This window comes from Rhea pennata, unplaced genomic scaffold (genome assembly GCF_028389875.1).
Source record: "Rhea pennata isolate bPtePen1 unplaced genomic scaffold, bPtePen1.pri scaffold_33, whole genome shotgun sequence".
In the NCBI taxonomy this organism is placed as follows: domain Eukaryota; kingdom Metazoa; phylum Chordata; class Aves; order Rheiformes; family Rheidae; genus Rhea; species Rhea pennata.
The window spans coordinates 1,183,438-1,252,813 of record NW_026907680.1 but is presented as its reverse complement, the minus strand read 5'-3'; the positions used below and the strand labels follow the sequence as shown (position 1 = coordinate 1,252,813).

The following is a 69,376-nucleotide window of genomic DNA, read 5'->3' as shown; positions in this document are numbered from 1 at the left end:
TAATCCTAACTGGGGAGATGTGCAGGCACTGGTGAATACTTTCCTGACGGGAGAAGAAAGGAGGCTGGTAATTGCTAAGGCAAAAGAAGAGGGTGATGGAAGGGACAGAAAGGGGGTTCCTGAAGTCTGTTTACCCACCAGCAAGGATCCAGAGTGGGATCCAAATAGGAGTGGGGGTAGGGAGCTATTGAGGCAGTATCAACAGCTAATTTTATATGGAGTTCGGTACGGAGTTGCGAAACCAAAGAATGCATCAAAATTGTATGAAGTAAAGCAAGGGCCTGAAGCAAATCCCTCGGCCTTTTATGAAAGATTATGCGAAAGAGCCAGAAAATGGACAGCCCTGGATCCAAATGAGGAAGCGAATCAAAGGCTGTTTAATATGCTCTTCATTGGCCAATCAGCTCAGGATATTAGAAAGAAGCTGCAGAAGGTAGATGGAGCTGGGGGAATGTCTATTCCACAGCTGATAGAAATAGCGTATAAGGTATAGAATAATCGAGATGAAAAGAGAACAAGAGAAACACAAAATCAAATGAAACTGCAGGCTTCTCTCCTGGCAGCTGTCCAGAGCAATGAATTCCAAGGCAGGGGCAGGGGAAGCAGAAGAGGTAACAGAGGAGGAAGAGGTGGAAGGGGAGGGAGGCCAGGAGGAGGCCTCCCTAGACCCGCTTTGGGTCCAAATCAATGTGCAATTTGTAAGCAGGAAGGGCACTGGAAAGATGAATGTCCAAATCGAAGAAGGATAACAAAGCTACAGAGCCTAGCAAGCACCGACCTAATTATGTCAGAGGAGTCAGATATGGAATGAAGGGGACCGGGGGAGAAAATTAGAATTTCCTCAGCTGATCCCCTGGTTCCAGTAAAGCTGGGGAATGAAACTATAGATTTTTTTATTAGATAGTGGAGCCACTCATTCAGTGATAACTAGTTGTAAAGGACCCTTAAGTAAGACTGCTACCACCATTGTTGGGGCTACGGGAAGGAAAGCTTTGGGGCCATTTTTTGCAACCAATGGAGTGCACGACTGGAGGTACTAAATTGACTCATGAATTTCTCTTTGTGCCAGAGTGTCCCCTCCCTTTATTAGGATGGGATTTACTATGCAAACTGAATGCGCAGGTGACCTTTTCTGAGAGTTCCGTGCGGCTCCACATCCCTCCAGAATCGGCATGGAGAGCACAGATCTGCCTTTTGATGGGATCGGCTCCAGACGATAACAGTGCAAGTATCCCTTCAAGTGTATTGGATGCGGTGATTCCCTTGGTTTGGGCCTCAACAAAGCCAGGCAAAGCAAAAAATGCAACTCCGGTCAAAATAGAGCTGCAACCAGGAGCGAAGCCAGTTAGGGTGTATCAGTACCCTATCAAGCTAGAAGCACGTAGAGGATTGGAACCCCTAATTAATGCCTTCTTGCAATATGGCTTGCTTAGAGAGTGTCAGTCTGAATTCAATACACCAATCCTGCCGGTAAGGAAACCGCGCTCCCAAGAACATTGACCAGTCCAGGACCTGAGGGCAGTGAACCAAATAACAGAAGATATCCATCCAAGCGTGCCAAACCCATATACTCTTTTAGCCTCGGTGCCTGAGACTAACAATTGTTTTACAGTGCTAGATTTAAAAGATGCCTTTTTTTCTGTATTCCCAAAGAAGAACAAAGCCAGACAATTTTTGCCTTTGAATGGGAAAGTCCCACTACAAGGAGGAAGGAGCAGTTGTGCTGGACGGTTCTTCCTCAAGGATTCAAGGACAGCCCTACCGTGTTTGGTGAGATCTTGGCCAAAGAACTAGCCCAATGGCAGGAAGGTAACAAAAATGTCACTCTTTTACAGTATGTGGATGACATTTTGAGTGGAGCGGATTCAGAGCAAATATGTTTAGAGGCGACAGTGAGTCTGTTCAGTTTTTTGGGACTTGCTGGGGATCATGTTTCAAAGAAAAAGGCTCAGATTGCGAAGAAGGAAGTCCAATATCTTGGATTTAAAATATCAAAAGGAGAACGTGCACTAGGAGCGGAAAGAAAAGAGGCTATATGCCGAATTGCAGGACCCCGCACAAAAAGACAGCTGAGGGGATTCTTGGGAATGGCAGGATTTTGCCGTATATGGATCCCTAATTTTGTGCTGATAACTAAACCTTTATATGCAGCCCTAAAGGGTCCGGGAGAATGGTTAGAGCGGACCCCAGAATGCCGTGCTAGTTTCGATGAAATAAAAAAGAAATTGATGGAAGCTCCAGCACTGGGACTCCCAGATATGGCTAAACCCTTTCAATTGTATGTGCATGAGCGGCAGTAGGTGGCCTCGGGAGTAATGACCCAAATGCTTGGGAGCCGGAAAAGACCGGTGGCATATCTTTCTAAACAATTAGACAAAGTAAGTAAAGGATGGCCGGCCTGCCTCTGGGCTATAGCAGCCACCGTCTTTATTAATACAAGAGGCCCGCACATTGACTGTGGGTAGCAGCTTTGTACAGAATGGAGAGAGAAAGGCTGGATATGCAGTAGTGACTCAGTGGAAAGAAGTAGAAGCTAAACCATTGCCACAAAACACCTCAGCACAAAAGGCTGAAATCATTGCCCTTATACGAGCCCTTGAAATCGGAAAGGGCCAAAGAGAAAATATAGATACTGACTCAAAGTATGCTTTTGGGGTAGTTCACGCTCATGGAGCGATTTGGAAAGAACGAGGGCTCTTAAATTCTCGAGGAAGTAATATTAAGTATGGACAAGAGATATTAAGATTGTTACAAGCAATAATGGAACCCAAATAAGCAGCTATAATGCATTGCAAAGCCCACCAGAAGGGAAATAGTGAAGTGGCACAAGGAAACAGGAGAGCAGATATGGCAGCCAAAAAGGCAGCACTAGCAGGACAGGTGATTGGGGCTTTATTACCCAGTAGAAAAATACGAATGAGACCTCCTGAATATTCAGACAAAGAAAATCAATTGGCAGAAAAGCTAGAATGTACAAAAAATGCTGAAGGGTGGTGGGTCACCCCCAATGGACAAGTTTTAACTACAGCCAAAATGATGGAAGTGCTCCTCAAGAGACTGCATGAAGAAACTCACATGGGAGCAGATGCTATGATAAGCAGCGTAAAAAAGATACACTGTGGGATCAAAGATGCTATCAAATGCTGACCTTATTGTAAGGAGATGCCCCACCTGTTGTGCAACTAACCCCAAAATTCAGAAGAAACCACCTATGGGAGACCTAAGAAGAGGGTTAACCCCAGGGGAACACTGGCAGATCGATTTCTCTCAATTGCCTAAATGTGGTCGGTTTAAATATTTACTTGTTTTGGTAGATACATTTTCTGGTTGGCCAGAAGCCTTCCCATGCTCCATCAATCGTGCAAAAGAGGTAATTAAAATTTTACTACAAGAGATAGTTCCTCGATTTGGGATTCCCGAAGGTATATCCTCAGATAATGGACCTCCTTTTATTTCAGAGGTGGTTCAAGGAACATCCAAATTTTTACAGATGAAATGGGAATTACACACTCCATGGAGACCCCAGTCTAGTGGTAAGGTAGAAAGAATGAACCAAACACTTAAAAGACATATTTCAAAACTGTGTCAGGAAACCCATCTTAAATGGGTAGATGTATTACCAATGGCCTTGATGAGAATAAGAATAACCCCAAGAATAAAAGAGGGAGTAAGCCCTTTTGCAACACTTTACGGGAACCCTTACCCAATTAATGAAATAGGGGGACAAAGTGATCAAATGCATGTAAGAGGGGAAGAAATGTTGAGAGAGTATTTATTGCCTTTGTCTCGGGTACTAACATCTTTACGTAGGTACCTTAATCAACGTACCCCCCTTCCACTGGACTCCCCTGTGCATGACTTCAAGCCTGGGCATCTAGTTTATATTCGGACATGGGAAGAAGAACCACTAAGAGAAAAGTGGAAAGGACCTTACCTGGTGCTTCTGACAACTCCTACTGCAGTAAAGGTGAAGGGAATAAGTGCCTGGACCCACTATTCCCAAATACAGAAGGCACCTTTGAATGACTTGTGGACTGCCACACCCACAAGAAGTTACAAAAGTGATGAATTGCACTTGGAAATTGAACTCTTTTACATGGAAATAGAGTGCTCTTAAGTGTTATTAGGTGTTATTTTGCATTCTGATAGTATTGTTAATAACAGCTTATTTATAAGAATATTGATTTGTTTAATTTAATTTGTCTGCTATAGAGTTAAGATGGAAAATGAGGACATTGTTAACTTTGTTATGCATGCTCATTGGTACAGCTAACCTGATTTTGTAGCTTATACGGGCCTTCAGAAAAAGTGACTCAGATTACTGCTTGCTTCTCTATTCCCTGAATCTCCTGGATTACCCATGCCATGGGAAATACTTAGAATTAACTTAACATCCATGTAAGAATAATTGAAGTTGTTTAAATGAGACTTGCTAGATAAGTGATATTAACAAGTCTCAAAGGGGGGAATTGTTAGAGAAGTACTGTGAGAAAAACCTTGCAAATAGTTAACAAGACTCAAGGACAAGGGGGAGAGAAAAACAGTACTGCAAAGGATAACCAGCTCCAGCTAAATAACCTTCATGAAACCACAGCGCTGTGAAGATTGCGAGGGGTAGGTAAGAGAAAAACAGCAGAATAACCCAGAAGTGACCTTAGGTTCATTAAGGCTTATTAACATACTAAACTTCACACCCCTAAATGAATAATGAGATGGAAATGACATGATAATGATGTTACTGCCTCTTCTTCACTTCCTATGCTAATTAACAAGAATGTGAAAGTGCAAGCGCAGAGCGATTACCTGAGGTAATGAAACTGTAACCAATAGAAAGATTTGTATAAAATACTCCCTGAAAAGTGTGTATAAATCAAGAATGAGAGGGGGAGGAGGTGTGCTAGCTTTGTGGATGTACCATCAAGCCCCCATCTCTGCGCAGAAATGAAATAAACAAATACCTCGACCCTGTGTGTCTATCGGTTGCTTGCACAGCGGGTAACAGCACCCAGATTTTGGGACAACAGTATCGCAGTTTTACCCCTCTGTTAAAAAAAATAAACCACATCAACTTCTAACCCCCTTTTTGATTTGCCTGAATTTGCAATGGATCCCCCCGTTAAAAAGCGGGGCACGCTCTTTGAAACAAAGGCAAGTGTTTTCCCCCAAAAGCCAGTTCCGCAGAAGGGGAACGGCGGCACGTGCAGGCGTGGTGAGACGCTCGTGCAGGCGTCGTTCCGCAGCGGGGACATTCCACTGCTGCCCGAGCTTTGAGACCGTCACTGCAACGGGAACCGCAGCTTGGCCGGCGGCCCCAGAGCTTGACTCGATCCCGAGAAGCCGGAGGCTCTGGCCAGGTGGCGGCCGCTCGCCCCCAGGGGAAAAAAAGAGAAAAAAGCCATTTCTGGGCACGCTCTGGTGAGGCAGCAGGAACTTCGGGATGTTCCCCTAAGTTCCTGGGATGAGCCCACGCAGGTGTATCCACTCTGGTTTCATGCAGGGATGCTGAAGCCACCTGCCAGTCTGCAAGGCCCTAAAAGTAAGGAGCTGCTAGCAGAAAAGCTAACGTGAGAAATAAAATAATTTTTAAAAAATTAAAAAGCAAAGGCAGGGTAACGTTCTAGTCGTACTCAATCACCCACAACATCTTCTGTCTCGTAAGATGGTCACATTTGAATGGTATGGTTATTTTGTTTTGTTTTAAATCTATTTTAAAAATACCTACTGAAACCAGCAAGTCAAAAAATTTTCTCTTTCCCTTATATCTGCGGTGGAGAAACCTGAAGCATCCAGAGAGGTCACAAAATCCAATTATTCCAATGAGCAGGGATAAAAGACAACGTCCTTTCAGATCGCATGTAATTAAATTAACCAAAAATCGGTGTAAGCGCTAACTTGGCGCCTGTTATGCCCGTCTGGAATCTCTTGGATCTTGTGAATCCAGCAGTTGGCCGCGTTGCAGTAACTGTCTTTTCAAGGGACTGCTCGCCAGCGAGCGGCTGGGTACAACTGTGGGAGACACGTCCCAGCTGCGCTGCTGCATTCCACCCTCAAATGCGGCAAGCGCAGGTTCATTGCTGAGCCCTGCGGTCAAGGTTAAGCTCTTTAGAGTGCTTGAAGAGTAAATGCAACAGAAAGAGCAAGGGGGGTTTAAATACGATTTGTTAAGGTGAGGAGCCAAATAGAAAAGACCTGCCTGGAGTTCCTGTTTAGATACATTTCATCAGTAAAAAACAATAAAACGTTTTACAGAGTATCCTCCCCAAAACTGTACAGCAATTACAAACATTTCCCCTCTGTCCATAAAGCAGAGTTTAAATTATCCCATTTCATAGTCCATATTCAAGGCAACAAGTGAAACGATGCTGTTCAGTTCGTCTTGTCGGAGAAGCAGGATCGTTCTTCTGAGCTGCGGTCCTGCTAGAGATGTTACTCTCCAAACACCCCTAGAACGTTGACTCCTGATGCACCAAAATTCACTCGCCTGCAAAAACAGCATTATAACAATAAGACACAAGTAAGTTAAAGCTCCTATTTAAAACAAATCTTCATTACAAGAAAAACTGCCAATCCCGCACATCAGCATTTTAACATTTATGTAGGTATCGCGTTTCACCTCGAATTAAAGACAGCTCTTTCAGAACAAAAAAGTCCGGACATTGCTTTTATGTCAGTGCAGCTTTCACTGTACACTCGAAACTCCTCTTGTTATGCCAAAACCAAGAGATTACAGCACTATGGCAGTGTCTGTCTCCTGTTTATAAATAGCACAGTACTTCTAGCAAGAAGGTAGCAACCTGGTTGTCTGGCCAAGGCCACTGTTCCGCAGCATGGGCTCCACAGGATTTTTCAGCCAGCACAAGACCAAAGAAAAGCACAAAACATTTCCTGCACGCTCATGCACACAAAACTGACATGATTTTGTAAAAAGGCTGCCATTACTTAAAATGAGAAGAGCATTTTAATTCCATCAGTATCGTCCTATGATAGCAACTTCAGTTACGGTATTTCAAAACGGAAAGCTCCTGCTCAGATCTCGTGCGCAGCGCAATGATACGGAACGTTTGACACTTACCCAAGCATCCCAGATTCTTTTGTCTTTATGATGTACAGAAACATAAGCAATGTATGGAACATGTTGTTTCTGCCCTGAATACCACAGGAAGAGAAAAAACATTGGAAATGAAATCACTTGAAAATGCAAACAACCATACTAATATCTTAGAATGTCCTATTTAAAACAACTGTCATCCCCTGTCCTGATCTTAGGTGGAGCAGCACAATTTTTCCTTCAAAACTTTTTGCAAGATACATATACTGCAGTGTGCACCCTGTCGGCCTGTTATATCATCTAGTATTTTGTCTAGTATTTTGATATTGAGATTAGATGTTTCCCTCCAAAAACTCTTACAGACAAGCATCAGTCTTGTTGGCACTGAGGAATAGCAACACATCTCAGAGCTTACATAAATTAGGATTTTAGAATAAATCATCAGAAAATAAACAACAAGAGGAAGCTGCTGCCTGAGCACTGATGTACCTAAGTTAGGCACTGAAGCTATCATTCAGCAGCAGACTAAATACCACACGATGGTCAAAGATCGTGGTAACATTTGCTTTCTGCACTGAGCCAGCCTACATATTCAGTCGATGTGGCTAGTTCCAAAGGAAAAGGAAGAATGAAAAAGAAACCAATCAGGTCTGCTCAAGGTTTCCTGACAGCAGAAAAAACTAATGCGATCATACCTCGGGCAGATTGTAGACCTGGCGGTGGTAGATCAGCTCATAGTGGGGTGGATTGATGTTGCTTTGGTAGATGCAAAATACATTTTCATTTGTAATGTCTGTGAATTAAAGTTTTAAAATAAGATAGGGATTTTAAGAGCGCTGATGGGATCCAAGCAGGAAACAGCAGCTAAACAAGCAGTCCAAGAATGCCAATACCTGGTTTATCTGGTGTTTGAACAGAGTGTTGGGCAGTGAAGGTTTTGCCATCGGGGTATTTGGGGCTAGGGGGCAGTCTGGCATCGAGGTAAGTGCAGAATATGTGCATAAGGATCTGTGCAAACAAAAACAAATCTCATTTTAGCATCATTAAGAAGAGTGACAGGACAGCAGCTTTCTTTCCATAATCTCAGACATTAGTTAGGGTATTTGAGAGTCTGTTGCTGCATCATGGACTTAATTAATCCCACCATGTTTAGAAGCCCAAGGCAGCTTAACACTTAGAGCACTGAATTCAATGGTCCAGGGCACGCCACAGACATCAAGACAAGTTTATTCTTCCTGTAAATGAAACCCTTTCAGTCACAACATGTTAAAAAGGTGCTGCATGTGAACTGAACTCCTGACATACAAGTAACTATCTTCACATCTCACAGAATTTGCAAAGTCACAGATCCGAATAGCATATATAGGACAAACTACAAGATACCTGATTTCATGATGGTTTCTACGCTAGCTGCAAAGATTTGGCTTAGAGAGGCCGATCCGATCTAATGACAACTTTTCCAAACACTACACTTACCCAGCAAGTTGCTCCTCTCTTGTCAAAAATGGCAGAACAAAATCAATGGAAAAACTTGAACTGCTCATGAATCTTACCAGCTTTCGACATTTTGGAAGAAAGTCCTAGAACAAGTATCTTCTTAGCTAACAGCGAGAAAATCGCAGTACTGCATGTTGTGTTTTAACTCTTACAGTAGAGTTCTCAACATTCTTTGGGTGCAACGTGACCAAATTACTCTGTAGTATGATACCTCCTGTGTTCAACATAGGATTTGTTTGGCAGACAGAAGAATTTCTATGGGCTAAATGCCCAAAGCCTCAAGAGGTCTAGCGGAAATTATTGCATTAAGTTGCACGCAATGAGACTAACATTACCGTTAAAAACTCTTCATTTGGCACTTATTGTCTTAAGTTAATGCCAAAGCTTCGAGACAAGTGTTCAATATTAATTTCATCTGTTATATCAGAACTTCCTTCCCAGAATCTTTACAAGTTTAGTACATTGTCCAACACTACCTCTCTTAGCTGGTTTCATTAAAAGACAATGAATTCAGGGTGTGATGGTCTGTGTTACGGTCTTTAATACTTTCAAACTGCTCAGCTTGCTCTCTACCAAGATAGCCAGAGCTGCTTCCCAGCTTGTCAGTCCCAAATATTTAGTCATCTTCACAACTAGAAAATCAAATCTTATTTCAAGACAGATTTTGCTCAGCTTTAGCTTCCAGCAATTCAATCTTGTTGCATCTTTGTCAGCAAGGTTGTAAAACTTGCATATGAATCTTCTTTCTGCTTCTCCCCAGTAACTGAACATCTACAGAGGGAATCAAATCACCTGAACTCTCCTTTCAAATACAGAGTTCAACTGAAGAGTCACACATGAAGCTTGTTCTCCACTCCCTGGGTTATCTTGTGGCCTTTCTTTTAACTATTTCAGTTGAATTTTCAAGTCACTGTATTCACTGAAGTGCTTTCTCCTGACCTTTTGCATTAATTGGCTAAGCATGACTACAAGTCTGTTCTCAAATAAGATAATGTAATGCCTGTGGATCTCTCAAGAAATATTACTGAATTAAATAAACATCAAGACACGCCACTTAATAATCCGTTTGTTCTTCTAACCATTACAGCAAAAGAAAATTTTAAGGTTCATCTTGCATGAGAAACTTGGTTAAAGCAGACTTTTTTTTTTTTTTTTTTTTTTTTTTTTTTTTTTAATAAGGTAAGAATATTGCTCTAACAAATCCGCAACCTTCTGTCAGGTTGCTCCCAAAACAGTTACCTGACTGACATCTCAGATGAGTCTAAATAAGAGGCTGGCTTAAGACTAAGACATGAAATCACATTTTTGTGATCTGCACAATGTCCAACCCCATTTGCATTATTCCTTGCATAATTTCACTGACTACAATGAGAATATCAGGATCGTGAGGCAAACAGGATTTTGACCATGTTCCTCAAAAGACTTAATTGCTACCACACACAAAAATCTACCCTGAAAGACACACTTTAGGAAGTTATATTAAGCCTTCTTTGAAAACTTACAGCACAGTCAGTGGGCAAGTCAGCATCCCACTTACGGCCCTTGAAATCTCCTCCTCTGTTCCATCGGAATGAGCTCATGTATCCTCCCTGAGAAAGCTCTGAAAAAACAAAATTTATTCAGCTACTGGAGGTTGAAGGTGCAAGAAGGACATATTTGACACTAGCTTCAAGAACACTGCATGTATTTTCAGTGCACAAAATAGGAAAAATTAAACTAAGGAAGTGCTTATAAAGATATAAAGTTAGGGGAGTGGAGTTTACAAGGTATTTTTTATTGGTAATTAATGAAGGGATTAAATAGGACACTTCACACCCCAAACTGAGAGAAGAAATAAAAACTTCCATGCCAAGTCCCACATCATTACATTGGTCTGAAAAGAGGAAGTTGCAAAAACTACCTCTGCTACTTGAAAAGCAGCTCTTCTCCCTGCTGTGACTGTAGTTCAAACCTCTTAATTGACGGGGTATCTGACACCACCGACGCTTGACCCAGCTAATGGAAACGTTTTAAAGTCAGTATGGTAGACCACATACCTTTGATCCTTTCAAACAAATACTCTTGGTTCGCTGCAATATCCAAATACTGCATTATAGCGTACAGAGTTGGCATGACTGGAGCTTTAACAAGTGCTGCTTGTTTCAGATTGCTGATGCTGGCTTCTGCATGCGACAAGAGCCAGCACGACATCTGCATCCACGACAGAAATTTGAACATCCTCCCTTACAAGGCATTAACAAATGCAATGTTACAAGGAGGAACTGGCTTTTTTGTCTCACTATTTACTAAGGTAACTTACTAAGATAATTTACTAAGATTTATACACAGTTAACAGCTTATCCAATACTCCAAATGTTTGTTTCCAATCCCAGTGAAGTACTAGCTGTCTCCCTTAAACCACAGAACATAAACGCTATGCAGCACTGTGCGGTCGCAAAAGATGACAGACCCTTATCTGAAGGGCTTGCATTCCATAAGAAAACAGAAACATATGGTGTGAAAAAGGGAAGAAGTAACATCCATTTTAAAAGCAGCAGCAGAGCAGCAAGGTAGAGATGAGGTCAGTAAGTGATCAGTTTTTCACAGGCACCACAACAGATGCAGATCTTGAGGACAGACTACAAACAGGCCAAAAAAAAAAAAAAAACTGCCCCAACAAAAAGATCTTTTCTTCTAATGCCCATAGCTCTCCAAAATCCACCTGAGATTATCCTCCCCAACCCCACTTAGTGCTACACCTAGTACTTAAATAATCTTTAATGTATCTTAACCTTAAAATGATCTTAGATCTTAAATGCAAACGATTAATAGCCTATCTGTGATAACAGAACTATTCTAAGTTAAAATAAATAAATAAATAAACTTTAATGTATCTTAACCTTAAAATGATCTTAGATCTTAAATGCAAACGATTAATCGCCTGCGATAACAGAATTAATTTAAGTTAAAATAAATAAATAAATAAATACTTCCTAGGTCTATAGATTTATTATTATCACAGTCATAAGATGACTTCTCATTGGCAAGGACAACCGTCTGAGGGGCAACCATCCTTGCAACGTGTGATAGTTTTCTGACAGTTTAAGATACAAGGATGTTAATCTGAGCCTTTAACTCTCCAGGAATGAATTCAGAGGAAACAAGAGGCTTAAGAATTTTATGCTATTGCAGCATCAGCATGCCTTTATCCGTATTTCCAGAAATCCTATGAAGAATCCTTCCAGTTTAGTAAAATGCATTACATGAAGCAAAGATCACACCAATACAAACAGGAAACGGAACTGTAATTCTTAGCAGACTTGTTTTCTATACTACCTATGCAGTGCCCTGCTATGGGGTGGCCTGCTACCAACCACCACAGCGAACCCCCCAGTTACTCTATCATCATACCTCCAACCTGCATTTCTGGGTACCCCGTTCTTCTCAGCTGACTGCTCACAGACTCAATCTCTTGTACAAGTGGCACTAAAATAGTCTCATTAATCCACTAGGAAAGAGAAATGCAAAAATTAAAAAGCTTAGAAGCAACAAGAATGTGACAAAAATGTTAGTTTACTCTCTAGTCAGCATCACTGTTACAATCACAAAGGAGTTTAACAACAGGAACTTTGAAGTCAACCAAGGAGGAAAAGTAATTAAGAGCATCAATTTAGATAGGGGTGATTGGCTCTAGAAAGACCCTCTAAAATGCCAAAAATTCACTATAGAGGACTTGGGAAAACAAATCTCCAGAAAGCAGTGATACTGATAAAGCTTTCCTGAACAATGAGAAAAGGGGTATTCTGAGGCACTGCACGTCACTCATAGTGGTAATTTAAACTTTCATGGGTCCACTCCCTCTCAAAACCCTTTCAGGAAATGAAGGGCCTGATAAACACAATATGTGACACTTGTATGTGACACGATTTGGGAACTGAAGCCAAGCTGCCTGTAGGTTTATGAACAGATGCTTAGGAATCTGGTACAGAACAGTCATAACCCCACATCTCATAGAAATCTTTTACTTTTCACTCGTCCCACTACTTAGAAGAACTACATACGTGATAGTTGCTGACTGAAGGGGTAATTCAAAGTTAGGCTTACAAATTATTTTGTCATAGTATGTGATTGTATTTCCTCTGCTAAAGCAATTGCCTAAGACCAAAATTTTCTTTTTGTTTTTTTATTACACTCCTCAAGGCTGTTGGAAAAAGTCAACGGGCTGGCATTTCCCATGCTTTATTTGAGTCCAGAAGGAGTTTGAAATACAGGAGAAAAAAAACAGAAAAAATTCAGAAAATTGGGTTGTAGAAAGAAAAAACAAGTCTTTTCACATCCACTGTGTGTTAAGATGCACGTGTCTTCATTCAAAGGTGGGTGAACTTTACAGCTGTAAAGTTTTCAGAACAGAAAACACCTAGGTCAGCAAGTGCAAAAGTTCAGGTTGAAAATGTGTCCTAATACTTCTTTGTTACAAGCATGCTGTTCTAGTCTCCATGTCCAAGCCCACCCTAATCCTCAAATAGACTCAAATATGTAATTCTTTTCACTTCCTTAGGTATACATGGAGCACTGAGGTACTTTTTCATTCTGCTGTACCTATTCTAACAGCAAGAACAGGCAGTTCATAGGGGCCGGACTTACACTTCTGAACCTAGCGGTCCAGGAATCCAGGTAATCAAGCTGTCGTCGATTCACAATCACCCTTGCCCAAACCTATGGAAAGAACATTATTACCTACATACAGCAACCTAACAGAATACTAAAGAGTTTTTAGGGCCTACGACGTTTTCTGACCGCAGCCACACCACATAATTCAAATTGCATTTGTTCCAGAACTCTCATCTAATGGCTGTATCATGTGAATTCTACAGCAGCTTACCATACTACTCTCCTACTCTCTTTTCACAGTACACTAAATCTCCCGTGAGTCCAAACGCACAGTTTTGCGTTCCCTGCTCTGTTAGGATAAAATTGGTCCAAGTTGCAGGGTAGACTAAGTTAATGTACGACATAAAGAAAACAGATCAAATTTAATTAAAAGCTACGTTAATGACATTCTTTTGAATCAGACTTATTCCAGACACAAGTGTAAAGGAGAACAATTTTACACACCTTCAACTATTTCACTACATTAGGTACAGGTCAGTTTCCAGTCATTTTTTATGTCACAAGTTTATTTTATCCAGAGTACAAAATGGTAAAAAAAAGTTCCGCAACCACCATTCTTGAGTTGAACTCGAAGTCTGTCTGTTCTCAGACACACAGTAATATTAAACAACTTCAGATAAAATAATTCTGAAGAGTTGGCCAAACCAACAGAAGTTTCCAGCTTTCCACCGTGGCCTACACGGTGAGTATTAGTTAATTACAAAGACCACAAAGCATGAAACCTGAAATTCTCTCAGGAGTCACTTTTCCACCTAAACACAGGTACCTTGTTCACCAAGGAAGAAATCATTTTACAATTTTACAATTGTAAAATTTTACAGTCCGGAATTTGAAATGTATACCCGTTGTGGCAAAAAGTCTTACAAGCTGTATGAAGATGGTTAAATGCTATAGGATTTCTCCCTTTCTAGCACCGTTGACGGAGTTCACATTTGGATGGAGCCACATATTTTAGAGCCCTGTTTTTCTCTCTTGGCTCCTTTGGTGCTGAGCTTACTTCTTCTGCAGTCAGTGGAGAGCTCAGACGAGCTTCGTCCTTGTGTGCTGATGGAGCTTGGGGCATGTAAGCCACCTGATACTGGTACTTTCTCAGCACCTGTGCTTGCTCTACTAAGGAACGGCTGTAGTTCCAAAAGGTTGGGCTGCTGGAAGGAGAGCTGGAACATGAACTTGCTGAAATGACATTGAACAGCCATAAAATTATCACCAAGTAATCACAGAAGCAACACTGCAGGCAATAGGTCACTATATTAAGGCTTTGACAGGAGAGATGTGCTCATGAATTATCATAAATACATACACCAAAATCTGTCTGCATAAACACTGATTTCATCTTTATATTAATAAGGCACTGTCCCTATCCCAGACAAAAACTGCCTGCAGGTAATTCACCACCTTTAGCTCAACTGCCTTCTCCACAAAATATCCCTCTCATCGAGGTGATAAAGCCCTTCAACTCATTGTAGTCCACTATACACAACAAATGCTACAGAGATTATTAGTATATCTATAATATAGACTAGTACTTCAGCAGCTCTCTTTCTGTGCAGGAATCTTTTCCAACTTTTCTCATCCACTCCTCATCAATAAAACCAACATCCCCTCCTTGCCAAGCTTTTCAGGCTACATGAAGTTATTTACGTACCCAATTGAAGTCTACGCTGTTTCTCTTCTTCGCTTCGAAGGTACTTTTGCAGTGACTTGCGGTCTGTGATTTCATCATCTTGACTCATACGGGAATTATACCGCATTGGTGAAAAGTGGCAACGAGACCTTAGCCCGGTGCTTTCCACTGGCCCAACACTTGAGGCATATGGTGAACCAGTAGGAGAAGAGCTGAAGCTGGAAAGCTTTGGGAAACAAAAGCAAACAGTTGTGTCACATGAGGAAAGTGAGAGTTCCATTTTGACTTTATAAACTAAATGAATAGATCGACTCAACATAAGAATTGATTACTCTGCTGATTGCTGCTATAAAATATGCTCTCGTTTGGGGGAAGGTTTTTGCTATTTTGTAGTTACATTCTAGTTTCTTATTTTTGCTGTGCTCTGAAAGAATCTAGCTACTCTAAAACAAATAAATTAACACCAGGGAAAGAGGATGAATACTGACAAGACAAATTTCATCTGCTTTGCAAACAAAGCGAACACACACACAGGACCCTCCACTGCCGGCCGCACACCTCCAATGGCTTACAGCACAACACAAGGACACGATAAGCAAAGCCAAACCGTTCCCCTTGAAGCCACCTTGGTCATTACCTTACTGTAGCTGCTGCTTGGTGAATAGGTTAAAGCACTGCTATAAGAAGCGCTGTTGCTTGACAGAGCCTGCCGCTGAGGGCTGTACCCTGAGATACAACCAGAAGTAAACTTTGGACTGGCCCTGAAGGGCCGGGATGGGCTGTAACTCAGCACAGTTTGACCCTGGACTCTAGGAGAAGGCGTAGAAGAAGGGACTTTCTTCGCTGCCAGCTCATGTGCTGGAATTATTTGTACCGCTGCAATAAGCAAAAAAAACCACAATCAGCACTGTACATGCAGCAGCCCAGAACTCTCCTCCTCACTTTAAATACACAGCAAAACACACATACACAACTCTCTTCCCTTAAGGAAATTCTAGGACACTAAAAAGACTATTCTAGTCTGACCCCTACAGGATTCAGCAGTCAACCCCAAAGACATAAAAATCAGAAAACTGGGACACGTGATCATAATTCAATACAAATTTTACAATTTAAAATTTCAGTTAAATTCTACCAAGCACCTTTGCATAGCCCGAGGCAATTATTTAACTTATTTGGTCAGCTACTCTACCTGCCTGCTTCATGTGTCTTTAGCACATCTAATGTCTCATTTACCTGTGCAAACCCAGATATTACACTCCTCAGCTGCGGTGATATAACCCTACTCCCGTATCTGCCGCTCTTTCTCTGGAGGCAGCCTAGTAGTATGTAACACATTGTACTAGCACCTTGCTTTTGCTGTATTTTCAAACTCTGCCAAGTTTTTCTATATTTGACAACATCACTTAGACGTTCAGAACTTTTCAGAGCAACTGCTCTCTAGCCTGTCATTTTCAGACTGCACACTAAGGTCTCTTTTCTCTTTCTAATTTGGCGCTCTCCAGTCAGTATGATGATAGTAGGATACCAAATTTAAATACAAACCTATACACTCTGCCTTGTTCTCAATCCCATTTATAGGTTACAAATTCCTTGTCCAGCTTCATAAAGTTTAAGACTCTCTCACTGCCCTTTAACAGCCCACTCTCCTTTTGTATTGGTTGCTTCCTCTCCACTTCTCCCCTTAATTGCTCATCAATTTATCACTTTTATTTTGAATTTTTATAGGCTGCAGTTAGTTCATCTTACTGCTCTTGTCAGATGAGGTAACTGAGAACTCACTTCACTAAAGATTCATGGGCTTGAGAAAGATATCATCTTTAAAAAAAGTATTTATAATTTATAACACCTACCTGCATTCTGCATCCCTAGAAGGATCTGCTGTCTACGAGTCATGACCAAGGTAGTTGGTGCCATTGTGTACTTGAAGTACATCCAAAAATCAAATAAGGCATTCAGACTGAACAGGGATACAAGCGCAAGCTCTAGAACAAACACAAAGGTTTTTATCATGCTAGGCACCATAAACAGGAGTAACAGTAAATGATCTGAGAAAACAAGTTTATACACAAATCAAGAATAGTTTATTGTTAGGGCTACCAATAACTGCCAGTCTGAGCACGGACGTAAGACAACTTCTCCTTTTCATGCAAGAACCATTAGAGATAAATTTCCTTTCTATATTGAAATTCATTTCTGTTGCTACAATATGTATTTGTAAAAGCGAAAGGTATTTTCCAGACAGGATACAAAGCACTGCAATGAAGTTTCATGCTATTTATCAAGTGTCTTCTGCCAAACCTTCTGTCACTCGTTACCTGACATTGCTCTCACTCTTCTTCCTTTTCATCCGCTAATAGTATTAGATACAATTACTTTTGAGCCTACTCATTTGAAACCAAATTTGATTATTTGGAAATGTCCTGCAGCCCTACAATACAACACAACGCTACTATTTCAACTATTCCCCAAAGCCTTATTGCACACATTAAACACATTTAAGGTAGGAAACCTGTTCTTCACACTCTTTCTTACTTGTCACTAAAATGATGAAATTCCAACAGCACCAAAAGGGATAAAGGAAAACAAAATGAAGCTTGGTTATTAAAAAACAACAACAACAACGAAAAACCCCAAACCTTAAAAATGCTTTCCCCAGCAAGAAGAATGAAGGCTGAAACCTTCCCTCTTCCCTAAAACTAATTCATATGCTGTGACAACTCACCAATATACCAGAGCGGCCAAAATGCGATGTTGTAATAGGAACTTATAAGTTTTCCAGTCCTAAAAAGAAAAGGAAGAAGCGATCAATTTAACAGTAACTGGGTCCTATGAAATATTTAAGCATATACAAAGTAGAATGCTTTACTTAGTTGAGTCAGATATAACAATCAACATACATGTCAGTATATATCATCCCCCCAACAGACATATTAAGGAGGCCCCAGGCCCAGACCACTTTCCGCTCTTCAGCCTCCCTCCTAATCTTCACAGTCCTGTCAAGGAGCGAAGCTGCAGAAATCTGTTCTGCCGCCATTGTCTGCAACAGGAAGCACACAAAGAAAGTTAAAGATTGAAAATTTATATACAGTTAGATTCTCACTCTGTACAAGACCTTTAAAAAAGTAAAAAAGCAAAAAGAAATTACATAAAAGGACTTCACATTGAGGTACCAAATCGTGTGTAGTGTTAAGAATGAGCTTCAGTGGTTTAAAAACAAAAAACAAAAAACAAAAACAAAAAACCCCAAACAATATTCCTCTTATAAACTGCATAAGCACTGTCACCTCTTCACAGTGAAACAGTTTCCATTTTCTCCACTGAGGTACAGAGGACAGAAAAGAGAGCCAGATTCCAACAGCGTTTTTGAGAAATAGCATTTTTCGGAATGCTGAGGCAACACTGCCTTCTCCAAGCAAGGAAAACAGACCAAGAAAACATCTTGCACAACCTGGCAGTTTTCCTACTGAAAACACCCACCTATCTCCTTCTGTCAGCTCAGGACAGCTCTGTACCCTCCCCACACCCTCCCCCCTTTACACCACAAAATGCCCTATGTAACAGAAATAACGCTTCCTACATATTCTACTCCTCTCATCACTCTAGCACACACCACGCCACACACACACACACACACACGCGGGCGCGCTTGTCACCCGCCGGCAGCCCGCCGCACTCCCAGGCCTCGCTGCCAGGCCCTGAGTCGGCAGCAACACCGCCGCTCCGCTCCGCTCCGCCCCCGAGGGCGCCGCGGCCCAGGCCCAGGCCCAGGCCCCGCCCGCCGCCCCCACCGCAGCCGCCTCCAACGATTGGTCGCGCGGACGTGACGTCACCGGAATCAGTTCTGCGGGGGGAGGGGCGGGGCGGGGGGCAACGCCGTTGCCGGGGAGATGCCGTTAACGGCGGCGGGGAGGGGGGCGGAGGAGACGACTCCGCTTTTGAAAAACAACGTTCGCCCGTGCACAGCCCGGCCGCTTTCCTACTGAAAACCCCCGCCCGTGTCCGTCTCCAGACCCTCCGCACACCCCCCCGCCTTTACGCCACAAAATGCCGCACACAACAGCAGTAACACTGGCCACTTTCCCTGCTCCTCCCATCAGCGCAGGAAACTGCCACGCCTCCCCCGGCCACAGGCTTCAAAACCTCTCAGCTACTTCCTCGCTGAACACAAACATACAAGAGTTACCTCAGAGAACACGCGGTTTAACTGAAATGACAGGATTTCACACGCACAGCCCTCTCCCACCTCCACCACCCTAGACCCTTCCCCACACCCCCCCCACTCTGGCACACACCACGACACGCACGGACACTTGTCACCTGCCAGCGGCCCGCCGCGCTCCCAGGCCTCGCTGACAGGCCCTGAGCGCGCACGCCCCGGCTCCCCCGCAGCCAAACCCCGCCGACCACAAGCAGACTCGGCCCCGCAACGAGCAGGCGCCCCGGGAGGGCGGCGACACCGCCGCTCCGCTCCGCTCCGCCCCCGAGGGCGCCCAGGCCCCGCCCCAGGCCCAGGCTCCGCCCACCGCCCTCACCGCAGCTGCCCTCACCGCAGCCGCCTCCAACGATTGGTCGCGCGGACCCGTGACGTCACTGGAGGCAGTTCCGCGGGGGCGGGGACGCCGTTGCCAGGGGGATGCCATTGCCAGGGGAACGCCGATCCCAGCCGGATGCCGTTGCCAGGGGGACGCCGTTGCCAGGGGGATGCCATTGCCAGGGGGACGCTCGCGCAGCCGCCCCGGACGCCCTGGCCGACGGCGCCTGCCCGACCCGGCCGCAAGCGGCGCCAGGCGCCATGGCGGCCCAAGCGCGGCGGCCGCGACGCCCCCCGCACCCTGCCGCCCGCCTTGGCCGCCACCGGCCGTGCCCACACCCGGCCGTACCCTTCCCCTGCTCGGCTCCCACTACAGCCGCGTGCGGGCACACCCCCCGGCTGCCCCACGGCAGAGCCTGGCCAAACGTGTTGCTCCTGCCTGCAAACCTCACCACGAGGAGCAGGGAGGAATAAAAGCACCGCTGGCCGCTGAAAGGGAGCACAACGAGTTACAGCAGACCGCTCTGTGAGCGCGGGCCAGCGGACAACCTCAGCTGCTCCAAAACCCTTCCTGCCTTTGCCTCAGATCCCAAGCACCAACCTGAAAGTAAGAAAGCCTAAAAAAGGAGATTAACTACAAGCCTAGACCGCACAGTTATCGATAAACACAGTGTCTAACGCTTGGCCACTCTGTGCAGTGTGCTGTAGGTGACCCTGCTTGAGCAGGGGGGTTGGACGAGATGATCTCCAGAGGCCCCTTCCAACCTCCACCCTTCGATGATTCTGTGATGGGCGCTTTCTCTCGCAGCTCCTGCTGTGGGGGGAATGGAAAATGCGTGGAGGACAAAGAGGCTAGAAGCTGGTCTGAGGTGCGGATCCTTACCGAGGCTTGTCAGTCTGCAGAGAGAAGGGGACTCAATGCTCATGAAGTGCTGATGAAAGTCTCCCTGAGCAGGCGCTCAAGCAAAGCTCCTGCCTTTGCAGATGCGCACGCACCAGATGGAACGATGAAGCCTGGTCCTCCAGAATCGCCATTGCTAGTGAGGGGCCGCAGGCTTTGCCCTGACTTGGGCTTGCTGGAGTGTCAAGGTGGAGCAGAGTGGCACTTGGAGGAGGCTCTCCTTCAGCAGCTTAAAGGCCTGCCAGCTTTCTTGAGCTCCTTTGCCCTTCTGAGCTGCCTCCCCTGGCGTCCCCCTAGCAGGTCTCTGCAGAAGGGGAAGCCTGCTCGCCTCAAGGCCAGCCTCTGGGCTCTGCTGCTCTCCTTCCTACCTGCCCTCAGGCTCTGCAACTCCACTAGTTCCCGGGTGCTACAGCCCAGGTGGCCATGGACGCTGCTGGCACCAAGCCTCCGGGGTGGCCGCTTCCCCTTCTGGCCCTGGGCACCCGCCTTCTTCCCCTCACGCCCGCAAAAGCCCAGCACTCAAGGGCACCCAAGACACACACAAGAGCTAGCAGTTCCCTCCCACCATGCAGCCAGTGGACAAAGTCAGCCAGGGCTCAAAGAAGGGCACTGGAAGGGCTCTTGTACAACCAGCAACCACAGGACAATGCATTTGCAGAATGCAGGCTAGCACAAGAAGGACCCCAGTCAGGAACACTTACCACTCCTGTGTTCTGATGGCCTACATTCACAGGCTGTGTAGCACGTACCCTAGCTTCTGGACGTGGTTTCTTTCCACCTGCTGCTGCATTCTGTGCAGAGCACTGTGAGGAGACTGGGAATGGACTGCAAATATACACACGGGGAGGTGGTATGAGCACAGGGGGAGTAGGATCTCCACTCCCCCCTCACAAGCTGGGCACCTGCTTCTGCAGCAGAAGGCAGTGCTGCAGCAGAAGCACAGGGGTTCCACTGACTGCAGGTACATCAACAGCTGTGAAGACTACCCCCAAATAAAACACTCAGGGCTGCACATCATGCCCGAAAGAGAGCTCTAAGCTCGCCCACAGCATGACTTTCTCTCCATGCAGTGAGGATAGAAGCAGGGTCAGCTACAGGACAGGCTCCAACTCATACCACTACCCCTGTCCTGCCACATGCATTAGCCACTGCTCCATGGCCCCAAAGACTCTCTGTTCAGGGATGGGCAATGGATGGTTGCTGGGCTCCCAGTGTCAAAGAAAGAGAAAGGCATCAAGGCAGTCAAGCACAAAGCCTTTGGCAGCTGGGAGCCAGCACAGAGCTCTGAAGAACCCTTCCCCACAGACAGAGCCCATATGAAGGCGGAGCATGCGTGCAGGTCACTGGGACTCAGCCGCTGGGAAGCCTTGCTCCCAAAGCACTTTCAGAGCAGCCTGCCCCAGCCCTGGCAATGCAGCCCTAACCAACCTGTGCTGGGTGGCTGCTCCCTTCATCAGGCAGGGGGGAAAGAAGCAAGGCAAAGTACTCACGTTGGAAAAATACTTGGAAGAGGAGTAGAGGACAAAAAAGGAGCCGCTCTAGTGGCTGTGAACATTGATTCCCTCATCACCTTCATCTGCAAAGGTGAGAAAGAGAGGTGAGATGCTGCCAAGGAAAGGATCTTGCTGCTCACAAGGGCAGCCCATGTTTCCATGCTTCAGAGAAGAAGCTGCCTCTCAGAATTGCAGAAACAAGCCTTGCTCTTGCTCTGCAGCCCCTCCATTCTACACAACAACAGCTGTGGGGGAATAGGGGAGAATGGCTAAAAGCTCTGGCAGGCTTTTGTCGAGGGCAAGAGTCGAGAGTCTGAGTTAAGAGAGCAGTTCCTGCCTATAGAGAATTCAAGGGAGGGAAGCCCAGGGGAAGGCAGCTCACTAAACTCTAGGGAAATGTGTCGGTCAGCCTGCTAGGGAGGATGAGAGAGAGCAGTGGGGGCTGCAATACATCTGTTTTACCAGAAGGAAACGTTTTTCTCAGTCCCTGCGCTCATCCTTTCCCTAAACCTTCCTGTCAGCACCCTTTTGCTCTGAAAGGCAGTTGAGCAAGGCTGAACATCCCTTTCTTGTTCAGACCAAGCATCTGAATAATCACACAGCTGAGCAAAAACTCTCCATCTCGTATTACAGAAAGGCTCAGTGCTTCCATGGCCACCAGAAAGAGCAGTGTGTTCATGGAGAGTGCAGGAGTTACAGATATATTGTAAAACTAGTGCACAAGTGGCATTTCTGAAAGCAAAGCCCCAGGGAAAGTCCGACAAGGCTAAGCAGAACCCATGGGAAGGGCCCTTCTACAGCCAGTGCCCAGAGCACAATGCTTTGGCAGAAAGCAAGCTGGCAAAAGAAGGACCTCCATCAGGAGCACCTACCTCTGTTGACTTCTGATGGCCATGTACAGGTCACGCAGCTGCTGCTCGAGCTTCTGGCATTTGCGTCCTCCTGCCCAGTAATTCCTTCTTCGCAGAATGTGAGTGAATTCCTGGAAGCATGCTGCAAATACACACCGCGGGGATGTGTGCCACAGGACACTCAGGACTGCACAACATGCCCAAAAGAAAACTCGAGGAGCCCACAGTTGAGACTTTTTCTCCAGGCACCAAGGAGAGCAGCAGCGTCAGCTCCAAGGACAGGCTCCAGGACACACCATTACCCACTGTCCTGAGCACTCCAGTAGCCACTGCTGTGTAGCCCCCAAGGACAAGCTTTCTTGGAAGCTTCAGAAATGGAACCGGGAATAACTGCTCCGTCCCTTGCAGTCCTTCTCTCTTCAGGCACTTATGTCCCTCCTTCCCATCCTCTTCAAAGAGCCCAAACAACCTGTCCTTGCCTCTAAGGGCTGCCTGAGCCAAGGGCACATCCTCTCGAGCCTGCTGCTCGCCACCCCTGACTGCTGCCTGGAAATGACCCTCCTTCCTCCTTGCTGCTGGCAGTCAAAGGAAGGGCATTGCCCAAGGGGAAACACCACAGCTTTGGGGAGATATTCACCCAAGGCACTCCTCCCCTCCAGCAGCATTCCTTGCAGCCCTCTCTTCCACCTCACTCCTCTCTACTAGGCTGCTCACCACAGCTCTACATGCCTGGAGACATTGTTGGCAAAGGATTCTGTGGCAGCAGGCACAGAGGCTCTCTCTCACCTGAAACAGGGCCCTCCTGCCTCTTCCAGGCCCTGCATGTATGTGCACACACATAGACTCCCCTTTGCATTCACATCCACCAACTCTGCACAAGTGTGTGTCATGCTTCAGTGACACACAGAGATGCCAGCCAGTGGGGTGTAGTCACACTCTGTTGGTGCCAGCCACCAGAGGGGACTTCAAAGGAAGAAAAGGGCTCCTAGCTCCCAAAATTCATCCACAACTCTGCAAACAGCCTCTGCTCCTTGGCCTTGCTGCCAGCAGGGCTCCGATTTCACTTTGACATACAAAGCTCGATCCTGTCCTGGCCACAAAAGACATCCTCCGCCTTTCCTCCTGCCTAACTGCATACTCACAGGTCTGAGCAAACAACGCACACCCTGCGGCAAAGCTCACAGCAACACCTCCCTCTTCACAAGGCTTGACAAGAGCATGCAGACTTTTCCTCAGCCTCCAAAATTGCCCTGAGACACCCAGCACTGCTCTCCGCAAATGAGCAGCATCCACATTTATTTCACCTACGCGCTAGGAGAAAAGGCCCTCCTCTTCCAAAAGGACCACTTACATTGACTTTCCCAAAGGTCTGGAAGCTGAAAGCAGAAGCAGCAGCGGAAAGAAGCCAAGAGCAGGCTCTGACAGGCACTTGCTCCGGGCTGCCCAGCCAGCAAGAGAGGCCTAGTCCTCATGGCAGAGTTTAAAAGGCATTCAGGCGGCACGGCTCCCTTCTGCCGGGGAGGGCGGCAGGGCTGTGTGAGCAGGGTGTGCGTGCAGCCAGGTGTGCCCAGGGCTGTGCCTGAGAGCAGTGTCCTGGGAGGTCAGGGTGCCCAGGGCCATGCCTCTGCCACCTGCGATGGTCAGCACTCAGCCCGCCTGGGCAACTGCCTGCAGGGCTGCGGGGAGAAGCCGTGGGGGGAAGGAGCAGCCCACAAAAGGGCAGGATCACAGTGCCCCAGAGCGGGGGCTGCGTGGGGCAAGGCTGCTCAAAGCTGCTGCTCAGCCCCAGGAGCTTGCCCAGAGGAAAGTCAAGGCAGGGACGACTCCACAGGGAAAGAGGTTTCCCCAGTGTTGGCTTTCTGTTCCACGCTGTTTTTTGGGGGGAAGGGAAAAGGAGGTGCCAAGGCTGGAGAAGAGCTGGAGACTGGGGAGGCTGCTGAGGGGTCAGCAGGTCTGTGAGGAAGCTCAGAAAGTGCTTTTGCCCCTGCTCTGCCCATGCACAGCAGCAGCAGCAGCAGCTCTGCTGGCCCCAGGAGCCTTTGTGGAGCTGCTCCTTGGCACCTGCCAAGAGGTGCGTGCCCCGAAGCAGTGCCCTGCTGCTGGGAGGGATCTCTGGGGCACAGACAAGTGCCCCAGAAGTGGGCTGGGGTCTGTTGGCTAAGGCAGGCAATGGACGCAGGAGAGGGCATTTGGTGCTGACAGGAAAAGCTGCAGGCGGTGGAGCCATGGTGCGAGAAGGGGAGGAAGGTAGAGCAGAAGTGCGGTGGGAGGGAGAGTTAGGGAATTTAGCTCTCTTCCCCTCCAGTGCAGACGTTTTCTTCCCAGAAAACATGGAGAGGAATGAGTGGTTCTGGTTTTGGTTTGTTTGAAAAGGTTGATCCCTACCAGAAGCAAGCAAGGCAGAAAGACATCTTGGGCTGGCGTTTTCCTCCAGACCACGATTGTCGCACCAGAGAGTCAGCTGCCTGTATGGGAGCATGATTTGGATCGGAAAAGGGCACGGGATCTCCTCATCACAAAGGCCTTAAGCCATACTGGGGAGCCAAAGCCCTCAGGGAAAGCCCACAATTTTCTCAGCCCGGTCTTCAAGTATGGCCTCAGAAGGCAAGTGGGCCTCTTGGCATGCTGGGCTGCCACCTTCAGCAGGAGCGCTCCTAAAGGGGTTGAATTCTTGCTTTTCTCTTTACTCATACAGTTTCAAGAAGAAAACAAGAACTCCCCGGCCTTGTCCCCTGCCACACTGAGATAACTGTGGCTCCTACGGGCTCCATTTGCACAACCACCCAGGAAGAGTCTGCATAGGTATTGTCAGAGAAGGAAAGCTCCTCAGATCCACTGGAGATGTGGGCCTTCCACTTGTGTATGCAGTGTGCTTCCCAGGCTCCGACAAAGGAAAGGCAGACTTTATGCACCCTGAGAGCTCCTGGAGGGACAACACAGCAGGGCCAGCAAGCAGACGGGCTCTGCTGGACCTCCTATTTAAAAAGAAGGGAAGGCTGCATGCGGATATCAAGACTGGCAGCAACCTTGGCTGCAGTGGCCGTGAGAGTGTGGAGCTGAGGATCCTGAGAGGATGGAAGAGCACAAAATGTGGGATGCCAACACTAGACTGCAGCAGAGCAGACTTTGGCCTCTACAGGCAGCTGTCTAGGAGAACCCCATGCCAGAGGCTCCCAGAAGTAAGAGGGAAATCAAAGAAAGCTTCTTTGGAGTCCCGGAGTTCCTCCTCCAGGCTGTGTCCAATTCTGGGCTCCACAACACAAGAGAGATGTGGAGCTACCAGGTGGAGTCCTGCCCCAGAAGGGCTACTAAGATCAGGAAGGGAGTGGAGCATCTCTCCCACAGGGAACGGTGGAGAGAGCTGGGCCTGTTCAGCCTGGGGCAGAGAAGGCTGAGGGGGGGAATCTCAGCAATGTGTATAAGTATCTGCAGGGTGGGTGTCGAGAGGATGGGGCCAGACTCTGTTCAGTGGAGCCCAGCGATAGGATGAGAGGCAACAGGCCAGAGTGAAACCCAGGAAGGTCCATCTGAAGACAAAGGAATAAGCCTTTTCCCTGGGAGGAGTGACAGAGCACTGGAACAGGTTGCCCAGAGAGGCTGTGGAGTCTCCATGCCCGGAGACAGTCAGAAGCCGTCTGGACAGGGTCCTAGGCAAGCTGCCCTAGGTGACCCTGCGTGAGCAGGGCAGGTGCACTAGAGGCTCTCCAGGTCCCTTCCAACCTCAAAGAGCTCTGTGATTCTGTGGTTCTGAGAGCTGAGGCCAGGTCCTGCACAGGGCCGTGCAGGGAGAGCTCCTGTCAGCTCCTGTCATGCCAGGGCTGGCTGAGTCTTGCCATGGCCCTGGCATCACTGCAGCTTCTGCTCACATGCTGCGTGGGATGGAAAGCAGAGAGAGCCTTTGTGGAGGCTCTGTGCAGGTGTTTGGGCTGCTTGATGGCCTGGTCAGGTTGCTGTGTCCACCTGTAGATGAGGTTGAGGTGAGACTTCAGCCCAGGCTTAGCCCAGGTAGAGCAGGGCTGCAGCCTGGGTCATTGCAGGCTGCTCAGGTGCTGTCCTGCCACTGGGGCCAGGCGTGGACCCTTGTCTCTGGCACGCAGCCCTCCCCGGCGAGGCCCATGCACAGCACCCACAAGCGGGCAGTGCCAGGCCAGCGTGCACCTGACACCTTCATGTTCACCATCAACCCAGCTGTCCCTGCCCTACCTCGGGGCAGGAATCTCACCCCAGGCACCGGGGCTGCAGCTCGGCCGCCTTCCCCTCAGCACGGTCACACGGCAGGTCCTGGCCTGGCAGCAGCGCCGGCAGCAGCCGCTCTCCCAGCCCCCGGGGCTCCGCACGCTCCAGCTGGGGAAAGACGTGGCTGCGTTTGCAGAGCTCGCGGGGCTTTAGTCTCCTGGGGCTCCAGCCAGAGATGTCTGTTCCCGAGGTGCTGGAGCAGGTCAGGCTGCTTCCCGCGGCAGGAAGCCCAGCTGCAGCTGGCTCCAGCGCTGCGCCTGGCACAGCTGCATCCCAGTCCGGGGCAGGAGCTGCCAGCAGCGGCGGTCTCAGCCACAGGGGCCTCAGCTCTCCCTGCCTACCCGTAGGGCATAGACAGCAGGAAAGCATAGCACAGGCACGTTCTGTGAATATGATAGTGCTTGATGTTTGCCACAGCTCTTATCCATTGCTAAGCACGAGCAGTACTGACCAGGCCAGAAGGTGGGCTTTCTTGAAGAAAAGCCGAGCAGTCTTTAAGCACTGCCAGCCCCCTTGGACATCTTCAGATACTGCAGGCTCTTGTAGATGGAAATTCATCATTCAAAGGTCATTTCTCCAGAGACTAATTCAACCTCTTTCACAACAATTGCTCCTCTGCAGTCCCTGCTTTGGGACAGGACTATTTCAAAGCAGCGAGCTCATCAGAGCAGTGCTTTTTGCTCCAGGATCTTTTGCTTGCCCAGCACTGAGCTGTTCTTCTACAGCTTTTGCCAGTTGCTGGAATGTCCACAAACCTATTGCCTAACGCTGGCATTTTTGAATGTCATCCCATGCAGTGTCATTTATTGGCCTCTGAGAATTTATCAGATCATGTGGGATGGAGGAAGACAGTGAGGGTCTTCGTGGTTGGTTTAAATACTCCTGTAGATGAGCTTTCCTGGAAGCAAGGCTGTTTCGACAGGGCAAGTTATGTGTGTGTGTTCTAAGCTGACCAACGGCGTAAGAAGATGTTGTCTCTGGGTTTAAACAAAATGTGTGGTGCATATCCAGTGGAATTTCCTTCACTCAAGAGCCCATTGAGTGATAATCAAACACAAAAAATCAAATGTCTTCCTCTGTATGGGCCCCTTTCATTTTGAGTTCCTCTGAGGGCTTTACATCTCTCTACATTTTTGCACCATCCACTCCCAAGTACTATTTATTTCCACAAACGTTTTGGGCTGTGTGTGCTGAAAAACTAACATTGGATCTTTTTCCCCTCTCCCAGGTGCAGGTGAAGTTGGAAGTGCATGTGTTGGCCTCCACGCATCTACTGAAGGATCTGCAGCAAATGCAGATGTACCCCAGGACTCCACTTTCCAGGGCAATACAGAGGAATCGTGATATTCTGAGCAGAAAGGATGTGGCTTGCACAAAAGACTATGCAAAGCTGGTGAAAAATATTTGCTTTACACAGCACGGTAATGGTTTCCCACTAAGTGGTCTGGCTGTGAGAAATCCTTGCTGCAGGCTGAACCTAAACTCCAAGGGGTTTCAAAAGTTGCCAGGCACACTGCACTTCCCTCTAACAAGCCTGCAGGGATATGGAGCTTGTCTGGCACCGTAAAGTCCATGTCCCTTCTCGTGCGAGTAACCAACTGGCTAACCTTTCTTCTGCAGCTTAATGGAGCTGCCTAAGTATTTTGTATGGAAGCACATGTGTGGTCTTGCTCAAGTCAGGTGCTGCCTTTTAGCCACAGCAGTCCCTCTGCTCCCTTCCATTCTCGTCCTGCTACAGACATGTAGCGTTTTCAACGTTCTCTTAGCACTGAGCACATTGCTCCTGGATCTGTTCTGTGTCCCCTACTTCAGTCCTCATGCACTGGAAAACCCTGTAGTGAAGCCGAAAGCTTTCCGAGGGCTCAGCCGGCAGCGCTGGGCACTACAGATTGCTGCTGCTTCCGTGCGCCTCTGGAGGTGGCTGTAAAAGCACGGTCGAGTGAGAGGAGTGCCAAGACAACTACAGTGTGGTTTTGTTATACGAGTTTCACTACGCCACGTTGGTTTGGAGATACCTTAATGTTGCAGCTCTAGAGGCTTTCAGGCACTAGACTAACCACGCTGCCACTCCGGGGACACCTCCGCTGAGAAGAAGTCCAGGGATGTTAAGATACAGGTGTGTCTGTCCCCGCCTCCTCATTCCTCAATCCTTTCTAGAAGCTGGCCTGACAGATGAGCCAAGCTTTCGGTTACTGTGACTTGCTGGTCACGCCAGAGCTGTAGCCCTGCTGAAGGGCAGAGTAAAGGGTGTCTCAGTAACACGAGCTTCTCAGCGAGTTCTCTGCCGTCATCGAACACCTGCATTTGTCATCCCACAGCTGCACACGTGCCCCTTGGAGGGCAGTGATCCCAGGCTGCTGGGACAGGGGAAGTTCCTTCCAAGGGCTGCTGAGGAAGAGCGGTTGTACTGCGGGGAAGAAAGAGCTCGGAAATTCTCTTCTACCTAGGATTTCTCAGTCCCTGAGAGGCAGGAGCCGTCACCTGGCTTCAGCGGTGCTCGGGAGGCGCCTCATCAGCTCCTAGGCCAGCAGCAGGCACGTGGATTTCCTCCTGGTTCTGATGCCACTTCTCCCGAAGAACCACCAGCACCAGGCCCAGTGCCCCTTTGGGAGCTTCCGAGGTCACTTCTGGTAGGCCAGGAGCAGGCCCACTGCTGCTGCTCCACTTCAGGAGGTCACTTCTGCCTCAGGACCTGACAGGACAGTGGCAGGCACAGGACGGCAGTGCTGACTGCGAGGCCACTACTCCCTCAGGCCCGGAGAGACCAGTGGCAGGCACAAGGCTTTGATGCTGAGTGTGAGGGCACTTGTGCCTTGCACCCGGGAGCCTCGCAGCAGGAAAATGGTGTCAGTGCTGACAGGGAGGTGATTCCAGCCCCACCCACCTGGAAGCCAGGAGGAGGAACCTTGCTGCTGCTTCTGCTAGTGAGCTCACTTGCGCCTCAAGACCTGAGAGGCCACCAGTGGCCACAAGGCTGCTGTTAGTGCCTGGGTAGGAGCAACCAGCCTGGGGAGGCAGCAGGGGTGTTGGCAAGCTCAGTGCCGGAGGGGAGAGCAGCAGGTGTTGTGCAGCTGCCTCCAGGAGGGCTCCACGCTGTCTCCCATTGCTTCTTCATCAATGTCCTGATGAAGCAGGGACTTGGTGCGTAACCAGGGAGGGGTGCTGATACCTGGCTGTGCTGGAGAGGAGCTTTTCAGAGAAGGACCTGGGGGTTGTGGTGGGCACCAAGCTGACCATGAACCAGCAATGTGCTCTGGTGGCAAAGAGCAGCCATGGTATCCTGGGCTGCATCAGGAAGAGCATTGCCAGCAGGTGGAGGCAGGTGATCCTTCCCCTCTGCTCAGCACTGGTGAAGCCGCACTTGGAGAGCTTGGTCCACCAGCACAAGAGAAACATGGACCTACTGGAGTGAGTCCAACCACAAAGAAGACTAAGGGCCTGGAGCATCTCCTGTATGAGGAGAGACAGAGATAGCTGGGCCTGTTCAGAGTTTAAGGAGAGAAGGCTCAGGGCAATTTGAATGTACAGAAGTACCTGATGCGGACATGGCATAAAGAAGACAGAGACAGATTCTTCTGTGACAGCCAGTGGCAGGATGGGAGGCAACAGGCACATGTAGAAATACAAGAAATTCCATTGAAATGTAAGAAAAGACTTTCTACTGCAAGAGCGATGGAAGACTGGACCAAGTTGCTCAGCAGGACTGTGAGTCTCCATCCTTGCTGCTGCTCAAAACCCAACTGGACACAGTCTCAGTCAGCATGCTCCAGGTATACCTCCAGGTATAAAAGAAAAGAGGGTGGAGGCAGATGTTCTCCAGGGGTGCTTTCCAACTTCAGCAATGCGTTGATTCAGTGATTTGGTGATGCTGCCATTTGTGAAGTCACTTGTGAGCTGCCTAGAGGAACTTTGCTTCTCCATGGAAGAACTCCTCTGTATCACAGAGCAGTCAGTGCCTCTGCAAATTACTTCTCAAGGGCTTCAACGAGGGGTGGGGGCTTTTTCTTCAGGGCCTCGTACAGGCGATCCTTGCACCAGAGAGTCCAGCTCAGCAACAGCCTGAACAGCTCACGCATCATGGTGTGGGATGGTTTCTCCGCCAGAATTCTTTGGTATTGCTCAAAGTCCAGAATGTCCCCGAGCAGGAGGTCCAGGACACCTTTCACTATAACAACACGTTCAATCAGCTCCACTCGGTGCCTATCGACAAAGTGTTCCCCTGGGGAAGACAGAAGCAAAGGGTTAGTCATCTGTGGACACACTGGTGCTCCTTCAGCTGCTTCACAGGTCATGGAGCAGCAGCCACTTCACAGCGGGGTTTGCCTGAGCTAGCACGACCCAAGGAGGAAATGAACGGCACCACGGAGCACCCAGTCCTCTCTGCTATTAGTGGGTGATGGCACCGTCTAGCCGAAAGCCGAAAGCATTCTAGTGTGAATGTCTAATTCAAACTGGGGCTGTGCCGGGGCCAATGCTGTGTTTTAGAGTGGGTGTTTGAGCCCCTGCCCCTGGTTTTGAGGCGTTTCACCCCCAAAAGTCTCACCTGTCACTGCAACATTTGAGCAGATTTGGGGATTTGTTCTCTGCCCCTAAAGCCTGTGGGACAGCAAAACAGAAAAGAAATGAGAGGGGAAGCAATGGGAGGGAGCTCCAATCTTGCACAGTCGACGGGGCGCTGCAGAAGGGAGGGACAGAGCAGACACCTTTCCAAAGGAGGCTCCTTCCCTTAGGAGACCAGGACTCCCAGGCCACCTCCCAGCCTTGCGGGTGACCCTCTCTCACGGCTGCTCCCATCCCCATCGAGCCAGTGCCATCAAGTGACAGCACAGCTAACCGCAGCCCTACCAGAGACCACCACTGCGCGGTGTGAACTGGCCATGGGAAATGCTGGAGCTACGGATGATGTTCCATGAGCACCTCTGACAGGGAGGAGACATCCCATCACCTGGTTCAACCCATATGTCTTGCTGGGAACTCACTGCATTGGAGTTTTAAGCTAATTTCAGACAGTGTCCTGGCAAAAACAGTCAATCGAGCTCATCACCCTTGGTTTGTTCTGCAGCAACCACACACATGCCAACATGGCTGCCCCAATAACACGCCAATGACACACACACGCCAACGACACGGCTGCCCCTTTCACAGGCAAAGACATGGACACGGCAGCCCCACGCACACGGCAGCCCCACGCACACCCATGTGCAGGGCAATTGGGACCAGTGGGACAACATCCCCCCTGCCCCCCTTACACCCCGGGGGCCCAGGTGTCCAGGCACCCCTCAGCCCCCCACCCTGGGGGGCATCCAAGACCCCGCTGGGCCCCACCACCCCAGGGACCCAGCATCCGGACACCCCACTGCCTCCCCCCACACCAGGCGTCCAGGCCTCCCGACACCCCTCTGCCCCCCCCACACGAGGGGTCCAGGCGTCCGGGCCCCTCCTTCCACGTGCCCAGGAAATCCCCATCCCTTCCCACGCCAGGGGCCCAGGTGTCCGAGCACCCCCCCTTCCCCCCGCCCCCCGTCACCCGAGCGCCGGCTCGGACGCCTGGGCCCCTCCCCGCGCCCCCTTCCCTCCCCCAGGCCCAGCGATGCCGCTGCCGCCCCGCGCCGGGAACTGCAATCCCAGCAGGCAGCGCGGCCGCCGAGCCCCGCCCCCTCCCTGGCGCCTCCTCGAGCCGTGACAGAGGGGACGAGAGAGACACGGAGCTGCTGGAGAGAGGGCGGCGTGGGGCTGCGAAGGTGGTCGGGGGCTGGAGCAGCTGCCCTCCGAGGAACGGCTGCGAGAGCTGGGGCTGTTTAGCCTGCGGAGGAGAAGCCTGAGGGGGATCTTATCAGTGTGTCTAAGTACCTGAAGGGAGGGTGTCAAGGGGACGGGGCCAAACTCTTTTCAGTAGTGCCGTGCGACAGGACTAGAGGCAGCGGGCACAAACTGAACCAGCGGACGCTCCGCCTGAATATGAGGAGGAATTTCTTCACAGTGACAGTGACCGAGCACTGGGAGAGGTTACCCAGAGAGGTGGAGGAGTCTCCTTCCCTGGAGAGATTCAAGGCCTCTCTGGATGCAGTCCTGTCTATGATGGTCTAGGTGACCCTGCCTGAGCAGGGAGGTTGGACTAGATGATCTCCACAGGTCCCTTCCAACCTTCCTGATTCTGTGATTCTGCTGAGCCTGCTCGCCTCAAGGCCAGCTCTGGGCTCTGCTGCCCTCCTTCCTACCTGCCCTCGGTCTCTGCAACTCCACTAGTTCCCGGGTGCTACAGCCCAGGTGGCCATGGACTCTGCTGGCACCAAGCCTCCGGGGTGGCCGCTTCCCCTTCTGGCCATGGGCACCCGCCTTCTTCCCCTCACGCCCGCAAAAGCCCAGCACTCAAGGGCACCCAAGACACACACAAGAGCTGGCAGTTCCCTCCCACCATGCAGCCAGCACTGGGCCCCAGCAAGGGGGGCCCAGGCTCAAGCACTTCCTCCCCTCAGAGGCGTACAGCAGCTTTTTCCTCCTCTCCCCACAGGCCCCCTGGCCCCAGGACATGCGTTGGCCATGGCAGGGCCCTCTCCACGCCTCTCCCCAGCACCAACAAGACGCAGCACACCCCTAGGCCACAGCCACCGCAGCTGCAGCCAAAGAGCCAAAGCAGGACCGTGGCGGAGAGCTGCCCTGGCAGCAGCCCCCGAGCCCTGACTCCTCAGCTCTCCTCTTCAGGCCTCTCCAAAGTTCCCATGCTGCAAACAGATGATCTCACTGCACACCCAGCCAAGAGCCACCCGACTTGGGGCAGTTGGTTTAATTCAGCATCAGAGAACTTCCTGTGTGCTCGCATGGCTCACAAGCAGTGCTGCTGCTGCCGTTGCCGCCGTTGTCAGGCAGTTGCGCCGTTGCCGGTCAGCGCCACTGCTGGAGAGGGCCACTCTCCAGGCTCACAGCACTTGCTGCCCATTAAAGCTCCAGCGAGCAGAAGAGGTTTGGGTGCAGGTAGGTGGGTACCATGTCATGGTGAGCTAGTGGTAAATAGGTACCTTGCAAAGTCTTCCCCAAGACCTGGTCCCCTCCCACCTCTGCAACACTGAATATGGTGCAGTTCAAGTGTTGAAGACAGAATTAAGAAACTATGACAGAGGGAGAAAGCAGCCAGACATGTGCCCTGGCAACAGAGTGAGAACCTAACACCTTTCCTCTCTGCTTTGATCCTGCCTTAACACAACAGCGGTGTGGCTGTATTCCAGCTTAGGCTGTCCCTTGTAGGATGACCTCGTAAGGCCACCGGACCAAGGAAGACAGGCAGCAAACCATTGCCCATCCTGGAACAGAGTACCTGGGGCCACAGAGCAGTGGCTAATGTAGCTGGCAGCACAGTGCGTAATGCTGTGCCTCGGAGCCTATCCTGCCAGATGACCCTGCTGCTCGCCTTCCTGCATGGAGAGAAATTTTCACTGTGGTTGTGTCCAGAGCTCTCCTTCGGGCATGATCTGCAGCCCTGGGTGTTTTGTTAGGGGGTGATCCCCGTTCCTGTGGATGTGACCCCAGTCAGTGGGACCCATGTGCTTCTGCTACAGAACTGCCTTCTGTGGTAGAAGCAGGTGCCCAACTTGTCAGGCTGAAATGGGGACCCTACTCCCCCTGTGCTCATGCCACCTCCCCGCGGTGTGTATTTGCAGTCCATTCCTAGGCACCCCAGAGTGCTCTGCCCAGAAGGCAGTGCCAGGCAGGAGGAAGCCATCTTCAGAAGCTGGAGCACCTACTGAGTGGCCTAGGAATGAAGTGGACGAGAATGCCAGAGCAGTAAGTGTCACTGTTGGAGGCCCTTCTTCTGCCGGTGTGCATCCTGCAAAAGCCTTGTGCTATGGGCGCTGGCTCACAAGAGCCCTTCCCATGGGTTCACTGAGCCCTGCCCGACATCGCCCAGTCCTGCCTTCAAAGGTGGTGGTGAATGTAGTTTTGGAATGCACACGCTGTTGCACCTTGCTCTCCGTGAACACACCAGCAGAGCCTCTGGGGCCCTCCTGCTGGTGGCACTGGAAGTGCTGGGCCTTTCTGTGATAGAAAGTGAAGAGTTTCTGCTCAGCTCTGTCATAATTCAGATGCCTGGTTCAAAGAGAATGGGATGTTCAGCTTTTCTGGGCTTCCGTTCAGGGTAAAAGGGTGCTGACAGGAAGGCTCCCGGGAAGGCTCAGAGCAGAGGCTGGGGAAGAACCTTCCCTTCTGCAAAATGGAGCTGCCATAGCCCCCCCCTACCCCCTCCTGTCCTCCCTAGCAGGACTGCCCTGCACATTGCCCTAGAGTTTAGTGAGCTGCCTTCCCCTGTGCTTGCCTCCCTTGACTCCATGCTCTTCTGGATCAGCCTTTTGGCTCTTCCCTTGACAAAAGCCTGCCAGAACATTTAGCTCTTTGCCCATATTCCCCTGCAGCTGCTCTTGTGTGGAATGGAGGGGCTGCTGTGAGCAAAAGCAATGGGTGTTTCTGCAGTTCTGAGAGGCAGCTTCTTCTCCGGAGCATGGAAACATGGGCTGCCCTTGCCAGGAGCAAGAGCCTTTCCTTGGCAGCATCTCACCTCTCTTTCTCACCTTTGCAGATGAAAATACGCAGGGATTCAATCCCGACAGCCACTAAAGCAGCTTCGATTGTGTCCCTTGAACCTCTTCCAAGTATTTTTCCAACGTGAGTACTTTGCCTTCCTTCTTTCCCCCTGCCTCACAAAGGCAGCAGTCTCTCCGCACAGGTTTGTTAGGGCTGCAGTGCCAGGGCTGGGGGAGGCTGCTCTGAAAGTCTTCCCAGCGGCTGGGTCCCTCTTATAGTTAGATTCCCGGGGGCCATATGCCCAGGTTGGCAAGCTGGCACAAACTCACTCACACACACACACACACACAAACACTCTTTAGGAGCAAGCAGTTTATTAGTAGATACTTACGAACAGACCGACCCAATGGTAATCTCGAGGACCACCTCAATGCTTGTCCCAATCATCTGCATGATGAGAGAGCGAGAATCGGCAGGTACAATCTTTTCGGATGTCCCCGAGGAGGCAACGTGGTCCTCTGTTGTGTAGCAGCCTCTCTCTCCTTCAGAAAAACTCCGGTATTTATGATTACTTGTGGTAGGCGGGAGTCCCGGCACCTGGGGCCAGCAAGTGCAGGGAGTCTAGCCCAACTCCACCCCGGTTGCATAACCAGGCTATGATACTGCGCACGCGTGCAGACTTATTTCGGGGGCCACATTTGGCTTTGGGGGTCGCTATTTCACTACTCTTCAGCTTCTGACCTTCATGTTGACTGCTTCTCATGGTGATTCTGTAGCTGGAAGCCACCGAATCTACATGTAACCAACCACTGTTCTTTCTCACAGATTCCCAAGACCTTGTCAGTTACTTATTTGTATCCCGCTTAACACAGCGGTATTGTTCAGGCACTGAAAAGTTACAACACTAGACTATTCCCACCAAGTATCAGGTAGTACAGATACAAAAAGTTACAACACGGACCATTCCCATCAAGTGTCAGGTAGCAGGGATACAGTCGCAGTGACCTGCATGCATGCTCTGCATACATCTGGGCTCTGAGGGTGGGGAGAGGGTTCTGCAGAACTCTGTGCTGTCGTCCACCTGCTAAGGGCTTTGTGTGTAAATGCTTGATGCCTTTCTCCTTCTTTGACACTGGGTGCCCAGCAACAACCTATTGCCCACCCCTGAACACAGAGTCTTTGGGGCCACAGAGCAGTCTTGTGTAGTTGGCAGGACAGCAGGTAATGGTGTGTTTCAGAGCCTGTCCTGGCAGATGACCCTGCTGCTCTCCTCACTGCCTGGAGAGAGTCTCCCTTGGGCTCCTGGAGCTCTCCTTCAGGCATGACGTGCAGCCCCAGGTATTTGATGGGAGGTGATGCTCTGATGTGGCCCCAGTCAGTGGAAGCCCTGTGCTTCTGCTGCAGAATTGCCTTCTGCTGCAGGAGCAGGTGTGAAGCTGGTGAGGGCCAGGTGGGGACCCTACTCTCCCTGTGCTCATATCACCTCTCCGCGGTGTGTATTTGCAGGCTGGTGCCAGTCACCTCAGAGTGCTCTGCACAGAGTGCAGCAGCGGGCAGGAAGAAGGAACGGAGAGAAGCCCGAGCACTAGTGCATGTCCTCTGAGCGAGGGCCGTCAGAGGTCTGGAGTGGTAAGTGCTCCTCATTGAGGCCCTTCATGTGCCAGCCTGCTCTCTGCCCAGGCCTTGTGCTATGGGTGCTGGCTGTACAAGAGCCCTGCTGGGCCCTGGAAGGCTTTGCGCAGGCCTTTGTTTTCAGAGATGCCAGCTGTGCTCTACTTCTGCAATGTATCTGCCTCTCCAGCGCTCTCTGTGAGCAACCCAACAAAGCCTCTGGGGCTCTCTGCTTGGTGGCTGTGGAACTGCAGGGCGTTTCCACGCTAGAAGATGGAGAGTTTCTCTTCAGCTGTGTGATGAGTTAGATCTTTGGTGTGAACAAGCAAGGGATGTTCAGCCTTGCTGGGCTTCCCTTCCTGGCAGAAGGGTGCTGACAGGAAGGCTCACAGGAAGAGTTAGGGAACAGGCCTTTTCCTTGCAGGAGAAGAGACCGGCTCTGCCCCTCACTGCGCACCCCTGTCCTCCCTAGCAGGACGGCCTTGGCCTTTCTGCCGCAGGAGGGCACAGCCTGTTCCTTTCTGCCTCCTTCTCCAGGGGGAAGAAGAGCCATGGGCGGAGACAGGGACAAGCAGGAGAAAGAGCAGCAGCAGTGGCAGTGTCAGCGGCAGACCCGGTGGCAACAGAAGACAGAGCAGCAGTGGCAGGGGCAGTGGCAGCATCAGTGGCAGCCACAGTGCCGGCAGCAGCCCCACTGGCAGTGGCAGTGGGAGCCCCAGTGGCAGACAGAGCGGCAGCCCCACCGGGAGCCCCAGTGGCACTGGGAAACCCACTGTCAGACAGAGCGACAGCCCCAGTGTCAGCAGCAGCCTCACTGGCAGTGGCAGTGGAAGCTCCAGCTGCAGGCACAGCGGCAGCTCCAGTGCCAGTGTCAGACAGAGCGGCAGCGGCAGTGGAAGCTCCAGTGGCGGGGACAGCAGCAGATCCACTGGCGGTGGCAGCAGCAGTGGAAGCCCCGGTGGCGGGCACAGCGGCAGCCCCAGGGGCAGGCGCAGTCGAAGACCACATGTCAGACAGAGGGGAAGCGGCAGTGGGAGCCCCGGGGGCAGCGGCGGTGGCCACAGCAGCAGCCACAACGGCGGCAGCGGCGGCAGCAGCAGCAGCAGCTCTGCTTGTGAGCCGCGCGAGCACCCAGGAAGTTCTTGTGTGCTGAATTAAACCAGCTGCCCCAGGCCGGGTGGCTCTTGGCGGGGTGTGCGGCGCGCTCGCCCGCCTGCAGCGCGGCAGCTCTGGGGAGGCCTGAGGAGCGGAGCGGAGCAGCCGGGGCTCGGGGCCAGGAAGGCTCCTCCTCACAGCGGCTGCTCCCGCGAGGCGCCAGGGAGGGGGCGGGGCTCGGCGGCCGCGCTGCCTGCTGGGATTGCAGTTCCCGGCGCGGGGCGGCAGCGGCATCGCTGGGCCTGGGGGAGGAAAGGGGGCGCGGCGAGGGGCCCAGGCGTCCGAGCCGGCGCTCAGGTAACGGGGGTGGTGGGGAGGGGGGGTGCTCGGATACCTGGGACCCTGGCGTGGGAAGGAATGGGGATTTCCTGTGCACGTGGAAGGAGGGGCCCAGACGCCTGGGCCCCTGGGGTAGGGGGAGGCAATGGGGTGTCCGGATGCCTGGGCCCTGGAGTCAGGGCGGGGCAGAGGGATGCCCGTACGCCTGGGCCGCTCGCGTAGTGGGCAGAAGAGAGGTGCCCGGACACCTGGGCCCCTCGGGTAGAGGCGGGCAGGAGAGTGCCCAGATGCCTGGGCCCCTGGGGTGCAGGGGGGCAGAGGGGTGCCTGGACCCCTGGGGTGGGGGGGAGCAGGGGGGATGTTGCCCCAGTGGTCCCCATTGCACTGCATATGTGTGTGCGTGGGGCTGCCGTGTGTGTGTCTTTGCCTGTGAAAGGCCCAGCTGTGTCGTTGGCATGTGCGTGTCGGCGTGTTTGTGGGGCAGCCATGTTGACGTGTGCATTGTTGCTGCAGAACAAACCAAGGGTGATGAGCTCAATTGAACGTATTTGCCATGACACTGTCTGAAATTAGCTTAAAACTCCAATGCAGTGAGTTCCCAGCAAGACATACAGGTTGAACCAGGTGATGGGATGTCTCCTCCCTGTCAGAGGTGCTCATCGTACATCATCCATAGCTCCAGCATTTCCCATGGCCAGTTCACACTGCGCAGCTGTGGTGGTCTCTGATAGGGCTGTAATTAGCTGTGCTGTCACTTGATGGCACTGGCTCAGTGGAGATGGGAGCAGCCGTGAGAGAGGGTCACCAGCAAGGCTGGGAGGTGGCCTGGGAGTCCTAGTCCCCTAAGGGAAGGAGCCTCCTTTGGAAAGGTGTCTGCTCTGTCCTTCCCTTCTGCAGCGCCCCATTGACCATGCAAGATTGGAGCTCCCTCCCATTGCTTCCCCTCTCATTTCTTTTCTGTTTTGCTGTCCCACAGGCTTTAGGGGCAGAGAACAAATCCCCAAAGAATCTGTTCAAATGTTTCTAAGTAGTGGGACGAGTGAAAAGTAAAAGATTTCTATGAGATGTGGGATTATGACTGTTCTGTACCAGATTCCTAAGCATCTGTTCATAAACCTACAGGCAGCTTGGCTTCAGTTCCCAAACTGTGTCACATACAAGTGTCACATATTGTGTTTATCAGGCCCTTCATTTCCTGAAAGGGTTTTGAGAGGGAGTGGACCCATGAAAGTTTAAATTACCACTATGAGTGACGTGCAGTGCCTCAGAATACCCCTTTTCTCATTGTTCAGGAAAGCTTTATCAGTATCACTGCTTTCTGGAGATTTGTTTTCCCAAGTCCTCTATAGTGAATTTTTGGCATTTTAGAGGGTCTTTCTAGAGCCAATCACCCCTATCTAAATTGGAGCTCTTAATTACTTTTCCTCCTTGGTTGACTTCAAAGTTCCTGTTGTTAAACTCCTTTGTGATTGTAACAGTGATGCTGACTAGAGAGTAAACTAACATTTTTGTCACATTCTTGTTGCTTCTAAGCTTTTTAATTTTTGCATTTCTCTTTCCTAGTGGATTAATGGGACTATTTTAGTGCCACTTGTACAAGAGACTGAGTCTGTGAGCAGTCAGCTGAGAAGAATGGGGTACCCAGAAATGCAGGTTGGAGGTATGATGATAGAGTAACTGGGGGGTTCGCTGTGGTGGTTGGTAGCAGGCCACCCCATAGCAGGGCACTGCATAGGTAGTATAGAAAACAAGTCTGCTAAGAATTACAGTTCCATTTCCTGTTTGTATTGGTGTGATCTTTGCTTCATGTAATGCATTTTACTAAACTGGAAGGATTCTTCATAGGATTTCTGGAAATACTGATAAAGGCATGCTGATGCTGCAATAGCATAAAATTCTTAAGCCTCTTGTTTCCTCTGAATTCATTCCTGGAGAGTTAAAGGCTCAGATTAACATCCTTGTATCTTAAACTGTCAGAAAACTATCACACGTTGCAAGGATGGTTGCCTGTCAGCCCTCTCTGTCTACGTTAGTAAGTGTCTTTCCAAACTTCCTTAAAATCAGCTACTTCCTGAAAAACCTATTGCTGTTACTTCCTTAAATTGTTACCTGCTATCTTGTCTGAAAGCAAACAGGCCACAAAAAGTTTTATGAAGACTTAGATGTGATACATTGTATCCAAATATTGTTTAAGAACTGAGAAGTCATCTTATGACTGTGATAATAATAAATCTATAGACCTAGGAAGTATTTATTTATTTATTTTAACTTAAATTAATTCTGTTATCACAGGCGATTAATCGTTTGCATTTAAGATCTAAGATCATTTTAAGGTTAAGATACATTAAATTTTATTTATTTATTTATTTTAACTTAGAATAATTCTATTATCACAGATAGGTTATTAATCATTTGCATTTAAGAGCTAAGATCATTTTAAGATTAAGATGCATTAAAGATTATTTAAGTACTAGGTGTAGCACTAAGTTGGGCTGGGGAGGATAATCTCAGGTGTATTTTGGAGAGCTATGGGCATTAGAAGAAAAGATCTTTTGGTTGGGGCAGTTGATTTTTGCTGTTTTGGGGTTCCCCCCCTCCTTTTTAAGCATTTTGATGAGCTAGAATTCTAGCTAAAATTTCATAGTGCAACTCTGAAGGAACTCCTTCCATTGCCTTATCACATGCATATCCCCCTCAATCAAGAGCAGGATTTGATAGGCTTCATTTAAACAAAGCCTACTTTTTTTTTTTTTTTTTTTTTTTTTTTTTTTTTTTGGCCTGTTTGTAGTCTGTCCTCAAGATCTGCATCTGTTGTGGTGCCTGTGAAAAACTGATCACTTACTGACCTCATCTCCACCTTGCTGCTCTGCTGCTGCTCTTTAAAATGGATGTTACTTCTTCCCTTTTTCACACCATATGTTTCTGTTTTCTTATGGAATGCAAGCCCTTCAGATAAGGAACTGTCGTCTTTTGCGACCGCACAGTGCTGCATAGCGTTTACGTTCTGTGGTTTAAGGGAGACAGCTAGTACTTCACTGGGATTGGAAACAAACATTTGGAGTATTGGATAAGCTGTTAACTTTGTATAAATCTTAGTAAATTATCTTAGTAAGTTACCTTAGTAAATAGTGAGACAAAAAAGCCAGTTCCTCCTTGTAACATTGCATTTGTTAACGTCTTGTAAGGGAGAATGTTCAAATTTCTGTCGTGGATGCAGATGTCGTGCTGGCTCTTGTCGCATGCAGAAGCCAGCGTCAGCAATCTGAAACAAGCAGCGCTTGTTAAAGCTCCAGTCATGCCAACTCTGTACGCTATAATGCAGTATTTGGATATTGCAGCGAACCAAGAGTATTTGGTTGAAAGGGTCAAAGGTATGTGGTCAACCATACTGACTTTAAAACGTTTCCGTTAGCTGGGTCAAGCGTCGGCGGTGTCAGATACCCCGTCAATTAAGAGGTTTGAACTACAGTCACAGCAGGGAGAAGAGCTGCTTTTCAAGTAGCAGAGGTAGTTTTTGCAACTTCCTCTTTTCAGACCAATGTAATGATGTGGGACTTGGCATGGAAGTTTTTATTTCTTCTCTCAGTTTGGGGTGTGAAGTGTCCTATTTAATTCCTTCATTAATTACCAATAAAAATTACCTTGTAAACTCCACTCCCCTAACTTTATATCCTCTCCAAAGCGCCCACGCTGCAAACGGACGAGCTCACCACACACCCAGCCAAGAGCCACCCGACTTGGGGCAGTTGGTTTAATTCAGCTGCAGAGAACTTCCTGGGTGCTCGCGTGGCTCACAAGCAGTGCTGCTGCTGCTGCTGCTGCCGTTGTGGCTGCTGCTGTGGCCACTGCCGCTGCCCCTGGGGCTCCCACTGCTGCTGTTGGTCTTTCTGACACTGGGTCTTCGTGTGCCGCTGCCACTGCCAGTGGGGCTGCTGTTGAGTCCAGCATTGGATCTTCCGCTGCCACTGCTGCTACGAGCGGGTTTCCCGCTGTGTCCAACATTGCAGCTCCCACTGTCACTGCCGCTGTGTTTGCCGCTGGCACTTGGGCTGCCGCTGTACCCGCCACTGGGGCTTCCAGTGACGCTGCCACCGCCAGTGGATCTGCTGCTGCGTCTGCCACTGGGGCTTCCAGTTCCGCTGCCGCTGTGTCCGGCACTGCCACTGCCGCTGCCACTTGGTCTGACACTGGGGCTTCCAGTGCCACTGGGGCTGCCACTGTGTTTGACAGTGGGGTTTCCAGTGCCCCTGCCATTGACACTGGGGCTGCCACTGTGTCTTACAGTGGGGCTTCCAGTGCCACTGCCATTGACACTGGGGCTGCTGCAGTGTCTTACAGTGGGGCTTCCAGTGCCACTGCCATTGACACTGGGGCTGCCACTGTGTCTTACAGTGGGGCTTCCAGTGCCACTGCCGCTGCCACTGGGGCTGCCGCTGTCTCTGCCACTGGGGCTTCCAGTGCCACTGCCATTGACACTGGGGCTGCCGCTCTGTCTGCCACCGGGGCTCCCGCTGCCACTGCTACGCTGCCTGCTACTGACACTGGGGCTGCCGTTCTCTTTTGCAGTGGGGCTTCCACTGCCGCTGCCTCTGGGTCCCTTCAGGGTGCTGCACCCAATGGGAGGGGTCCTGAGCCTTGCACTGGGGGGCTTTCCACGGGGGGGCATTGCATGGGGGGGGAGGGGAGGAAGGTCCCTTCTGGGTGTTGCACCCACGGGGAGGGATCCTGGACATTGCACTGGGGGGGGGTGGCTTTCCATGGCGGGGGTGTTGCACCTGGGGGACGATTTGCACAGTGTGCGGGGGTCCCTCCTGGGTTGGGCTGCAGCGGGTGCTGGAGTGCATGAGCCTGGGAAGGGGGTGGGGTTTTTTTCGGGGGGGGGGGAAGCAGGGGCTCCGGTGCGGCGCCAGGGCCGCAAGAGGACGAACGCGCGGCGCCTCCCAGGCTCGGCTTGGCGCGGCTCAGCCTGGCCCGGCCCGTCCTGGCCGCTGCCTCTCTTGCAGCCGCTGCCGGGGAGCCGGAGGTGCGGGGCGAGGGCCCGCGGTGGGGCTCGCCCTGCGACCGCCGCTGCGCCGCCATTAACGACCCGCATGGCGACCTGCCCTTGGCCTCCCACCCCCACGGCATCCTTGCCCCCCGCATCCTCGCCCTCCGCATCCTGCCTGGTAGGGAGCCCGGCGGCGGCAGCGGCGAGGGGGGTCCGCGCAGGGGGTCCCTGTGCCAGCGTCCGCACCCGCTCGCCTCTCGCCCGCAGTCGTCACCCACCAGCAGCACTTGAACGAGGTGCCAGCGTGCGAGAGCTGCGGGGCAAAGACCACGCTGACGGCCGAGAGCGCAGTGGAGGCCAACAAGCTCTCCAACGACGTCAAGGTGGGTCCGTCCCCCCGCGGCCCATGCCCATCCTGCTGTGCGGGAGGGGAGGGGGTCTTTTCTTTGGCCGCGACCTTCTCCTCTCTGCAGTTCGGCTTCAAGAAGTGGAAGAGCCACGCGACTGCCCGGCCCTGGGAGGACCGCTCGGAGATCAGGAAGGAGCTCTACTCCAACCTGAGCGTCATCCGTGGCTTTGGAGGTGGGCGGCCGCTGAGGCTCTAGGGTTCGCGGCAAAACCCTGTTGGGAGGAGGGAGCCCGGTTAACACCCCCCCTCCTCCGCTGTGCACGTGGCGAAGCGGCTGGCGGAGCAGCGGAGGGGCCGGTCGCTGTCTGCAGGCTCCACGGTGACGTTGGACAGCGTCCTCTACGCGCTGCTCTTCGGCTGGTGGCTGGCGCTCCTCTACGTCCTGGTGGCCGCCGAGATGTTCCTCACCGTCGTGGGGGCTCCTTACGGTGAGTCTTCCCCAGGTGCCCGTCCCCGGTGCGACCGGGCCGGGCTGTCGTGGTGGGAGACGGGACGTGCGCGTCGGGGTCCTGCCCCGCGTCTCGATGCCGCTGTCCCCGCAGGGCGGCTCTGCAGGGACCTGGGCGGCTACTTCCTCTGGCCCTTCAGCAAAGTGATCCAGCGGGTGGAGGTAACGGCCGGGTGCCATCCGTACGTCCGTCCCCGCCAGCCCCTCCTCACTCTCCGCCAGGGTCCCGCCGCGGAGGCCGACGGCACCCGGGAGACCTCGGCCCTGCTCGGCGGCCCAGCGCCCGGCCGCTGGTGCCCCGCGGACCCCGGCTACCGGGTGAGCGCCCGGCGCGGGAGGTGCTGGACGGGGCCCGAGGGGCGGCTCTTTGGGAGCCCGGCTGCTCCCGTTTGGCTTTTTCCACCCTAAAAAACTGCCGCCACCGGGCCGTCCTTGCAGCAACGCGCTGCCGCCGCCGCCGCCGTGTGGCTCTGCCTGGGCTACCCGGCGCTGGCACTGGCCCACGGGCTCGTCTGCTTCGTCGCCTGGCTCCTCTTCTTCCTCATCTCCGTCGCCAAGATGAGCACCCGCACGGCCCACCGGGTGCTGCTGCCACCCCCGGAGTGGGTGCGCGTCTGGCGCCCGCGCATGGTGGGTGGCCCCTGGTGCTGGGAGTGGAGGGTCCCCCCTCGATGGGCTGGCTTTTGGCAGGGGGGACACCCAGACCGGTGTCACCCGCTTGGTTTCCATCGCCCCGCTGCCGCCGCTGCACACGAACGTGCCGCTGGAGGCGGAGGTGATCAAGTGCTGCTACCGCGCCGTCAACGCCTACTACTACAAGTACGCCGTGGACGGCATCAACGTCTTCGCTGTCAGTGTCCTTTTCCCTGCCACTTCCTTTTTGTGTGTACGCGGGGACACGTCAACTGGGCACCTCCTTGAGGTACCACCCCTCAAAAACCACCGCCCTCCCCCCCCCACTTCGGACACGTTCTTGACGGCTGCAGCAGACCTGCTGCTGCTGGTGGTGGTGACGCTGGTGCTGGGCTACGTGGACGGGCGCAACCGGCTGACGAGCTCGCCCGTGAAGTTCGCCCTGGCGCTGCTCTCCATCATGCCCCTCTCCTACTACATCGGCATGGCCATCGCCAGGTGAGCAGCTGCCTGGTGCCGGGGCCACCCCGCGGCGCTGCTTCCCGCCCCGTTGACCCTCTGCGCTTCCCATCCCCGCAGCATCTCGGCGCAGAGCAACGTCGCGGTGGGGGCGGTGGTGAACGCCACGTTCGGCTCCATCACGGAGCTCACCTTCTACATCACGGCGCTCATCAAGGGCGCCCATAAGGGCAGCAAGTGCTATGAGGAGATCGTCAAGGCGGAGCTGACGGGCACCCTGGTGGGCTGCGTCCTCCTGGTCCCGGTGAGCCCGGCGGGGAGGAGGCGCTTGTGTCACGAAAGCCCCCGTCCTCCAGCGTGGGAGGAGGAGAGGACCTCCTCGCCGAGGTCACACTGACAGCCACGTTCTCTCCGAGGGCTTGTGCACGGTCATAGGAGGCATCCGGCACCAGGAGCAGAGGTTCAACAGCCGCTCGGCGGGTGTCAGCTCGGCCCTGCTCTTCCTCTCCGTGGGAGGTGAGTGCCCCAGCGGCAGTGCCAGTGGGGGGAGGATGTCCCGTGCCGTGGCCTGGCGCCCACTTCCACCTCTCCTGCCAGCAGGCGTCTTCGCCCCGATGCTCTTCTCCAAGGTGTATGGGAGGCTGGTGTGCGGCGAGTGCCACAACGTCACCCAGAACGCGCTGGGCCACTACCTCTGCAAGAGCTGCCACTTCGACCTGGTAAGCCCCCAAACCGCGGCACCCATGGGCACCCGTAGCCCGCCCGGCTCCTCGCCGGCGGCCCGCAAAGGGCACTGCAGGGTGCCCAGGGCACGGCCATGGCGCTCGCCCCGCTGATGGGCTCTCCGTTGCAGGTGCAGAACAACGGCATGCTCTACTACAGCCACGTCCAGTGAGTGTTCTGGGGTGGACCCGGTCCCCGTGTCAGGGTGGCACTTCGTGGTTGGCTCACAGGTCCTCAGGGAGCTGCCTGGTCGCGGGCAGGGCGTCCCCCCTCCTGGGGATGGCACCGCTGTGCCTGTCTGGTCCCAGGGCTGGACCACGCTGCGTCCATCTCCCTCTGTCCGGGGACAGCCACCGGTGTCCTCAGCTCTGTGGGGTGCAGGGGAACGCCGGGGCCTCCAAAGGGCTCTCACGTGGGGCTGAGCGCCGTGTCCCGCAGGCCCCTGGTGTACACAGTGTCCCTGCTGCTCCCTGCCGCCTACCTCATCGGCCTCTTCTTCACCCTGAAAACTCACTTGCACATCTATGACATCCACATCAGCGACTGTCACAGTGAGTGCCACCCCGGCTCCGCTCGGCGAGTCCCCTGCTCCCCTTCCCACGCTGGGAGGCTCACGTGGGGTTTCTGATTCCTCCCTGCTCCTTTCCCCCAGGGCCCGGCCACCACCACAGCACCGTGGTCCACTGGTCTCGGTGGAGGGCACTGGTCATCCTCCTGCTGTCCATGCTGAACATCCCTTTCCTGCTTGAAACAAGCATCTGAATTATCACAGAGCTGAGCAGAAACTCTTCACTCGCTCTTCACTTTCTATCACAGAAAGGCCCAGCACTTCCAGTGCCACCAGCAGGAGGGCCCCAGAGGCTCTGCTGGTGTGTTCACGGAGAGCAAGGTGCAACAGCGTGTGTATTCCAAAACTACATTCACCACTGCTGCCTTTGAAGGCAGGACTGGGCGATGTTGGGCAGGGCTCAGTGAACCCATGGGAAGGGCTCTTGCAAGCCAGCGCCCATAGCACAAGGCTTTTGCAGGAAGCACGCTGGAAAAGAAGGGCCCCCAGCAGTGACACTTACTGCTCTGGCATTCTCGTCCACTTCATTCCAGGCCACTCAGTAGGTGCTCCACCTTCTGAAGATGGCTTCCTCCCGCCTGGCACTGCCTTCTGGGCAGAGCACTCTGGGGTGCCTAGGAATGGACTGCAAATACACACCGCGGGGAGGTGGCATGAGCACAGGGGGAGTAGGGTCCCCATTTCAGCCTGACAAGTTGGGCACCTGCTTCTGCCGCAGAAGGCAGTTCTGTAGCAGAAGCACGTGGGTCCCACTGACTGGGGTCACATCCACAGGAATGGGGATCACCCCCTAACAAAACACCCAGGGCTGCACGTTATGCCCAAAGTAGAGCTCTGGACAGAACCAGAGCAAAAATTTCTCTCCATGCAGGAAGGCGAGCAGCAGGGTCATCTGCCAGGACAGGCTCCAAGGCACAGCATTACGTGCTGTGCTGCCAGCTACATTAGCCACTGCTCCGTGGCCCCAGGGACTCTGTTCCGGGATGGGCAATGGTTTGCTGCCTGTCTTCCTTAGTCCGGTGGCCTTACGAGGTCATCCTACAAGGGACAGCCTAAGCTGGAATACAGCCACACCGCTGTTGTGTTAAGGCAGGATCAAAGCAGAGAGGAAAGGTGTCAGGCTCTCACTCTGGTGCCAGGGCACATGTCTGGCTTCATTCTCCCTCTGTCATAGTTTCTTAATTCTGTCTTCAACACTTGAACTGCAACATATTCAGTGTTGCAGAGGTGGGAGGGGACCAGGTCTTGGGGAAGACTTTGCAAGGTACCTATTTACCACTAGCTCACCATGACATGGTACCCATCTACCTGCACCCAAACCTCTTCTGCTCACTGGAGCTTTAATGGGCAGCAAGTGCTGTGAGCCTGGAGAGTGGCCCTCTCCTCCAGCAGCAGCTGCTGGTGCATCCATCAACTGCTCATAGCTCACCTCTTCAGTAGAGCCACCCTGCTGTCTTCAAGTGTTTTGCTGGCAGAGCTCTAGCCATGCGTCATAGCCTGTGTTACACATCAGGGCTGCGAACGTTACAGAGCAACAGTCAGTGACTTGCTTTGCTGATAAAAGGTGATACAAATCTTTCCTAGTGATGGGAGGCACCTTTCTGTCTTCAAAAGCATCCCCCAAAATAAGCTGCAGCCATCTTCAGGGTGGTGGTGGTGGGGTGCTGCTAACAGTGCAAAGCCAAAATCATGTGTGCATGAACACACAGCAGCCTCTAAGCCTGTGTGTGGGGCAGGTCATCCCTCCCCTCCCAGAGCCCTGGGGTGGCTGCTGCAGCATGGGGACAAGTGTTTGAAGGCTGAGTAAAGCGCCTTGCTGCTTCACCCCACAACTGACTTGTTTTCAGAGGCAGCGCTGGAGAGCATGCAGCTCTGGTTTGAGGGCTTGCTGCTAGGTAAGGCAATGCTTTTGTGCATCTTGACTATTTGAACGATTCAAGGTTCCTGCTGGCGCACACGAGCTGGGGGACCTTTGCTGCTTTGGGGCCTAGCTCTGCCACATAGCTAGAAGGAGGATAAATTACTCCAGGCTTTGCTTGCCCGGGCTCCTGCTTGGCTTCGGCTGCCACTGCTGTTGCTGGAGGCCTGGCTCCATCATCTTCAAACAAGGCTGTCTTAAAGTACTAGTTTCTCCTTTCTAAGAGCAAATCTGCCTTTTAAAAAGAAAACCTTCCATGATGTCAGCGTGTTGCTACCTTTGCCAGAGCAGGGCTGTTTTCCTAAGGAGCAGAGGCTTTTGCTGGGCTTCCCTTCAGGGTAAAAGGGTGCTGACAGGAAGGCTCCCGGGAAGGCTCAGAGCAGAGGCTGGGGAAGAACCTTCCCTTCTGCGAAAACAGAGCTGCCATAGCCCCCACAGAGCCCTCCTGTCCTCCCTAGCAGGACTGCCCTGCACATTGCCCTAGAGTTTAGTGAGCTGCCTTCCCCTGTGCTTGCCTCTCTCTTCTCTCCATTCTGTCCTGGATCAGCCTTTTGGCTCTTCCCTGGACAAAAGCCTGCCAGATCATTTAGCTCTTTGCCCATATTCCCCTGCAGCTGCTCTTGTGTGGAATGGAGGGGCTGCTGTGAGCAAGAGCAACGGGTATTTCTGCAGTTCTGAGAGGCAGCTTCTTCTCTGTAGCATGGAAACATGGGCTGCCCTTGCCAGCAGCAAGAGCCTTTCCTTGGCAGCATCTCACCTCTCTTTCTCACCTTTGCAGATGAAAATACGCAGGGATTCAATCCTGACAGCCACTAAAGCAGCTTCGATTGTGTCCCTTGAACCTCTTCCAAGTATTTTTCCAATGTGAGTACTTTCCCTTCTTTCTTTCCCCCTGCCTGACAAAGGCAGCAGCCTCTCCGCACAGGTTTGTTAGGGCTGCATTGCCAGGGCTGGGGGAGGCTGCTCTGAAAGTGCTTTGGGAACAAGTCTTTCCAGCGGCTGGGTCCCACCTGCCTGCAGGCATGCTCTGCCTTCATCTGGGCTCTGTGGGTGAGGATAGGGTTCTGCAGAACTCTGTGATGTTGTCCACCTGCTAAGGGCTTTGTGTGTAAATGCTTGATGCCTTTCTGCTTCTTTGACACTGGGTGCCCAGCAATAATCCGTTGCCCACCCCTGAACACAGAGCCTTTGGGGCCACGGAGCAGTCTTGTAGTTGGCAGGACAGCAGGTAATGATGTGTTTCAGAGCCTGTCCTTGCAGATGACCCTGCTGCTCTCCTCACTGCCTGGAGAGAGTCTCCCTTGGGCTCCTGGAGCTCTCCTTCAGGCATGACGTGCAGCCCCAGGTGCTTTGGTGGGAGGTGATGCACTGATGTGGCCCCAGTCAGTGGGAGCCCTGTGCTTCTGCTGCAGAATTGCCTTCTGCTGCAGGAGCAGGTGTGAAGCTGGTGAGGGCCAGGTGGGGACCCTACTCTCCCTGTGCTCATATCACCTCTCCGCGGTGTGTATTTGCAGGCCGGTGCCAGTCACCTCAGAGTGCTCTGCACAGAGTGCAGCAGCGGGCAGGAAGAAGGAACGGAGAGAAGCCCGAGCACTAGTGCATGTCCTCTGAGCGAGGGCCGTCAGAGGTCTGGAGTGGTAAGTGCTCCTCATTGAGGCCCTTCATGTGCCAGCCTGCTCTCTGCCCAGGCCTTGTGCTATGGGCGCTGGCTGTACAAGAGGCCTGCTGGGCCCTGGAAGGCTTTGTGCAGGGCTTTGTTTTCAGAGATGCCAGCTGTGCTCTACTTCTGCAATGTATCTGCCTCTCCAGCGCTCTCTGTGAGCAACCCAACAAAGCCTCTGGGGCTCTCTGCTTGGTGGCTGTGGAACTGCAGGGCGTTTCCACGCTAGAAGATGGAGAGTTTCTCTTCAGCTGTGTGATGAGTTAGATCTTTGGTGTGAACAAGCAAGGGATGTTCAGCCTTGCTGGGCTTCCCTTCAGGGCAGAAGGGTGCTGACAGGAAGGCTCACGGGAAGAGTTAGGGAACAGGCCTTTCCCTTGCGGGAAAAGAGACCGGCTCTGGCCCCCACTGCGCACCCCTGTCCTCCCTAGCAGGACGGCCTTGGCCTTTCTGCCGCAGGAGGGCACAGCCTGTTCCTTTCTGCCTCCTTCTCCAGGGGGAAGAAGAGCCATGGGCGGAGACAGGGACAAGCAGGAGAAAGAGCAGCAGCAGTGGCAGTGTCAGCGGCAGACCCGGTGGCAACAGAAGACAGAGCAGCAGTGGCAGGGGCAGTGGCAGCATCAGTGGCAGCCACAGTGCCGGCAGCAGCCCCACTGGCAGTGGCAGTGGGAGCCCCAGTGGCAGACAGAGCGGCAGCCCCACCGGGAGCCCCAGTGGCACTGGGAAACCCACTGTCAGACAGAGCGACAGCCCCAGTGTCAGCAGCAGCCTCACTGGCAGTGGCAGTGGAAGCTCCAGCTGCAGGCACAGCGGCAGCTCCAGTGCCAGTGTCAGACAGAGCGGCAGCGGCAGTGGAAGCTCCAGTGGCGGGGACAGCAGCAGATCCACTGGCGGTGGCAGCAGCAGTGGAAGCCCCGGTGGCGGGCACAGCGGCAGCCCCAGGGGCAGGCGCAGTCGAAGACCACATGTCAGACAGAGGGGAAGCGGCAGTGGGAGCCCCGGGGGCAGCGGCGGTGGCCACAGCAGCAGCCACAACGGCGGCAGCAGCAGCAGCAGCAGCAGCAGCTCTGCTTGTGAGCCGCGCGAGCACCCAGGAAGTTCTTGTGTGCTGAATTAAACCAGCTGCCCCAGGCCGGGTGGCTCTTGGCGGGGTGTGCGGCGCGCTCGCCCGCCTGCAGCGCGGCAGCTCTGGGGAGGCCTGAGGAGCGGAGCGGAGCAGCCGGGGCTCGGGGCCAGGAAGGCTCCTCCTCACAGCGGCTGCTCCCGCGAGGCGCCAGGGAGGGGGCGGGGCTCGGCGGCCGCGCTGCCTGCTGGGATTGCAGTTCCCGGCGCGGGGCGGCAGCGGCATCGCTGGGCCTGGGGGAGGGAAGGGGGCGCGGCGAGGGGCCCAGGCGTCCGAGCCGGCGCTCAGGTAACGGGGGTGGTGGGGAGGGGGGGTGCTCGGACACCTGGGCCCCTGACGTGGGAAGGGATGGGGACTTCCTGGGCACGTGGAAGGAGGGGCCCAGACGCCTGGGCCCCTGGGGTAGGGGGAGGCAATGGGGTGTCCGGATGCCTGGGCCCTGGAGTCAGGGCGGGGCAGAGGGATGCCCGTACGCCTGGGCCGCTCGCGTAGTGGGCAGAAGAGAGGTGCCCGGACACCTGGGCCCCTCGGGTAGAGGCGGGCAGGAGAGTGCCCAGATGCCTGGGCCCCTGGGGTGCAGGGGGGCAGAGGAGTGCCTGGACCCCTGGGGTGGGGGGGAGCAGGGGGGATGTTGCCCCAGTGGTCCCCATTGCCCTGCACATGGGTGTGCGTGGGGCTGCCGTGTGTGTGTCTTTGTCTGTGAAAGGCCCAGCTGTGTCGTTGGCATGTGCGTGTCGGCGTGTTTGTGGGGCAGCCATGTTGACGTGTGCATGGTTGCTGCAGAACAAGCCAAGGGTGATGAGCTCGATTGAACGTATTTGCCATGACACTGTCTGAAATTAGCTTAAAACTCCAATGCAGTGAGTTCCCAGCAAGACATACAGGTTGAACCAGGTGATGGGATGTCTCCTCCCTGTCAGAGGTGCTCATCGTACATCATCCATAGCTCCAGCATTTCCCATGGCCAGTTCACACTGCGCAGCTGTGGTGGTCTCTGATAGGGCTGTAATTAGCTGTGCTGTCACTTGATGGCACTGGCTCAGTGGAGATGGGAGCAGCCATGAGAAAGGGTCACCAGCAAGGCTGGGAGGTGGCCTGGGAGTCCTAGTCTCCTAAGGGAAGGAGCCTCCTTTGGAAAGGTGTCTGCTCTGTCCTTCCCTTCTGCAGCGCCCCATTGACCATGCAAGATTGGAGCTCCCTCCCATTGCTTCCCCTCTCATTTCTTTTCTGTTTTGCTGTCCCACAGGCTTTAGGGGCAGAGAACAAATCCCCAAAGAATCTGTTCAAATGTTGGCAGTGACAGGTGAGACTTTTGGGGGAAAATGCCTCAAAACCAGGGGCAGGGGCTCAAACACCCACTCTAAAACACAGCATTGGCCCCAGCACAGCCCCAGTTTGAATTAGACATTCACACGAGCCTCTGCTTTCGGCTAGATGCTGCCATCACCCACTAACAACAGAGAGGACTGGGTGCTCCGTGGTGCCGTTCATTTCCTCCTTGGGTCGTGCTAGCTCAGGCAAACCCCTCTCTGAAGTGGCTGCTGCTCCATGACCTGTGAAGCAGCTGAAAGAGCACCAGTGTGTCCACAGATGACTAACCCTTTGCTTCTGTCTTCCCCAGGGGAACACTTTGTTGATAGGCACCGAGTGGAGCTGACTGAACGCGTTGTAGAAGTGAAAGGTGTCCTGGACCTCCTGCTCGGGGACATTCTGGACTTTGAGCAATACCAAAGAATTCTGGCGGAGAAAACATCCCACACCATGATGCGTGAGCTGTTCAGGCTGATGCCGAGCTGGACTCCCTGGTGCAAGGATCGCCTGTACGAGGCCCTGAAGAAAAAGCCCCCACGCCTCGCTGAAGTCCTTGAGAAGTAATTTGCCGAGGCACTGACTGCTCTGTGATACAGAGGAGTTCTTCCATGGAGAAGCAAAGTTCCTCTAGGCAGCTCACAAGTGACTTCACAAATGGCAGCATCACCAAATCACTGAATCAACGCATTGCTGAAGTTGGAAAGCACCCCTGGAGAACATCTGCCTCCACCCTCTTTTCTTTTATACCTGGAGGTATACCTGGAGCATGCTGACTGAGACTGTGTCCAGTTGGGTTTTGAGCACCAGCAAGGATGGAGACTCATAGTCCTGCTGAGCAACTTGGTCCAGTCTTCCATCGCTCTTGCAGCAGAAAATCTTTTCTTACATTTCAATGGAATTTCTTGTATTTCTACATGTGCCTGTTGCCTCCCATCCTGCCACTGGCTGTCACAGAAGAATCTGTCTCTGTCTTCTTTATGCCATGTCCCCATCAGGTACTTCTGTACATTCAAATTGCCCTGAGCCTTCTCCCCTTACACACTGAACAGGCCCAGCTATCTCTGTCTCTCCTCATACAGGAGATGCTCCAGGCCCTTAGTCTTCTTTGTGGTTGGACTCACTGCAGTAGGTCCATGTTTCTCTTGTGCTGGTGGACCAAGCTCTCCAGGTGCGGCCTCACCAGTGCTGAGCAGAGGGGAAGGATCACCTGCCTCCACCTGCTGGCAATGCTCTTCCTGATGCAGCCCAGGATACCATGGCTGCTCTTTGCCACCAGAGCACATTGCTGGTTCATGGTCAGCTTGGTGCCCACCACAACCCCCAGGTCCTTCTCTGAAAAGCTCCTCTCCAGCACGGCCAGGTATCAGCACCCCTCCCTGGTTACACACCAAGTCCCTGCTTCATCAGGACATTGTTGAAGAAGCAATGGGAGACAGCGTGGAGCCCTCCTGGAGGCAGCTGCACAACACCTGCTGCTCTCCTCTCCTGCACTGAGCTTGCCAACACCCCTGCTGCCTCCCCAGGCTGGTTGCTCCTTCCCAGGCACTAACAGCAGCTTTGTGGCCACTGGTGGCCTCTCAGGTCTTGAGGCACAAGTGAGCTCACTAGCAGAAGCAGCAGCAAGGTTCCTCCTCCTGGCTTCCAGGTGGGTGGGGCTGGAATCACCTCCCTGTCAGCACTGACACCATTTTCCTGCCGCGACGCTCCCGGGTGCAAGGCACAAGTGCCCTCACACTCAGCATCAAAGCCTTGTGCCTGCCAGTGGCCATGCTGGGCTGCACTGGAGGGTTTTCCAGTGCAGGAGGACTGAAGTAGGGGACACAGAACAGATCCAGGAGCAATGTGCTCAGTGCTAAGAGAACGCTAAAAATGCTACATGTCTGTAGCCGGAAGAGAATGGAAGGGAGCAGAGGGACTGCTTTGGCTAAAAGGCAGCACCTGACTTGAGCAAGACCACACGTGTGCTTCCATACAAAATACTTAGGCAGCTCCATCAAGCTGCAGAAGAAAGGTTAGCCAGTTGGTTACTCGCACGAGAAGGGACATGGACTTTACTGTGCCAGACATGCTCCATATCCCTGCAGGCTTGTTAGAGGGAAGTGCAGTGTGCCTGGCAGTTTTTGAAACCCCTTGGAGTTTAGGTTCAGACTGCTGCAAGGATTTCTCACAGCCAGACCACTTAGTGGGAAACCATTACCGTGCTGTGTAAAGCAAATATTTTTCACCAGCATTGCATTGTATTTTGTGCCGGTCACATCCTTTCTGCTCAGAATATCACAATGCCTCTGTACTGCCCTGGAAAGTGTCATTTGCTGCAGATCCTTCAGTAGATGCATGGAAGCCAACACATGTACTTCCAACTTCACCTGCACCTGGGAGAGGGGGAAAAAAAAAACCCAGTGTTAGTTTTTCAGCACACGTAGCCCAAAGCGTTTGTGGAAATAAATAGTACATGGGAGTGGACGGTGCAAAAATGTAGAGAGATGTAAAGCCCTCAGAGGAACTCAAAATGAAAGGGGCCCACACAGAGGAAGACATTTGATTTTTTGTGTTTGATTATCACTCAACATGCTCTTGAAAGAGAGTGAAGGAAATTCCACTGGATATCCCCATCAAAGGGATGGGGCCGAACTCTTTTCACTAGTGCCATGCAACAGGACAAGAGGCAACGGGCACAAACTGAACCAGCGGAAGCTCCGCCTCAATATGAGGAGGAATTTCTTCCCTGTGAGAGTGATCGAGCACTGGGAGAGGTTTCCCAGAGACATTGTGGAGTCTCCTCCTCTGGAGAGATTCAGACCCTGCCCAGATGCAACCCTGTCTAACATGATCGAGGTGACCCTGCTTGAGCAGGGAGGTAGGACAAGATGATCCCCTGAGGTCCCTTCCAACCTTACCCATTCTGTGATTCTGTGATATGCCCCACACGTTTTCAGAAAACCCACTGACCATATCTACTTACACCATTGGCCAACCTGGACCCCTGCAGGTCTCTCTGTCTCCAAGCATCCCATCTTCCTTCACAGCTCAGAAAGGCAGTTTTATGGAGGACAAATCTTTTAGCCGCTTTCTGCTGAGCCTTCTCGATGGAGATGTATATGCATACACAAACACACACACGGGTACCACTTGCCCTGTCGAAACTTCCTTTTTTTCCAGGGAAACTCCTCTACAGGACTATGTAAACCAACCAAGAAGACCCTCAGTGTCTTCCTGCATCTAGCACAATCAGATAGTCTCAGAAGCCAATAAATGACATTGCTCCCAGTCAGCACGGGATGACATTCAAAAATGCTAGTGTTAGGCAATAGGTTTGTGGACACGCCAGCAAATGTTGAAAGCTGTAGAGAAACAAATCACAGTGCTGGGTGAGGAAAAGATCCTGGAGCAAAAAGGACCTCTCTGATGATCTCCGTGCTTTGAAATAGGTCCTGTCACAAAGCAGGGACTCCAGAGGAACCAGTTTGCCCTCCTCCTCCGCCCATCCCTTTCCTTTGTCAGAGCCTGGGAAGCACACTGCATACACGAGTGGAAGGCCCACATCTCCAATGGATCTGAGGAGCTTTCCTTCTCTGACAATACCTATGCAGACTCTTCCTGGGCCCTTCTGCGAATGGAGCCATTAGGAGCCACAGTCATCTCAGTGTGGCCGGGGACACTGGTGGGGAGTTCTTGTTTTCTTCTTGAAATTGTATGAGTAAAGAGAAAAGCAAGAACTCAGCCCGTCCAGGAGAGCTCCTGCTGAAGGTGGCAGCCCAGCATGCCAAGAGGCCCACTTGTGTTCTGAGGCCGTACTTGAAGACCAGGCTGAGAAAATTGTGGGCTTTACCTGAGGACTTTGGCTCCCCAGTATGGCTTAAGGCCTTTGTGATGAGGAGTTCCCGTACCCTTTTCCGATCCAAATCATGCTCCCATACGGGCAGCTGACTCTCTGCTGTGACAAACGTGGTCTGGAGGAAAAAGCCAGCCCAAGATGTCTTTCTGCCTTGCTTGCTTCTGGTAGGGATCAATCTTTTCAAACAAACCAAAACCAGAACCACTCATTCCTCTCCATGTTATAGGCTCCCCAAATAAGAGCTACAGAAGGACCAAAGCACAGGGAATGGCTGGGCAATAAAGTGCCAGAGGGTATTTGCTGCAGGAGGAGTAAGGCCTCTTGGGGAGTAAATGACCACATCTGAACTTTGCATGCACCGGGGCAGGCTGTGAGCTAACAGCTCTTGGTCAGGAAGGAGAGGCAAGAGAGAGGTCGCTGAAAGCCACATCTCCTTGCCCTGCGGAGGTGAGAAGAAGCCCAGCAGAAGTGCTTTGAAGAGGAAGAGAGAAGCCAAGCAAGGAGCTGCATCTGGCCCTGCCACAGGTTGACGGTGTGCTTTCAGGCCAAGGTGGGGGTGTGCTTCTGGAAGGACCAAGCAGGCAAAGGCTTTGTGTCTCCTGCGTCTGGCTGAGGAAGCTCCCAGGCCCCAGGCTGCTGGAAGAAGACCCTGTTGGGGCAATCAGTGCATTTTTGGCTGTTCTGCACCTACTTGCTGTTGTTCCAGCCTGTGCTAGAAAGACTGTGCTGAAGCACCAGCAGCTCTCAGAACACTGACCTCAAGCACTTAGTGAGCTGCAGTTTGCAAGCAGAACCTCCATGTACTTGCTGCTGCTCCAGCCTTTGCAAGAGAGGCCTAGGCTGGAGTAACATCTCGTTGGAATCGGACTCTCTCCTCAGCCAGAGGTCTGTCTGCAGAGAAGGCAGTGCCTGGCCTGGCCCTGGGGCCTGTGGGGCAGAGGCTCTGCGGGCTGGCAGAGGCCATGTGGGGTTTTCTGGGAGGAAAACATCTGCAATGGAGGAGAAGAGAGCTAAATTCCCTAATTCTCCCTCCCACCGCACTTCTGTTCTGCCTTCCTCCCCTTCTCGCACCATGGCTCCACCGCCTGCTGCTTTTCCTGCCAGCACCAAATGCCCTCTCCCATGTCTATTGCCTGCCTTAGCCAACAGACCCCAGCCCACTTCTGGGGCACTTCGCTGTGCCCCAGAGAGCCCTCCCGGCAGCAGGGCACTGCCTTGGGGCACCCACCTCTTGGCAGGTGCCAAGGAGCAGCTGCCACAAAGGCTCCTGGGGCCAGCAGAGCTGCTGCTGCTGCTGCTGCTGTGCGTGGGCAGAGCAGGGGCAAAAGCACTTTCTGAGCTTCCCCACAGACCTGCTGACCCCTCAGCAGCCTCCCCAGTCTCCAGCTCTTCTCCAGCCTTGGCACCTCCTTTTCCCTTCCCCCAAAACAACAGCGTGGAACAGAAAGCCAACACTCAGGAAACCTCCTTCCCTGTGGAGTGGTCCCTGCCTTGACTTTCCTCCGGGCAAGTTCCTGGGGCTGAGCAGCAGCTCTGAGCAGCCTTGCCCCACACAGCCTCTGATCTGGGACAGCAAGATCCTGCCCTTCTGTGGGCTGCTACTTCCCACCATGGCTTCTCCACGCAGCGCTGCAGGCAGTTGCCCAGGCGGGCTGAGTGCTGACCAAGGCAGGTGGCAGAGGCATGGCCCTGGGCACCCTGACCTCCCAGGACACTGCTCTCAGGCACAGCCCTGGGCACACCTGGCTGCACGCACGCCCTGCTCGCACAGCCCTACACCCTCCCCGGCAGAAGGAAGCCGTGCCGCCCTGTCCCTCGGACACTGTGGCAGCAAGTCCCTGCCCTAAAGCACCAGCTGCTCCACCGAGAGAGCTCTCTGGAAAGATGGCCTCAACCATCACCTGCGCGAGGTCTCCAGGACCCCGCGAGCAGCTCAGCAGCACTGCCCTGCAGCCAGAGACTTCCCACTGGAAGGGCTCTGCCCATTTCTGCCAGAAGGAGCTCTCAGCTGCTGCCTCCCTCCTGAGCGTCCGGAGCTTCCCTCCGTTTTGTCTCAGCTCAGCTCAGCACGGGCAGGCAGTGCCCTCAGCACTGCGGCTCCTGGCAGAGGAGCTGCTCCTGCACCCAGCAGGGAAGTCATTTCCCCAGGCTTCGGGGAGTGAGTGAGCTGAGTCAGCCTGGGCCCCTCATTTCTTTGGGGAGAAGCCCTCCAGGTGGTGGGGCAGACACCTCCATCCCATGCACGCCACCAACCCCCAGGACGGTTGTGGGATTCATCCTGCTTAAGCTGCCGTGTGCCCAAAAGAGGTGCACAGAAGTGTGCGAGCTCCTTGTCCCCCCTCCCATTTCCAGTCCAAGGTGGTGGAAGGTGGGAGTCAGCTGCTGCCGTGGAAACACTGGGTGACACCAGAGGTGCCAGAGGTGATCCAGGGCATGCGCAAGAGCCTGCGAGCTCTCCCTGGGCAATGTGGAGAGACACAGACCCGTGTGTGGCATCATCTGGGGGCTCTGGGGGACATTCCCAGAGGCAGGATGCACCAGCTGCCCACGCCTGGCAGGAAGAAACTTCTCCTTCGGCACTGAGCCAGGGCTTTGCTGCCTGCCAAGGCCTTGCTGGAGGTTTCCCTGCCATCGGTCCGTTCTCAGCACTTCCTTGCACTGGGGGCAGCAGGAGCCGCAGCCTGTGCTGTGTCGCCATGGGTGGAGGCTGGTGCAGTGCCCCACTGCCCCCCTCCCCTCGCAGCCAGGTTTCCAGCATGGGGCCATGGCCTGGCTGAGTGCAGCCGCAGCACCCAGCCCAGCCGGTCCCCCGGTGGGGTTATCCCTGCCCCAGGACCTCCCCAGTGCGGGGGTCACGGCAGCCCCACAAGTGCCGCGCCACGCAGCGTGAGCAGCGGGTGCCCGTCATCCCCCTGCGGGGTAAGGCCTTCGCGACCTCCTTGCCCAGGATCGCTGTCGAGAGGCTGAGCGCCAAGATGGGCTGTAGATGCCCGGGGGCTTTGGGGAGCCTGGGCAGGCTGGGGGTGCCCCAAGGGTCCTCCGCTGATGGTGCCTTGTGGTGCAGGGGGCATGACGTGTCTTTGCCTTGCTTTGCAGTGGCCGTGCCCATCTGGGAGGGTGTCTCCAACTACATCCAGGAGAAGCTGGTGCTGAACAAGGTGGGTGTGCCATCCTCTCCCTCCCCTCCCATACCCATGCTGGCAGCAGCACTGACCCCTCGGGGCCATGGGCCGCAATAGTCCTGCCCCTCCTCTCCAAGCAGAAGCAACTTCCCTGCAGAAGCATGCTGCAAATGACAGCTGTGCCCCAGACCGACTTCTCCCAAAAGGGAGGTGCCCAATGTGCAGTGCAGCTGTGGTTGCTGGAAGGGTGGGAGGCTTTCTGGGCCCTCTCTGGAGATCCTGGCAGAGTGCAAGGCCAGAAAGAGAGCCGTTCTGGGAAAGCCTTTTCTTCGTGTGCTGGAGGGGCGGCAACGTTGCCTTTGGAGGCTGAGGAGGAGGGGGAGGAAACTATGGGGAATGGCCTTCTCAGGGAGTTCTCCAGGGCTTCCGCCAAGCTTTCCAGAAGGCTCTGTCTTGCCCCTTTGCATGCCAGCCATGGGCAGGGCACCTAGCACCGTGGCCATGCTTGGAGAACAACTCTCTCTTTGTCTGTCTCCCATGCTTCTAAGGCTTCTCTCTACTTCTCTGGCTGCAGGATGTGAGAATTATTCCCCTTGGCAACTTCAGTGTTGCTACAAAACAAGTCGTTGCTGGCAAGAAAAGTCCTCTGACTGTTCAGAGACCCGCATTTCGCCTCTCAAGCAACCTTGTGGATCTTCACGGCCTCAGCCACGAGGAGGCCTCTGTTGCTGGTAAGAAGGCAGACTGAAACCTCGGCTTCCCCTGGGGACATCGCGGGGCTGTGGCTCTCTGCTGTTTCCCAGGGGCTGTTAGAAATTGAGACTTGCTGCCCCGGGTGCTGAGCAGAGCTTCAGGGTGTTTTGATTATCACAACATTATAATGCAGAATCCAACGAGAGTCTCTCGGTGTGTCTCTCTCTTGCACTGGCTCGAACACGTGGCTCCATAGTGGGGCTTTTGTGGCTGCTGCTTCCAGTGCCGTGTAGTTGCCACTGTTGTTCCCCGTTGATGCCACAGCAGCCGTCTGCTCAAAAGGACAAGTCCTTCCTATTGCTTCCTAACACCGATGGATTAAGAGGCAGCGTGGAAGGCTGTTGTGCAGCCCATGTGTTTTCCTCCTCCTTTGGAGCCAGCGTGACATGGCACAGCTAAGGCTCGTCAAAGCTGGCATGGCCTGAGTGCCGGCACCATTCCTCTGTGCACTGCCTTCTGCTGGCAGCTGGCCCCCTTGCTGCTCTGCTTGGCCTGCCCTCCTGCCTTCCGCTCCCAGGAGGTGGCCAGGGCTTGCTCTTGGTGTCTGTGCAGGGAAGGAAGCCCTGCGGTAAACTTGGCCCAGGAGGCTGCAGAGTGCTTTGAATCTGGGTCAGGGAGGGCTGACAGGAGCCTCCTGTGGGGGCTTTTGTGGGGGTTAAAGCAGAGAGCTCTGCAGCTCCATGCTGCCGCAAGACCTTCAGGCGCCCAGCACTGTGTGGGAGCCTGCTGAAGGGCTCCGTCCGTGACTGGGCTGCTCTTTGCTTGTTGCCTAGGGCGCAGGAAAGCTGAGACCCTCAAGTATCCTCACGTAGCCGTGGCCATCTCCGTGCCTTGGAAAACAGTGGCGGCCTGCGTGGAGGAGACCGTGTACCTTCTGTCTTGCTGCCTGGCCAATGGGAAGAACGTGGCCCTTCTTTTCAAGGGCATTGGCGTGCTTCTCATTGAAGGCAAAGAGGTGACAATGTGGTTTTACAGAGGCTTTCTGCGCAGGCTGAATGCCTCCCCACAGCTGCTCAAAGCTCTTCTGGATGTAAGTCTGCCTTTTTCCACAGCTCTCCTTCTCACCCCTTTGCAAGCCTGGCCAAGTCCAAAGCAACCGCTTTCCCCCCACTGCCAGGTCCTGGGAGTTCTTTCCTGCTAGGCTTCCTCCAGAAGTCTTCCAGAAAGTCAGCCTTTCCTTGGGGTCTTTGTGTTAGGATCCCATTTGTCTCCAGGCCTCCTCTGGCCATGTTTGGGATTGTGGGGCAGTGCGTCCAACAGCTGCTCCTCAAGTTGCAGAAGACTCTCGGGGTTTGTCACAGACAAAGTCATTGCAAGCCAGGGCCTTTGCCCAGGTCTCCAGTGCAGCCGTGTCATTCAGCCTGGGCTTTCTGGTGCAGAAGGCCTCTGTTTGCCTCCCTTGACTTCTCCACTATGCAACAAGTGCTCTCCTGCATCAGCCTCTTGGCTCTTGCCCTTGACAGAAGCCTGCCAGTGTTTCTGGCCATCTGCCTGTATTATTCCGCACCTGCTGGTCTGTAGAATGGAGGTGGGGATGGCTGTGAGCAAGAGCGAGGGGTGTTTCCCTCTTTCTGAGTGGCAGCTTCTTCTCTGATTAGTGGAAACATGGTCTGCCCTTGTGGGCAGCAAGGTCCTTTTCTTCGTAGCATCTCACCCATGTCTCTGCCCTTTGCAGATGCCAGAGATGAGGCATTCAGTTCTCGCAAGCACCCAAACAGCGGCTTCCCTGATCCATTCTGGCTCTCTCATTGTCTTTCCAACGTGAGTACTTTGGTTTGCTCCTTTCCACCTGAGTTCCTGGCTCACCCAAAGAGCAGCTCCTCACTACAGGTTTGGTCGAGGTGTGTTGCCAGAGCTAGTGAAGGCTGCTCAGGATGTGCTTGCAGAGCAAGTCTTCTGAGGAGTTGGATCCCCGTGTGCTTCAGCCATGCCCTGGCTTTGCTTGGGCTCTGTGTGGGGGTTCTGCTGAGCTCTGTGCTGGCTCCCACCTTGTGAAGGCCTTTGTTGCACTAGGGGCCCAGGAATGGAGGCTGTTCTTTGCAGATGCTCTGCCCTGAGCTTGGGAGGGATTGCAAGGGCTGTGGAGGTCTAGATTAGAATTTCCTAAGAGGGTGGAAAGCTGGAGGAAAGGGGCCTTGTCTGATGTGCCTGCACAGGAGCCTGCTCAGGAGCTGTCAGACAGGCTGCAGTGTTGACCTGGAGGGTTTGCTTTGGAAAGCTGAGAAGGAGCTCTCTCCCCAGGGGTAGAGGGAAGGCCTGGAGCAGTGTGAGGAGGAAGCTGGTGGCCCTGCAGGCAGGATGCTGGGTCCCTGCACTTCCTGAGGGAGTCCTGCAGGAGATGACCTGTCCTGCATATTCCCCCTTTGGGAAAGGCTGCTGTTTGTATCAGCTTCGCAATGTGCCTGCACGCCCAGAATTCACAGAAGCAGCAAAGGAAATGCGGGGCCCTTCCTTGCGAGTGGTATCTTTTTCTGGTTTACAGGTATGTGCTTGAGAGTGCCCCTCCAAGACCATCTGTGGGAGCTGTGAAGCCCACGTGGGAAGAAGAGAAGGGACTAGATGTTGCCAGCAGCAAGGAAGGTAATGGAGTGGCTGATGCCTGGCTGGGCTTTGCACCTTCTCCTTTGTTGGTCCTTGGCAGGGCATTGGAGCCAAGGCTGCAGCACCGTGGCTCGCCTAGCATGAGGCACTAGAGGCAAGGCAGCTCAGCCCTGATGGGGAGTCGACAATCTGCTCACTTGTGCCAAGACTTCCTTCCACCTTCAAAGCAATTCGTTCTGCCCTTGCCTTCTGTGTTTCTCCTACACATTTCCAAAGCACAGCCTTTGGCTTGACTGTGTGTTTTCTTCCCTTCTGATTGCAGAGCATGTATCTGGCCAGCGCCTCCTCCAGCGAGAGAGGCAGCCTGAATCCAAAGTGGTGGCTACCAATGTGGAGGAAGGCATGGTGGAGGAAGAGCCTCGAGGCAGGTGAGACACTTGGGGGAATGGCGGAGGGTGACCCTGTAGCCTTGTGTGTCTTGGAGGGTGATGTTTCCCTTGGACACAAGGTCCTGAGGAGCTCTGAATGCCTTTTAAGCTCTGCCACGAGGACTAGGCCTCCCTCGCTGGTTGGGCAGACAAGAGCAAGTGCCTGGCAGAGCCTGCTCTTGGCTTTCTGCCCCCGCTGCCTCTGCTTCCAGCTTCCAGATCTTTGGGCAACTCAATGTAATTGGTCCTTCGGGAAGAGGAGGGCCTTTTCCCCTAGCCCATAGATGAAAGTAAGGAGAATGCTGCTCCTCTGTGGAGAGCAGGGCTGGGTGTCTCAGGGCAATTTTGGAGGCTGAGGAAGAGTCTGCATGCCCTTGTCAGGCCTTGTGAGGAGCTAAGTGGAAAAGCTCAACTGGTGCGAGGTGCAAGAGGGGTGTGCAGGGAATGCTGCTGGAGGGGAGGATGCCTTGGGTGAATATCTCCCCAAAGCTGTGGTGTTTCCCCTTGGGCAATGCCCTTCCTTTGACTGCCAGCAGCAAGGAGGAAGGAGGGTCATTTCCAGGCAGCAGTCAGGGGTGGCGAGCAGCAGGCTCGAGAGGGTGTGGCCATGGCTCAGGCAGCCCTTAGAGGCAAGGGCGAGTTGTTTGGGCACTTTGAAGAGGATGGGAAGGAGGGACATGAGTGCCTGAAGACGGAAGGACTGCAAGGGACAGAGCAGTTATTCCCGGTTCCATTTCTGAAGCTTCCAAGAAAGCTTGTCCTTGGGGGCCACACAGCAGTGGCTACTGGAGTGCTCAGGACAGTGGGTAATGGTGTGTCCTGGAGCCTGTCCTTGGAGCTTACCCTGCTGCTCTCCTTGGTGCCTGGAGAAAAAGTCTTGATGTGGGCACCCAGAGCTTTCCCTCGGGCACGCTGTGCAGCCCTGGGTGGTTGGGTGGTGGGGAGTCTCTGTGTCACACTTCCCCACGGTGTGTATTTGCAGCATGCTGCCAGCAATTCAGCCTAGCTCTGCAAAGGAGGATTTACTGGGCTGGAGGAAGCAGCTGCCAGAAGCCAGAGCAGGAGCTGGCTGGCCCGAGACTGGCTATCAGAAGTCAAGAGAGGTAGGTGCTCCTGATGGAGGTCCTTCTTTTGGCAGCTTGCTTTCTGCCAAAGCATCGTGGTGTGGGCACTGGCTGGACAAGAGCCCTTCCCATGGGTTCCTCTGGGCCCTGCCTGACTGTCCCCGGGGTTAGCTGTCAAAGGCGCTGCTTGTGCTCTACTTCTGCAGTGCATCTCTCATGACTCCTTCACTCTCCATTAACCTCTCCCAGCAGAGCCTCTGGGGCCCTCGCTCTAGTGGCCGTGGAACTGCTGGGCCTTTCTGCTATAGCAGATGGAGAGATTCTGTTCAGCGGTGTGATTATTCAGATGCTTGGTTCAAACAGGAAAGGGATGTTCAGCCTTGCTGGGCTTCCCTTCAGGGTAAAAGAGCACTGACAGGGAAGGGTCAGAGCAGAGGCTGAGAAAGAACCTTCCCTTCTGGGAAAACAGAGCTGCCGTAACCCCCACTGCCCTCTCTCATCCTCCCTAGCAGGACTGCCCTGCACATTGCCCTAGAGTTTAGTGAGCTGCCTTCCCCTGCACTTGCCTGCCTTGACTTCCCAATGCTCTGCTGGATTAGCCTCTTTGTGCTTGCCCTGGACATAATCCTGCCAGAGCTTTTAGACTTTTGCCTATATTCTCCTACAGCTGGTCTTGTGTGGAATGGAGGGGCTGCTGTGAGCAACAATGATGGGTATTTCAGAGTTTCTGAGAGGCAGCTTCTTCTTTTCTGAGTAGTGGAAACTTTAGCTGCCTTTGCCAGCAGCAAGATTCTTTCCTTGGCAGCATCTCACCGGTGTTTCTCACCTTTGCAGATGCTGGAGATGAGGGACTCAGTCCTCGAAGCCAGCCAGAGGAGTGAGACTGAGGCCCCTTGTGCTCTTCCAAGTATTTTTCCAACGTGAGTACTTTGCCTTGCTTCTTTTCCCCTGACTGACGAAGGCAGCAGCCTCTCAGCACAGGTTTGATAGGGCTGCAGTGCCAGGGCTGGGGGAGGCTGCTCTGAAAGTGCTTTGGGAGCAAGACTTCCCAGCGGCTGCATCCCAGTGGCTCTGCCTTCATACAGGGTCTGTTGGAGGCCCTAAGCCAAGATTTATGCTGTCTCCCACCACGCAAGAGCTTTATTCTGGACTGCCTTGATGCCTTTCTCTGTCTTTGTCACTGGGTGCCCAGCAGCAATCCATTGCCCATCCCGGAACACAGAGTCCTTGGGGCCATGGGGCAGTGGCTAATGTAGTCGGCAGCACAGCGCGTAATGCTGTGCCTGGGAGCCTGTCCTGCCAGATGACCCTGCTGCTCGCCTTCCTGCATGGAGAGAAATTTTCACTGTGGTTGTGTCCAGAGCTCTCCTTCAGGCATGATCTGCAGCCCTGGGTGTTTTGTTAGGGGGTGATCCCCGTTTCTGTTGATGTGACCCCAGTGAGGGGGACCCACGTGCTTCTGCTACAGAACTGCCTTCTGCGGTAGAAGCAGGTGCCCAACTTGTCAGGCTGAAATGGGGACCCTACTGCCCCTGTGCTCATGCCACCTCCCCGTGGTGTGTATTTGCAGTCCATTCCTAGGCACCCCAGAGTGCTCTGCCCAGAAGGCAGTGCCAGGCGGGAGGAAGCCATCATCAGAAGGTGGAGCACCTACTGAGTGGCCTGGGAATGAAGTGGACGAGAATGCCAGAGCAGTAAGTGTCACTGCTGGGGGCCCTTCTTTTCCAGCTTGCTTCCTGCAAACTCCTTGTGCTATGGGCGCTGGCTTGCAAGAGCCCTTCCCATGGGTTCACTGAGCCCTGCCCGACATCGCCCAGTCCTGCCTTCAAAGGCAGCAGTGGTGAATGTAGTTGTGGAATGCACACGCTGTTGCACCTTGCTCTCCGTGAACACACCAGCAGAGCCTCTGGGGCCCTCCTGCTGGTGGCACTGGAAGTGCTGGGCCTTTCTGTGATAGAAAGTGAAGAGCTTCTGCTCAGCTCTGTGATAATTCAGATGCTTCTTTCAAGCAGGAAAGGGATGTTCAGCCTTTCTGGGCTTCCCTTCAGGGTAAAAGGGTGCTGACAGGAAGGCTCCCGGGAAGGCTCAGAGCAGAGGCTGGGGAAGAACCTTCCCTTCTGGAGAAGCTTCTGAGCTGGCTTCCCCTGCGCTTGCCTCCCTTGATGTCTCCGTTCTGTCCTGGATCAGCCTTTTGGCTCTTCCCTGGACAAAAGCCTGCCAGAACATTTAGCTCTTTGCCCATATTCCCCTGCAGCTGCTCTTGTGTGGAATGGAGGGGCTGCTGTGAGCAAGAGCAAAGGATCAACGGCTGTTTCTGCAATTCTGAGAGGCAGCTTCTTCTCTGAAGCATGGAAACATGGGCTGCCCTTACCAGCAGCAAGATCCTTTCCTTGGAAGCATCTCACCTCTCTTTCTCACCTTTGCAGATGAAAATACACAGGGATTCAATCCCGACAGCTCCTAAAGCAGCTCCGATTGTGTCCCCTGCACCTCTTCCAAACATGTTCCTAAGGTGAGTACTTTGCCTTCCTTCTTTCCCCTCTTCCTGACAAAGGCAGCAGCCTCTCCGCACAGGTTTGTTAGGGCTGCATTGCCAGGGCTGGGGGAGGCTGCTCTGAAAGTGCTTTGGGAGCAAAAATTCCAAGCGGCTGGGTCCCAGTGACCTGCACGCATGCTCTGCCTTCATCTGGGCTCTGTGGGTGGGGAGAGGGTTCTGCAGAGCTGCCTCCCACTATGCAAGAGCTTTATGCTTGACTGCCTTGATATCTTTCTCCTTCTTCGACACTGGGAGCCCAGCAACAACCTATTGCCCATCCCTGAACACAGAGTGTTCAGGTCTTATGTAGCTGACAGGACAGCAGGTAATGCTGTGCCTTGGAGCCTGTCCTGGCAGATGACCCTGCTGCTCTCCTCACTGCCTGGAGAGAGTCTCCCTTGGGCTCCTGGAGCTCTCCTTCAGGCATGACGTGCAGCCCCAGGTGTTTTGGTGGGAGGTGATGCTCTGATGTGGCCGCAGTCAGTGGGAGCCCTGTGCTTCTGCTGCAGAATTGCCTTCTGCTGCAGGAGCAGGTGTGAAGCTGGTGAGGGCCAGGTGGGGACCCTACTCTCCCTGTGCTCATATCACCTCTCCGCGGTGTGTATTTGCAGGCCAGTGCCAGTCACCTTAGAGTGCTTTGCACAGAGTGGAGCAGCAGTGGGCAGGAAGAAGGAACGGAGAGAAGCCCGAGCACTAGCTGCATGTCCTCTGAGCGAGGACCGTCAGAGGTCTGGCGTGGTAAGTGCTCCTCATTGAGGCCCTTCATGTGCCAGCCTGCTCTCTGCCCAGGCCTTGTGCTATGGGCGCTGGCTGTACAAGAGCCCTTCCCATGGGCTCTGCTGAGCCTTTCAAGACTTGGCCCGGGGCTTGCCTTCACAGGCACCGCTTGTGCTCCAGGTTTGCAATATAGCTCTTTCTGCTGCGCCCTCCTTGAACACACCAGCAGAGGCACCGGGGTCCCGTTTTTTGATTGCCTCTGAACTGCAGAGCCTTTCTGCGATAGAAAATTCAGTTTCTGCTCAGTTGAGTGATTATTGAGATGCTGGGTGCAAATGAGAACGGGATGTTCAGTGTGACTGGTCTTTCCTTCAGGGCAGTAGGATGTTTGTAGGAAGGCGCATGGGAAGGGTCAGAGCAGAGCCTGAGAAATAATTTTCCCTTCTGGGAAAAGAGACCTGCTGCAGCCCCCACTGCCCCCTCCTGTCCTCCCTAGCAGGACTGCCCTGCATATTGCCCTAGAGTTTAGTGAGCTGCCTTCCCCTGCGCTTGCCTCCCTTGACTCCTTCATGCTCTTCTGGATCAGCCTTTTGGCTCTTCCCTTGACAAAAGCCTGCCAGAACATTTAGCTCTTTGCCCATATTCCCCTGCAGCTGTGCTTGTGTGGAATGGAGGGGCTACTGTGAGCAAGAACGATAGCTGTTTCTGCAGTTCCGAGAGGCAGCTTCTTCTCCGGAGCATGGAAACATGGGCTGCCCTTGCCAGCAGCAAGAGCCTTTACTTGGCAGCATCTCACCTCTCTTTCTCACCTTTGCAGATGAAAATACACAGGGATTCAATCCCGACAGCTCCTAAAGCAGCTCCGATTGTGTCCCCTGCATCTCTTCCAAACATGTTCCTAAGGTGAGTACTTTCCCTTCCTTCTTTTCCCCCTGCCTGACGAAGGCAGCAGCCTCTCTGCCAGGGTTTGTTAGGGCTGCAGTGCCAGGGCTGGTGAAGGCTGCTCTGAAAGTGCTTTGGGAGCAAAAATTCCAAGCGGCTGGGTCCCAGTGACCTGCACGCATGCGCTGCCTTCATCTGGGCTCTGTGGGTGGGGAGAGGGTTCAGCAGAGCTCTGTGCTGCCTCCCACTATGCAAGAGCTTAATGCTTGACTGCCTTGATACCTTTCTCCTTCTTCGACACTGGGTGCCCAGCAACAACCTATTGCCCATCCCTGAACACAGAGTGTTCAGGTCTTATGTAGTTGGCAGGACAGCAGGTAATGATGTATTTTAGAGCCTGTCCTTGCAGATGACCCTGCTGCTCTCCTCACTGCCTGGAGAGAGTCTCCCTTGGGCTCCTGGAGCTCTCCTTCAGGCATGACGTGCAGCCCCAGGTGTTTTGGTGGGAGGTGATGCTCTGATGTGGCCACACTCAGTGGGAGCCCTGTGCTTCTGCTGCAGAATTGCCTTCTGCTGCAGGAGCAGGTGTGAAGCTGGTGAGGGCCAGCTGGGGACCCTACTCCCCCTGTGCTCATATCACCTCTCCGCGGTGTGTATTTGCAGGCCGGTGCCAGTCACCTCAGAGTGCTCTGCACAGAGTGCAGCAGCGGGCAGGAAGAAGAAACGGAGAGAACTAGCTGCATGTCCTCTGAGCGAGGGCCGTCAGAGGTCTGGCGTGGTAAGTGCTCCTCATTGAGGCCCTTCATGTGCCAGCCTGCTTTCTGCCCAGGCCTTGTGCTATGGGCGCTGGCTGTACAAGAGCCCTT

The 69,376-nt window shown here is 52.9% G+C and overlaps 2 protein-coding genes across 2 annotated transcripts; one reads left to right on the top strand and one right to left on the bottom strand.

Moving 5' to 3' along the window:
• Positions 1-6,426: 6,426 nt before the first annotated feature.
• LOC134154680 (transmembrane protein 209-like) lies at positions 6,427-19,530 on the bottom strand. Its single transcript, XM_062601360.1, has 16 exons — positions 19,370-19,530; positions 18,611-18,663; positions 17,720-17,846; positions 17,545-17,603; positions 16,673-16,804; positions 15,457-15,695; positions 14,837-15,045; positions 14,193-14,364; positions 13,169-13,240; positions 11,936-12,032; positions 10,582-10,707; positions 10,048-10,145; positions 7,942-8,056; positions 7,744-7,841; positions 7,073-7,146; positions 6,427-6,481 (listed from the first exon to the last, which is right to left on the bottom strand). Exons 1-16 carry the CDS (start codon positions 19,528-19,530, stop codon positions 6,427-6,429), a joined length of 1,887 nt encoding a protein of 628 aa, XP_062457344.1.
• Positions 19,531-41,709: 22,179 nt separating this feature from the next.
• Positions 41,710-63,315, top strand: LOC134154679 (uncharacterized). Its single transcript, XM_062601359.1, has 18 exons — positions 41,710-41,764; positions 43,397-43,546; positions 43,648-43,763; positions 43,854-43,962; positions 44,101-44,217; positions 44,332-44,399; positions 44,460-44,555; positions 44,676-44,867; positions 44,989-45,091; positions 45,227-45,368; positions 45,450-45,633; positions 45,746-45,845; positions 45,930-46,048; positions 46,183-46,220; positions 46,491-46,603; positions 46,705-46,771; positions 59,301-59,386; positions 63,206-63,315. Exons 1-18 carry the CDS (start codon positions 41,710-41,712, stop codon positions 63,313-63,315), a joined length of 1,965 nt encoding a protein of 654 aa, XP_062457343.1.
• The last annotated feature ends 6,061 nt before the right edge of the window (positions 63,316-69,376 follow it).

Coding starts and splice junctions, on each gene's coding strand:
- LOC134154680 (XM_062601360.1), bottom strand. CDS start 19,530: ATGGCATCCCCCTGGCAACGGCGTCCCCCTGGCAACGGCATCCGGCTG. Junction 16,805..17,544: donor TTGGCCGCTCTGGTATATTG/GTGAGTTGTCAC, acceptor TGTTTGTTCTAG/AGCTTGCGCTTGTATCCCTG. Junction 12,033..13,168: donor GGACCGCTAGGTTCAGAAGT/GTAAGTCCGGCC, acceptor TCTCTTTCCTAG/TGGATTAATGAGACTATTTT.
- LOC134154679 (XM_062601359.1), top strand. CDS start 41,710: ATGCAGTATTTGGATATTGCAGCGAACCAAGAGTATTTGGTTGAAAGG. Junction 43,764..43,853: donor AGCTCTCCAACGACGTCAAG/GTGGGTCCGTCC, acceptor TCCTCTCTGCAG/TTCGGCTTCAAGAAGTGGAA. Junction 46,604..46,704: donor CCACATCAGCGACTGTCACA/GTGAGTGCCACC, acceptor CCTTTCCCCCAG/GGCCCGGCCACCACCACAGC.